This window comes from Saccopteryx leptura, chromosome 6 (assembly GCF_036850995.1).
Source record: "Saccopteryx leptura isolate mSacLep1 chromosome 6, mSacLep1_pri_phased_curated, whole genome shotgun sequence".
In the NCBI taxonomy this organism is placed as follows: Eukaryota; Metazoa; Chordata; class Mammalia; order Chiroptera; family Emballonuridae; genus Saccopteryx; species Saccopteryx leptura.
The window spans coordinates 53,721,016-53,775,694 of NC_089508.1; the positions used below are offsets into that span (position 1 = coordinate 53,721,016).

A 54,679-nucleotide genomic window follows, 5' to 3' on the forward strand; every position below is an offset into this window, starting at 1 on the left:
GGGTAACTTTCCTGATCCCAAGATTCCAGAGTCGGTATCAAAAGAGAGACTTGGCTATTCCTCTGCCATCCCAGTCCAATGCCAGAGGAGCAAATAGCTGAGTGAGACAGAGATTGCTCCCTTTAAACCTCTTGCTCCTAAAACTTAGTAGATGCTCAATAATTCTGATGGACTAGCCCATTATGCTGAACTCAACAGAAGATCATGCAATAGAGATTGGCGAAGATTCAAGATCTCTGAGCTAGCATGCCCATGTTATCTCCTAGGAGGCATGCTTACCCTCTCTAACATTCTCACTCAGGACTGTGTTGTCTCCTTATTCCCTGACGTGAAACACTGAATCTTCTTTGGGCATTGAAATGTTACTGGGAAGTTTAACTTTGAATTTGCTTCTCCAGTTCTCTCTGCTCATTTGTCAGGATCTGTGTGGTTTCAAGATCTCTAGGGGTGAGAAGGAGAGAGCTGATTATCTTGATTTTTCAGGTGAGCTCAGAGAGTGTCTGCCTGGGTTGGCTGGGCTACACAGCAGGTAGAACTGGGGTCGGAACACCAGTTACTTTAGTAGTGTTCTCATTGTCCTGTTGGGTCGGCTCTCCGCATCCCAGAGGAAGCTGCCATCCCACCTCTCCTGCCTCGGGTCCACCCAAGCACCAGAACGCTTCAGTCCTCTAGGGAGACCAGTCTTGAGGCTAAATGCCCGAGCCTTTGGGTGAAAGAAGCAAAAACCCACGCAAAACCGAATCTTTAACAACTTTATGCAGTTTTGAGGGAATTATCTCAAAAATATAGACTTAGACACGGTGGAGGAGGGTGCAGATGAAAGAGATGGTTAGAGGAAATCCCGCAGCGTTGAGTGTTTCTCCGCAGCCCGGACCCACTCCACAGTCCGCCGGGTCTCCAATTCTCCAGCCCCCAGGACCCGGGCTGGCCCAAGGGGAAGGGGAGAGTAGGGGGCTGCAGCCTGGGACGACGCCCGTCGCTCCAGCCACAGTTCAAAGCGCAGGGGGCGCGTCCGCCGAGCAGCCGGGAATGTCCGGCCGCTTAAAGCGCTCGCCGGCTCTTTTGTTCCCCAGACCCGGCCTCGGGGGAGAGGGGGCTGGGGGAGGAGACCGGAGGGGAGGGAAGTGGGGCGGCAGGCGGCGGGAGGAGGGAGGAAGGCGGGGCGGTCGGTGCGAGTGCGGAGCGCGCACCCGGGGAGAGACTGACAGATCGCCGGGATAGGTGCAAGATGGCGCAAGCGGCGCTTCCCCGGTGCTCCCTGCGCTCCTAGGCAGGCATGTGGCCCCAGCCCCGCGCCGCCCGGGCTCGGCCTCGGCCGGTGCCCCGGCCCCGGCCCCGGCGCCGGCCCCACGGGACGCTGTGAGCCACGAGAGGCCCCGGAGCCGCGCGTCGCCGAGTCGAACAGACCGAGAGCCCCATGGCTGCTCCGCGCGCCGCGTCCCCGCGCCGCCCTCCCGCGCCGCGCCGGCCCTGGCTCCTGCTGCCGCTGCTGCTGCTCCTGCTGCTGCGGCTGCCCGCGCCGAGCGATGGTGAGCGAGGGCGCCCGCCACCGTGCGGCTACGGGCCGGGAAGGGCGAGAAGGGAGTAAGCGGGCGCGAGGGGCGGACCTGGGGAGAGCGGTGCGGACTTGCAGGCGGACCCCGGACAAGAGCGACTTGCGGAGAAGGGGGAACCGATCCGGACGGGGCGGAGCCCGGGAAGAGGGCACCAAGGTGGAGCTGCTGGGGGCGGCAGGAGGATGCTGAGGACGGAGACCCCGGAGAGAGCCCGGACTTCGTCCGAAGCGGCTCCAGGACTCGGAGCAAGGAGGGCGGCAAAATGGGAGCTAGGCGGGAGGACTGTCCTCGGGGACCGGGGGAACCAACCAGGGGGGACCACAGCGCTGAGTCCCGGCCGAAGGGGCGAGCTTGGGTGTGCGGAGCTCCGCGGCAGGCAGAGTAGCCCGAGGCGGCAGAGGCAGACAGCAGAGCGGGGGACGGATGCCGGGACCCAGCGGGCAGCGCCAGGCAGGAAGGACATGTCCGGGATTTGGAGGTAGAACCGAGACGCGGAGTGCGCGGGAAGGACCGAGGAAGAGAGGAGGAACATTCCCGGTGGCCGCGCGTGGGGAGGGGAAGACCCGAGAGACACCCTGCGAGTTGAGGAAGGGAAAGAGAAGACGATCCAGAGCAAGCGAGCGCGGGATGCCCACGTGCCCGCACTTCAGAGCCCCTGGCCCCGGACTACGGAGTCGGCCGGGTCTGCTGCCTAGAGCTCCGTCACACCACCCTTTTCTCTCAGCGGTTGTAATGGGTGCAAATCTATATAGTCCTTTCCCTTCCCACCACAAGTTCTCAGCTGACACTCACTGATCCGTGTTCGCTCTCCTCTCAGCTCCGAGAAGCAGGCTATCGGGTCCGCATCTCGGAGAAACTTTATCCCCTAGTTGCTATACGAGGGTTAGGTTGGGGGCTGAGGCAGCTGAAACACAGGTCACGGGAAAGATGGTTAAGGGTTTGAAGGGGTTTGATCCTTAAATGTCTTAAAATATTTTATATCCGTGAGGTTGGGGGGACCGCCCATAACCCCAGCCCTCCTCCTCCTTTCTCTTCACCCACTTCCCCATCTCCCCAAGCCGGGAAGGACGCTGGTCTGTTGAGGAGGGGCAGTCCAGGATAGCTAGTTTTCTGGAAATGTGAAGAGGGGTCTGTGGCTGCCTTTTCAGCCCAGGTGGGTTCGTAACTCCTGGAGTGAAGTTGTAATTGGTCTGGTGGGTTACTTGTTGGAGAAGTTGGCGACTTAGCTTAGCATCAGGCCTGGGATTGGAGCGCTTGTCTATCCCTTGAGGCTTTTCCTGATTTTCCCCATCACACTCTTCCTCCCCCTTCCCTTCTTCCCCTTCCTCTTCCAGTTCATCTCTCTTCTGCAAGAGCGGATCTGTAGCTGGGAGTAAAGGTTCTAGGAACCTCCTCTTCCTGAATTTTGGGAAGTCTGAGTTGATGTTTGGTATCCCTCATCTCTCCTTATAACAAAAGCACAACAACCCAAACAAACAAACAAACAAACCCCAGCGCATCCTAGGGGAGAGACAATGGAGTTGGGCCACAGGCTAGACTGTATCTGGTATTGGGCCCACACACCCTGCTCCCAGTCTGATGGTTTTGCCAACAAATAGAAGCAATGATTTATTCTATTTGTCTAAAACTTTTAACTTTTCACAGTGCCTTTGAGTTTGTTAACCATGTTCAACAACTCTATGACTCAAGCTGTGTTGTTGTGGTTTGGGATTTAAACAGATGAGGAGCCTGACCTGTGGTGGCGCAGTGGATAAAGCGTCGACCTGGAAAGCTGAGGTTGCCAGTTCAAAACCCTGGGCTTGCCTGGTCAAGGCACATATGGGAGTTGATATCCTGCTCCTCCCCCTTCCCCTCTCTACTCTCTCTAAAAAAAAAAAAAGAGAGAGAGAATAAAAATAAATAAACAGATGAGGACTGGGAAGCCAGGGCAGGTTGAATACTTTTCCTAAGCTCACACTCTGAAAGTCTGTGAAGCTTTGATGCTCAACCACGGTGACCACAGAAGTTACAGCAGCTGTGCTGGAATCAGTTCTGCTTTGGGATTCCAGATTTGCAACTAGTATTGTCAGACTCTGGACAAATTGTTTAATATCTCTGGGTTTCCATTTCCTTGTAAAAGAAGAAATAGTATAACTAATACCTATTTCTCTCAGAGGGTGTGCTGATTAAGTCAATTACTGCAGAGGTGATACTTTGTAATGCATAAAGTTCTACATATTAATAGAGATTCTTATTAACATTACAGAAAGGTGGGGATGGGATAAAGGGATCCAGAGAACTTTGAACTCCTTTGTGTGGGGTTCTTTCTGTTTGCTCATTCCACACTAACTTCTTTTCCTCTCATTTCCCCTGCTAGGTCTCGGCCACTCTGTGGAACTGGCATTTGCTGTGGAGCCAAGTGATGATGTTGCAGTCCTTGGGCAGCCTGTAGTGCTGGGCTGCAGGGTGGAGGGGACCCCTCCAGTGCGAATCACCTGGAGGAAGAATGGGGTGGAGCTGTCCGAGAGTACCCACTCCACAATGCTGGCCAATGGGTCCTTGATAATCCGTCACTTCCGGCTGGATCAAGGAGGCAGCCCTTCAGATGAGGGTGACTATGAGTGTGTGGCTCAGAACCGCTTTGGGCTGGTGGTCAGCCGGAAGGCTCGCATCCAGGCTGCAAGTAAGTGGGCACCCTTTACCTTTTATCCAGACTGAGGGTTGAAGGAATGGGGAGAAGGGGGAGCAGTTTCATTTTACACAGCCTTCTGGAGGACTAATTTCTCTGCATGGGTCAGTTGAGAGATACCTAGCAGTAATTTGTGGTGATGGGATTATATCATATACTCATTTAACTGGTTGGAATATGATTTGACAAGAATATCACAACACAGCTGTAGGGGGAGAGGGAGAAAAAGAGTGAACACTTTATCCAACTTCCGGTGTCTTAGTTTCCATATGCTGTATATTGTGAGCTTCCTGGTCTGTGGAGTATGAGTCTTGTGTTTCAAGACAAACAGGTGTCATACTTTTGCATGATTTAAGAGAGTTTTGAAGGGAAATTTTGGCTACATGGAATTTTTAATTATATGCTGACTTTCAAACCTTTTAGGTAGGCTAAAACCTCCCTATACAAGTAATGACATTCTGAAGCTTGTCAACAATTTGCTTTACAAAAAATGCAGTAGAATGATTTTAGAGTTATCACAATAATGGTATTAACATGACTCCCACTCACCTTCATGCTGATATGCTTTTTTTTTTCTTTTCTTTTTTAGTTTTATTGAGGTATAATTGACAATAAAGTTCTAAGATATTTAAAGTGTACATTGTGGTGAGTTGATATCTGATATGCTTTTTCGAACGGGAGAGAAAAAGCCAGGCAAGGTGTTTCAGCTCTAGAATTATGCTTCGTTTGAGTCGGTGGTGTGGTGATGAAAGGATGGCTGTGTTTTACGACCCCGTGTTGCAAAATTCTGTTGTTGAGTATAATCTGTGAACGCTCATGGGGGTGTGTTGCATAAACCAAAATGACCTATGTATCTTGGGGAGGTGGTAGACTATTGGGGAGGCATGGTTGAGAACCACTGCTCTTGAGAAACGACAAAAGTTTTGGCAGGTGTGTATGTTCTCCATCCCATATATCTGTCCTTCTCAGGCAGAGGGCTCCCTTAAAGAGGCTGTCTTCACTTTGGTTGACGGTAATTCTAGCTGTTATGTATTAAGCACTTGCTGCATGAGTGGCACCCAAAGTGCTTTACATGAATTCTCTCATTTAGTCATCGCAACAACCCAGGAAGATAGACAGTTATCATCCTCTGTTTCCAGATGAGAAAACTGACAAGTTCTGGTAAGCAGAGGAGCCAGGACCACGGTCCAGGCAGTCTGCACCCCACACCCTCCCACTTCACTCCTATGGCACGCTGCCGCTCTCCTGTCGGATCACTGACAAGTTTCTTCCTGGCTCTGAGGGCATTTGCACAGTTGCTCTGAACGGCTGGTGAGTGATGAATCGTTCTGAGGCAGGAGCCCTCTCATTGAGTTTAAGATGCCCCTTTGTTCTAAGAAAGGCGAACCCAGGCCCCCATATGGAGCTCTCTGGGAGGCAACTCTGGACCTGGAGACCGAATCACTTCTGGCTCAGCAAGCCCTCATCCCCTGGCCCTCCTGGCAGTGTAGGGGACGGCTGGTGCAGCCTCTGAGCAGATGGCTGGGTGTGAGGAAGAGAAGCATGGACAGAGGGTAGGGACCTGAGGAAGCTTGCAGATGGGAGAACTGAGACTTGTCAGGGAGATGACACCACACTCCCTAGCCTGTGTCAATGCCAAGGGATAGATGGCCTCTGCATCAATAGCCTAGAATTCTGGGAGATAAATCCCTAGGTGTTTCTATATAGTTAATTGTAAATGTGCTTCTCTATAAATAGTAATACTTTCAAGATGTTTGGTTTTCTTAAACTCCTAACGGTATAAAAAATTGCACTGTGGGCTCTGGCTGGGTGAAGAGGCGGTATGTGAGGCCAGCCTGGTTAAGACTTTGGGGTCTTGGGGACAGCTGGGGGTGCTGTCCCCAAACACTGGCAGTCTGAAATGGCCTCTTTCTCCCGACAGGGCTGGTGGCGCCATGGGGAACGCTTGGATAGCAAGCAACTGAGTGGCTGGATCCCCTTTTCTCACTTCGCAGGCTGATATTCCTAGAAACCCCCAAAGCTGCTTAGCTACCTAGGTTTCCTCCTTCAGTAATGACTCCCTGCCAGCGAGCCTGCAGGCACTACAGATGTTGTGTGACATGGGAGGGTGCTTTGCTGAAAAGGTGTGAAGAGCCCCCTGAAGCCCCCTGCTTCTCCTGCCTACTCCCCAGAGGGTCATGGAGAGGGGCGCTCTAAGCACCCTCACAGACATGCAATTGCCCCGGAGGGTTAACCCGGTGAAGCAGATGGGGTCCAGGTCTGCGTGGGCAGGTATGCACGGGCATCCCAGGCGGACCGCTGGGAATACTTCTCTTCCATCCCAGTGGGCTCAGATGCTGCCTTTGAAAGATGGCCCGGCCTGGGTGGACTGAACCGTGGGCTGATTCCCTGGGGGCTTCGGCCTCAAGTATCCCCTTTGAAGGTGGAGTGGGTCAGGGTCCTGTGAGTTCTCAGGCTTCTAGTATGTAAGGTTTCTTTGCCTTGCTATTCCATGTGCTTATCGTTTGGGGACTGAAAATAGAGATACTTGTTAAGGAGGAGACCCTGGACAAGTGCACCTCTCTGTAGTCCAGTTTCCTCACCTATGAAATGTATGTCCTACTTTGAGAGGTGGTTTTGGGGACTAGCACACCGCACACTTGGCCCGGTGCGTAGGAGACGCTCAATAGTGGGCTCTCATTTAAAGGCGGCTTCAGTGACAGGGCTAACAAAGCAAACTGCCCAAGTCTGCTCCCAGCTGTCAGCTGTCTCCCTCACCGGGACTCAGGTAGGGAGCACTCCAGGGAAATCTTACCAGGGAGTGGAATTATTGGAGCCTTACTGTAACTTGTTCTGTTTTAACCCCGTCCTGAGAGGGCCTGGGGATTCTGCCAAAGCTTTCAGGTATTGGCTGAAGCTCTAGGGAGGGCATGCGGGTCCACCTGACCAGGGGAACATGTGCATTGTGGTCTATGTGCCTGGATGACTCCAAAGAGGGGTGAGCTAGCTACTGGAGGGGGTGAGAGTTGGGGGGCCCACTGCCAGCTCCCCTCAGGCAGAGGCCCTCGGTTCCTGCCCTTCACTTCCTGGCCTCAGTTCTGGAGTGAAGAGCTTTGTGGTCTAGAGCAGGATTTCTCAAACTTTATTGTGCCTGTGAATTATCTGGGTGGGGATTGTGATGAAATTCAGATTTTGAATGTAGGTCAAGGTTAGGAGGGTTCTGCATGTCTAACAGGAGCCCAGGTGCTGCTGATGCTGCTGGCCCACAGGTGCTGGAGGAGAGCCTATTCCCCTGTCACAGTCACCGGTGTGAGGTCTATAGACAGCATTGTGAAGTCTGCAGTACCTGGGCTTCAGGGCCAGACCTAGGTGGTTTTGAACCCCATCTCTGCCACTCCTTGATCATGTGTCCTTAACACAAGTTACTTAACCTTCTTGACCTCTGTGCCCTCATCTGGAAAAAAAAGGGCATAATCCCATCAGTCTACCAGAGCTGTTGAGGATTAAACAAGGTGATGGACCTAAAGCACCTGGCACAGGCTTGGCATCTACGACATGCTCATTAGGCATTAGTGTTAGTGCTAAGTATTGCCCGCTAGTTTAGGATGAGGTCCAGCCTGTTTCAATGCTGGCTGGGTTCTCAAAGAGCCAGGAGGGCCACCCTCCCAGCCTGGGGCCATCCTGACTGAGCAGGCCTAACAGTGGTTATGAGGGTGGGCTATGGAGGCCACAGGACCTCAGCTAGATGGACTTGGTCAAGTCACTTAACCTCCCTGAGTCTCCGTTTTCTCATCTTTAGAATGTGGAAATAATACCTTACCAAGGAGAAATCTTGGGAGAATCACCTAGGATAATATGTGTAAAGAACTTAGCATGTACAGGGCACATAGAAAGTGTTCCTTAAAAATCAACTGTTGCCTGACCTGTGGTGGCACAGTGGATAAAGCATCGACCTGGAAATGCTGAGGTCGCCGGTTCGAAACCCTGGGCTTGCCTGGTCAAGGCACATATGGGAATTGATGCTTCCAGCTCCTCCCCCCTTCTCTCTCTCTCTGTTTCTCTCTCTCCCTCTCTCTCTCTCCTCTCTAAAAATGAATAAATAAAATTTAAAAAAAAACTTAAAAAAAAATCAACTGTTAGCTCTGGCCGGTTGTCTCAGCAGTAGAGCATCGGCCTGGCGTGTAGAAGTCCTGGGTTTGATTCCTGGCCAGGGCACACAGGAGAAGTGCCCATCTGCTTCTCCACCCTTCCCCCTCTCTTTTCTCTCTATCCCTCCCTTCCCCCACAGGCAAGGCTCCATTGGAGCAAAGTTGGCCTAGGCACTGAGGATGGCTCCATGGCCTCCACCTCAGGCACTGGAACGAGGCCCCAGATGGGCAGAGCATCGCCCCTGGTGGGCATGCTGGGTGGATCTCGGTCCTGCGTATGTGGGAGTCTGTCTGCCTCCCCACTTCTCACTTCAGAAAAATACAAAAAGAAAAAAAATCAACTGTTGTTGCCTGACTAGCCAGTGGCGCAGTGGATAGAGCATCGGACTGGGACACAGAGGACCCGTTTGAAACCCCGAGGTTGCCGGCTTGAGCGCAGGGTTGTTAGCTTGAGCATAGGATCAGAGACATGACTCCAAGGTTGTTGGTTTGAACAATGGGTCACTTGCTCTGCTGTAGTGCGTGCGCGCGCGCACACACACACACACACACACACACACACACACACACAGTCAAGGCACATATGAGAAAGCAATCAATGAACAACTAAGGAGCTGCAATGAAGAATTGATGCTTCTCGCCTAACCTGTAGTGGCGCAGTGGATAAAGCTTCGACCAGGAATGCTGAAGTCGCCGGTTCGAAACCCTAGGCTTGCCTGGTCGAGGCACATATGGGAGTTGATGCTTCCTGCTCCTCCCCTCTTCTCTCTCTCTCTCTTTCCTTCTCTCTCTCTCTCTCTCTCCATAAAAATGAATAAATAAAATCTAAAAAAAAAAGTAAAAAAAAAAAAGAATTCATGCTTCTCATCTCTCTCCCTTCCTGCCTGTCTGTCCCTCTCTCTGTCACATATGCATGCACACACACACGCACGCACGCACACACACACACACACATCAACTGTTATTCTGGGGAGGTATTAGAGATGAGAAATCTGAAGTTCTAAGCTCTGTTAGTTGTGGTGGTTCCAGGGAGGCCATATGGTGAGCCCAGACCTCTAGCAGGATGTGGTGGGGTGGGGTGAGAGGGGAGAGAGTCCATTTCTAGTCCCCTGCTGTCTTCACCTCAGTAAGTCACTATTTCTCAGGCCCTCAGTTACCCACTTTTAAAGTCCAAATCAGCCTGACCTGTGGTGGCGCAGTGGATAAACCTTCGGCCTGGAATGTTGAGGTCACCGTTTCAAATCCCTGGGCTTGCCTGGTCAAGGCACATATGGAAGTTGATGCTTCCTGCTCCTCCACCTGTTCTATCTCTTTCCTCTCTCTCTCTCTCTCTCTCACTCTCTCTCTTTCTAAAAATGAATAAATAAAATCTAAAAAAAATAATAATAAAGTCCAAATCATCCTCATCCTGTCTGAGGAGGGCTGTTTAGCCAATTGCTCAAAAATCCTCTTTCAGCAGAAATATCTGTGGGTGTAGGGATCTGTGGGCAGAGTCTGGGCTTAGGTCTGTGGAACCAGGTCTGGGAGGGGGTTGGGGAAATTAGGGGCTGGAGCTGCTGGGGAATATAGCTCGTGTGGCAGGCTTATTGGCTTTAGGGGGTCCAGAGGGCCTCTGTCCAGGGCAGTGGGTCGTGGAGGGAAGTGGCTCCTGGAGCAGGGGCTGGTAACCCTGGAAGCCTTTGTCACCTGGAGGTTGTATGCTCTGACCTGGTCTGTGGGATCCAGGCTTTTCTCTCCTCCTTGAAGAGCAGCTCAGCTGAGGTAGCCCTAAACAAGTCTCCCCCTCTGGCCGCAAACACACACATCTGTCTACCCACTAGGACAGTGATCAGGTGCTGCAGCTGAAGTGTCACTGGTGTGATGGTGAGTGGCCATGCCTAGTCCTGCTGTCATGCCGGCAGCTTACCCGTATGCATGCAGAGGTAGGTGCCAATGGGTGAGGTTCAGGCTCTTTTACCTGCCATTCAGCACTCCACAGACGACGCCTTCTGACACTGCTGCGAAACTGTAAGATGTGATGGACATGCCCTTGCCCAGACACCAGGTGTCCTGTGTGGCTCTGGGTAAGTGGTTGGACTGAGGCTCATCCCTACCCTGAGGTGTTAAGGCTTCCTTGTCACGCAGCCAGTCCTTGAAACGCACCTGCCTTCTTTGGGCCTTTTCCCAGTCTATTCTTGCCCCTGCTCCTCCTTACCTAGTCCTAAAGATCACTTAGCTTACAGTCACTTCTTCTGCCCCCTGCTAAGGCAGGCAGTATTTGTGGTCTGTGGCATTCAGGCTCAACCTTCCTCTCAATGATGGCTCTCTGCATTATTAAGTAACTGCTCTGTGGCTGGATAGTCCATCTGTCTCAACTAGATTTTAAGCTCCTACAATGCTTCTCTATCTTTTGTATTTTCTCACTTCTTTTTTTTTTGTATTTCTCACATCCCCTGCCTGTAGAGCCCGGTCAAAACTAAATGAACATGTAGCCTCTGGGTGCAAAGCTCTGGCTCTTGTTTCTCTCTCTGCTTCCCTTTTGCTTTCTCTCTCTCTCTTCCTTTCTGTCTCTCTCTGCCTCATAATTGATAGCATAGCTCAAAGGAACAGAAGCTTGTGAACAGGGAGGATCGGCAGGGGAATATAACACACTCGGGGCGCGCACAGTCACAGGGTGGCCGCTGCTGCATGTTTATCTCTGGGGGAACTGAGACTCTTCCTCACCAGATGGGGTGTGAATCAGAGGCCAAATTGCTGGTATTTCTCATGTCTGGTTCTTGGGGTCTCCTGCCTTGGACTTTATTCCCTGCTTGGATGAGGCATGCATCCCAAAGCCCATTGGCCCTGACTGTTGGGGGAGGGCCCCCTCACTTCCACCCAACAGGATTTGAGTGTGGAAGTCGAATGCTTCTGGTTCCCACACCTTGGCTCCACTGTCGCAGGCAGCCAGCTGGCCCCTTGAACACAATGTGCAAATCTTCTCTGTTCCTGTTCCCGGCATTGTCCCTGGCCAGGCGCCTTGGCTGGGAATGTGGGCCGGTGAATAGGGAGGCATTTGCAGCCTGCAAATGAAACAGCCCCCCAGCCCCCCTTAACTCCCTCTTCCCTCCCACCCCCAGGGAGAAAGGACTTTTTCACTCCTGGCCTTCTTGTATTGCCTTTCTCTCTCTTCTGTAGAGTCCTTGCAAGCGTGTGTGTGTGTGTGTGTGTGTGTGTGTGTGTGTGTGTAAGTGTAAGAGAGACTTTTCACAGCAGCTCGAAGGCTGTTCTAAACAGCCTTCAATAAAAGTAGGGTGGAACAGAAGGGCACCCAGGATGGAAAACCAAACAGCTCGCTGCTTTGTTTAAACTGGACTGAGAGATTACAAAAATGTCTGCCTTGTGTGATTCACCTCTGGCTCCCTAAGATTCTCTGACCATAGCCTTGATGCAACAGGGGAAGTAGAGACCAGGTATGTGTTTGTGTGTGTGTCACATGCATGTGAGCCTGTGTGGGCACCTGAGCATATGGGTGCATGCCTGAGCACGTGGATGTGCACAGGGCCCAGGACTGAGATCCAGCTCTCCTTGAAGGGTCTTGTGGGGGTCCCTCTCCCTTGAGCTTTGTGGCCAGCTAGAGTGGACAGAACTGGTGCCGGGCAAGAGGCAGTGGTAGATCATTTTATTAGGTCTAGCAGGGGACTGATACTTACCCAGCTGAAGTGAGAGAGGAGAAGGGAAGCCAGACCTAGGCCATTGGTGGAAGGTAGAGAGCGGGGGCTTACGTGATGGGCACATGGGCTTGGCCACCATACCTCCAGGAGTCTAGGCTTAGTCATGAGTAAGTCATAGTTTCCTTACTCATCAGGCGGGGGCCGACAGTCTGGCTGCAGTCTGAGCCTGCCCCGTGTTGCCCCATCCTCCCCGAAACCGCTCTTCGATTTCTGAGCTTGCCTCTCCCTACCCCCGACTTTGTTCACCCTGTTCCAAGTAATGCTAACCCTTTGTGACTGCCCTCAGATGTAAGGGAAGGGCATAAGAGAGACATCTCTACAGACTGGAGCAGTCCCAGTGGCTTCCTGAGGGAGTGCCTGGTCGGATGACACTGGGACCCAGTGCAGGTGAAACGAAGGCACGAGGAGGGCAAGCAGCAGGGGCTCCTGGCCAGACCACAGGCAGACGGAGGCGGCCATGCAGGCCAGCCCCCTGGTTCAGGCTGGCACAGAGAAATTCAGTGCAAAGGGTTCACATCCCAGCTTCTCCCTCCCACTCACCCTTCTCCATCTCCTCCCTGGGTCTTGGTCTCGCTGCTCTTCGACACTCCCCATACACTGCCCCTTTCTTCTGCCTTCCTGTGAGACTACGTTTGGTTTAGAGCAGGGGTCCCCAAACTTTTTACACAGGGGGCCAGTTCACTGTCCCTCAGACCGTTGGAGGGCCGGACTATAAAAAAAACTATGAACAAATCCCTATGCACACTGCACATATCTTATTTTAAAGTAAAAAAACAAAATGGGAACAAATAAAACATTTAAAATAAAGAACAAGTAAATTTAAATCAACAAACTGACCAGTATTTCAATGGGAACTATGCTCCTCTCACTGACCACCAATGAAAGAGGTGCCCCTTCCGGAAGTGCGGCGGGGGCCGGATAAATGGCCTCAGGGGGCCACATGCGGCCCGCGGGCCGTAGTTTGGGGACCCCTGGTTTAGGGTCTTGGTCTTTATTATCCCTCATCCCTAGTTTCTCCTGCCTTGTCCTATCCACCTACTGTCTTCCTCTCTCCTGCTCCTCTCTTTCTACCACCCTGTCCTTCCTCTTCCTCTTTCTCCATTTGTGGTGATTTCTGTGACCACCATCCTTTGCTGTGCTTGGAGGGAGATCCTTCTGTTTCAAGAGCAAAGTAGGTGAGCAAAGAGATAGGAAGAAGAGAGACTGAGAAGGTAAGGTTCAAAAAGGGGCCACAAAGGATAGGATCTTTGGCCTCCCCAGCAAGTCGAAGCCTTTCCAGGGACAGACCTTCACTGAGAGGAATCTGAGAACACTGGCCCCTGTGGCTGAGCCAGGACACTGACCACAGTGGGTGGTGGGGGCAGCGCTCTGGAATGCTGGTGTTGGGTTGCAGTGCAGATGTGAGCAGTGATAATGGGCAGGAACTGGACTTTCTGGTCTGGCTGCTGCCCCCAAGGCCATTGGAATGTGAGGGGGGACAAGCAAGAGGCCCCAGGGACTTGGGGTGGGCAGATGGAGAGCAGACCACCTAAATGGAGAGGAGGGGGCAGACCACCAGGAGAGAGAACCAAATCCTGGCCCTGTCACTGAGTTGCAGGCTTCAGCAAAAACATCCTAAAATTCCCAGTCCATGTTGGACCTTGGAGGTCTTCCCAGCCTCTAGGTCAGAGCCCAGGCATCCAGAGCTGTGGGAGAAACGTTAGAGCTCTTCTGGTCATTTTACAATCTCAAAAACTAAGGCCCTGAAGGGCTAACCTGCCCGAGCATGGCTGGTCCTCCAGCCTGGGCAGGCAAGTGAGCCTCTTGGGTCCCTCACGCCTCTCCCTTCCCCAGTGCCTCACTTCCTTCTGGTTGGGAAAGCGGGGTTCTTTCTCTGTCTTTCCAGGGCAGACTGACAGGCACATATCTGTTTTTCTTGAATCCTGCTGTGCTCCAAGCTGTTGTTCTGGATGTAAGTGTTAACCAGCAAACCTTAGGTGGGGGCTCCTGATAGCCATGGCATATTACAGAGGGCCTCTGATTTTCCCAAACACATTGGATGCTGAGCTAAGTCGTTTGAGGACTACTTACTTCTGTGTTGGTGCTGGTAGTGAACTAACTAGTAGTCGTAGAAGCTGCCCTAGTATTATGGAGCTGCATTGCTGTAAGACCTTTATGTATTAATTTACTTAATTCCCACAACAATTCCACTAATAGGTATTTTTAATTTCTTTTTATTTATTCATTTTTAGAGAGGAGAGAGAGAAGGAGAGAGAGAGACAGAGAGAGAGAAGGGGGGAGGAGCTGGAAGCATCAACTCCCATATGTGCCTTGACCAGGCAAGCCCAGGGTTTCGAACTGGCAACCTCAGCATTTCCAGGTCGACGCTTTATCCACTGCGCCACCACAGGTCAGGCTCCACTAATAGGTATAACTAGTCCTATTTTACAGATGAATAAACAGAAGCCCAGAATGGTTCATGGACTTGCCCAAGGGTACACAGTATGTAGGTGCTGGGATTTAAACTCAGGTTTGCCCAACCGAAATTCAATGTCCTGAGTGTCCTTAGAGGGGGCTAGAGTCCCTTGAGAACATAATCAGTATCAGTGCCTCAAAAATAGAGAGGCAGGTACATGGGCAGATGCAGGGTAGGGGGTTGGGGAGGTTGGGAGTAGAGAACAGCTTAGAACCCTGGCCAAAGTGGGAGCCACTTCTGGGTGGACCAGGCAGAGATACACTCCCACAACCGCCACCGTCCTGGAAGTTCTTGGAGAATCTAGAGGCCAGCTAAGCTGGGCTGGGATGCTCTACTCTGCGTGGAGAGCCTTGCTCTACCTGTGAGATGGGCCAGGGCTGGTCGGGGCAGAGCTAGCTGGCAGGAAAGAAAATTGGGAGGGTGCTGGGGCTGCTGGAAGTGGAGGTGGGAGTCGCTTCTTCCTGAGGGAAGACAAGTTACCCTCCCCCTGGGGTCCTCTCAGCTCTCTTTCCCTTTCTTGTTTCTCTGCATAATAAAGCTGATTGCTCCACATCTGTCATAATTATTCTTTGTTTGATAATTCAGAACAAATCACAGGAGAGGAACTGGTGTGGTGAAGGATCCTTCTCCCCAGGGGTCCTGTTGAGAGGAGGGGTAGTAGGGAAAAGCTATAATCAGGCTGGAGGAGCCAGGCTACTGGTTGTCCTTGTGCTGTCCCCTTGCCTGGGCAAGGTGGCCTAGGGCCTCCTGGAGTTACATGCCCCCACCTCTCACTCCAGGCCATGGACCCTACCTGCTGTGGTGGCTGGGAGATTCTGCCCCATCACAACCCGAGGGACCCCGGCCCTCTTAGCCACACTGAACAATGGGATGGACAAAGGCTGCACAGTAACCTGAGCAGCACAGCAGAGAGGGGCAGCCCCAAGCATGGCTCAGGGATCCTTGTTAGCAAGAGGAGTGGGGCAGTTGTGGGTCCCTGGAACAGGGCAGGCATTGGGTCTACTTTTAAAATATAAAGAGAACCAGGAAAGGGGCTAATACTTCCAGGGGGCATCAAACCCGACCGTTCTGGGAGCCTGCAGCAGCCCTGGGTACTCAGTGCTTTTGCACTCACTTCTCCACATCTGACTTCTGGTGAAGGTCCTGGTTCCATCCCCCATATGAAGGCCTTTGGTTTAGGGGGCTAATAATTCCTGGGGCATGAGCCCCAGGCTGTGGTCTGGCCTGCCATGGGCACTCCTCCATGTACCCTTCCCAGACTAACCTCTTACACCTGTGTCTGCAAAGACTCTGCACTTTTGTGAGGAGAAATCAAGGACAACCTAGATTTCATCCCCAGACTCTACCTGTAGTGAAACCTAGGTGCTCTTGCCTGGGACCATGGGGGACTACAGACACCCTTAAGGAGCTGGAGTGATGCAAAATGCACATGGACTTGCAGAGGACTGGGTCAGAGTTCAAGCTTTCTCCCTTGTGTAAAGTGTTAGGCCTCAGTTTGTCTTTGTGGGAAATGGGTGAGTGTACCCGTCTTCTAAAGGGAAAAGGATGATTAGGGTCCTGTCACCCATCCACAATTGGAGGCACCATAGTTTATGTTCAACAGGGCAGAGAAGCTGAGTAGAGGGCCCAGTCTTGGAGAAAGGACCCCAGGGGGTGCCAGGCTTGGAGGGATCACCTCCTCTGTCCCACCATTATTATTATTATTATTATTTTTTTTTCTGAAGCTAGAAACGGGGAGAGACAGCCAGACAGACTCCCGCATGCGCCCGACCGGGATCCACCCGGCACGCCCACCAGGGGCAACGCTCTGCCCACCAGGGGGTGATGCTCTGCCCCTCTGGGAGGTCGCTCTGCCAGGACCAGAGCCTTTCTAGCGCCTGGGGCAGACGCCAAGGAGCCATCCCCAGTGCCCGGGCCATCCCTGCTCCAATGGAGCCTTGGCTGCGGGAGGGGAAGAGAGAGACAGAGAGGAAGGAGGGGGTGGGGGTGGAGAAGCAAATGGGCGCCTCTCCTATGCGCCCTGGCCAGGAATCGAACCCCGGTCCCCCGCACGCCAGGCCGACGCTCCACCGCTGAACCAACTGGCCAGGGCCTGTCCCACCATTATTGATTGAAGGTCATGGGAGGAGCTTGGACTTGACTCAGACACCATCATGTTCACTTCTGTGCCCTCCCTGGCTCCCACTTAAGCAAGAAGCTACTTTTAAAATATAAATAATCAACTCATCTTTTTGTGACTATGGACCTATCAGTATGGAGAGAATCGGGGTAAAAAGATCCTAAAGTCCCTACCCACTTCCGAAATTCTGGAACACTTTTTATTTTGAACACATTTCCTCCTCTCTGTCTCTCTCCAGGCTCGCTCCAGCTCTCTCCTCCATCTCCCTCCAATTCCTCCTATCTCGAACTCTCCTGGAGCTCAGAGCTGGGCTCCCTCCTTTTATAAATGTCAGAATCAAAGTTTTGCAGAAAAAGCTCTCTTGTCAGTCTCACCCCCTTTCGCTGCCCCAACTTGGTGGCCTCCCTCCTCGCTCCCGCCAGCGCACGTGTCCAGAGTGGCCCGCGGGTCCTTGGGGCTTGCATGGCCGTGGCTCCGGAAGAATTTTGCGGTGCGCTCGCCAGTCCCGTGTGTGCTCCCGGAGCGGGGTCTCCTGCGAAGCAGGTCCCCGCACAGGAACTTGCTCTCAGCTCGGGGGTGTGTGTGTGTGGGGCGGGGGGGATGTGAGCGCGGCGGGAACAGAGTGGTCCGAGGGAGCGGGGCTCCGAAAACGACCCCTGTCCTACTCGGCGGAAAGGAGGAGGCACCCCTCACCCAGCACAAAGCAGCTGCTTCTTGCCCAGAGCTCCGCGGGCAGACGCAGCGTTCAGTTAACCCCACGCCGCGCAAGTAAACACGCTCTGGTGTGTCTGTGGATGCGAGGTCTTGTGTGCGTGTGGAAGTGTGTGTGAGTATGTGTTGCCTGTGAATGTGTGTGTGTCCTCGCTTCCCGGAGCCCTCTGCTCAGTACTTGGCACCTCTGGGTCACTACTTTCTGGGCCTGCCTTGGCAGAGGCGAATTAAGGTCGGTTGAGGCCCCGGGGGCAGAAGAAAATATTGGTCCCCTTAAAAAAGAGAGAGAGACAGGGAAAATAAAAATACATGTTAACCATATTTTTAAATAAATAAAAAATATTATGTACTATTGATGTTAAAATTGCATATATGAAACCAAACTTGGTGTCATTAGAAAAAAGTGTAAAGTTTCGGTTTTGCGGGGCCCTTCAGAAGTCGAGGCCCTTAAATCTGCCTCTGTGCCTTGGCCAAGGTGGGAAGAGACTTTTTCACTCCCTAAGCCAGGAACTCACCACCAACAAATGGAAGCCTGGAGCTGGTCTTAGTGAAATGAAGCAGGAGAGTCGAGGTCTCTGGTTTCTAACCCCCTTTCTCCTAATTGGCTTGGTGTAAACCAGGGATTTCTGACAAGGAGCTAGAGCTAGACAAAAGTTTGTGAGGAGACCTTGCAATAGACTAGCTCAAGGAAGAAGAGGAAGCTAGTCCCAGAGCCTTCATAGAATAGAAGACTTAAACACAGGGATGGGTGCTTGGGGCTCTAACAGTGCTTGGGAGTACTCTCACCCCAGGGCAGATGGGATTGGGGAGGGGGTAAAGCTTTCCAGGTTTTGCTGACCCTCCTCTCCCCTCGCCCCAAGCCTTCCTGCCCATGTTTCTCATATCACTGCTGGGGAAGCTGAGGCCCAGAGAGAGAGAGGGCCCTGCCCAAGTGCGGGTAGACAGAGCCGGGACAGAAAGGTCAGATGCTCTTTCCAACATGCTGATTGGCCAAGTGGGATTTGGGCTCTAACTTCAGAGCCTGGGTCTTGGAGAATTGAAACCCAGTATTTGGCTTGTGATAAACAATTCTTGGATCTTTTTCTGCTGTCTTCACCCACTTTGAGGTTATTTTTGTTTTGCCTCTTACATCCTGGCTTATATGGAATGTCACCCTTTTTCTGCAGTAATTTCCTTCACCCTAATTTTTGGAGGTCTCTTAAAATTGTATCCCAAATCTCTAGTACCTTAAAGAAGCCCTGTCTAATTAATTTATCCTGCTTGAAGATTGGATTAGAATATTCTTCCTTCTATTATATCTGATTATCAGTAATGATATTACAAAGAATGAGTCTCAAGATTGAGCCTGTTTGGTTCCTGCCCTCCTGTGTTTCTGACTTTGCTTCTCAAATCATTCGTTTTCTCATCAAACTATGACAAAATCAAGATAATTACAAGCAAGCTGCTAACAGTGATATTGATAGGATCAAGGCTTTCCTGAAATAAAGTGATATAGTTTTTATTATATCAATTAAAAAGGATGCATTGCGCTGTTTGCCCAGTTTTGCTTTTGGGGGGTGGGGGAAATCAGAAGACTTGGTCTGTTCTGAGACAGTGAGTATACAGCTTGTCCCTCCCACTGGTGTGCAAACTCCTTTCAAAGGTTTTCAAATCCTTCAGGGAGGGGCTAGCTCCTCTGCATCTGAGTGCTGAGAATAGGGCTTGGCCTGGAATTGGTGCCTGGAGAGGTTGAGAGAATGAGGAGCCATGGAGGTATGCAGCAATGATAGCACAGGAACTCTTTCTGCTGTGGGTCCCTCACCTTGGGGGGGGGGGGGGGCTGTTAAAGTTGAGTCAGATGTTACTCCCCAAGGGCCTACTGGTAGTTTTACCTAAGCCATTCTCCCAGGATCCTGAGTCCTATCAGGAGCTGAGAGCTGCCATATCTGCATCTGTGCCCTAAATCTCCTCTTCTGGTCTTTTCTTTCTTTCTTTCTTTCTTTCTTTCTTTCTTTCTTTCTTTCTTTCTTTCTTTCTTTCTTTCTTTCTTTCTTTCTTTCTTTCTTTCTTTCTTTCTTTCTCTTTCTTTCTTTCTTTCTTTCTCTCTCTCTCTTTCTTTCTCTCTCTCTTTCTTTCTCTTTCTCTCTCTCTTTCTTTCTTTCTCTCTTTCTTTCTTTCTTTCCTTTCTCTCTCTCTCTCTTTCTCTCTTTCTCTTTCTTTCTTTTCTTTTCTTTCTTCCTCTTTCTTTCTCTTTTTTCTTTTCTTTCTTCCTCTCTCTCTCTCTCTCTCTCTCTCTCTTTCTTTCTTTTTAATTTTTTATTCAGTGAGAGGAGAGGAGGCAGAGACAGACTCCACATACACCCCTACCCAGCAAGCCCAGCTCTGCCCATCTAGGGTGGTGCTTCATTGCTCAGCAACCAAGCTCTTAGCACCTGAGGCAGAGACTATGGAGCCATCCTCAGTGCCCGGGGCCAGCTTGCTCCAGTTGAGCCATGGCTGCAGGAGGGGAAGAGAGAGACAGAGAGAGAAGCAAGAGGGGGAGGAGTGGAGAAGCAGATGGGCGCTTCTCCTGTGTGCCCTGACCAGGAATCAAACCCAAGATATCCACATGCTGGTCCAACGCTTTACCACTTAGCCAAACAGCCATGCCTTAAAAGGCACCCCTATCTCTCTATTTTGTTCCCTTGAAACACCTTTCTTTCAAGGTCCACTGCTGGCCACCTGGGAGAGGAGAGGGATTAGACTGAGCTGCAGGTGCCATGACAATACTGAGTGGGGAGGACTTGGCTTGGTGAGTTCAGACCTCAGACTTGGCACCCTGGGAGAGTTGGCTGCTGATACTCAGTCACCACATGGTGGGACATCTTCCCAGGCAACCTGGAGAAAGTTCCAGGATGCCAGGCCACTGGCCTCATCCCACAAAGAGCTAACAGGCCAAGTTTCATGCTAAGAAGCATCCCTCTGCCCTCCAGCTTCTTGTGCATCCTCTTTGGAAGAACTAGCCCTGTGTGTACATGCCTACCTTCTTGTTATCTTGAAAAGTCATAGCTGTGATAATGAAGCATTTTGTGAGTGCAGGTTGCTGTGGAAATGGATAAGGGAGAAAAACACACTCTCATTATTATACTTATTACCTTCCTATCAATACACACCCATGGAGCATCATTTTAAAAGTTTCTTATGGTCTTGGGTTTGGAGAAAGAAGAGATGTGAAGGGAAATAGGTTTCATTTGAAAGCACTTTTTTCAGTTAAAAGTATTGAGTCTCTAATTTGGGCCTGGAGGCAACTCTTGCTTTTTGAATAGTGGATCATTTTCCAAAGTATAATTTATCTGGGGACGAGACATTCAGGCACTCTTGCTGAAATCCAGGCAAACCATAAAGACACATATGTTAATAGATCCTAACAATTATGTTTGTAGTTCCTGGGTTTTTTTGTGTGTTTTTTTTTTTAATTTTTTTAAGACTTTATTCATTTTAGAGAGGAGAGAAGGAGGAGAGAGAAAAAGAGAGAAGAGGGGAGGAGCAGGAAGCATCAACTCCCATATGTGCCTTGACCAGGTAATCCCAGGGTTTTGAACCGGCGACCTCAGCATTCCAGGTTGACGCTTTATCCACTGCGCCACCACAGTTCAGGCTGTAGTTCCTGTTTGAATGGTCATTTTAGTCTTGTAAAATGAAGCTAGTGGTCTGTATAGTATTAAAATGACCCTTGATCTGCTAAATTGCTGTTATTTCCTTGGATAAATCCTTTTTCCTCTAGAACAGGGGACTTTACTCATTATCCCTTAGAGTTCTTGGGTCAGTCAAGGGGGCTCAGGGGCTGGAGATTTGGCGGGGAAGGGAGGCTATACTGGTGGGGCGCCAAGCCTCCCACATCTACCCCATCCACAGCAGCTCTGCTTTATCTTTCTGTTTTGTTTTGGAGTTCTGTAAACCAACTAACTAAGCAGATCAACTACTAGGCCAACTGGACTAAGCAGATGAGTACTTCAGCAGCGGCAGTGGCAGGTGCCATGCATGATGTCAAGCAGGCTTAGGGTTCCAGGGCTCTCGGCAAAAGAAATATGAATCTAAGATGAAGATTTAGGGGAATTACAAAGAAAAATATTTTGAATCACATCAAAAGTTATGACGAGGGTTGATTCAGGATTGGTTAGAAAAACAATGAGCTATAGTTATATAATTTTATCTCCTTTAAAATCATGTTTTTCATGCATCGCTGTTACAACTAGTGCTTGGTAATGTTAAATATGGTTGATCAGTCAAAGCAGGGAACAATTTTGGCTGCTGGTCACTCAGTCTCAACATTGTTGACTGTTCTTTCATTTTATTCTCTTTATTTTTGGATTTTATTTATTCATTTTAGAGAGGAGGAAAGGAGGGAGGGAGGGAGAGAGAGAGAGAGAGAAAGAGAGAGAGAGAGGAGTGGGGGAGGAGCAGTAAGCATCAACTCCCATATGTGCCTTGACCACGCAAGCCTAGGGTTTCAAACCGGCGACCTTAGTGTTCCAGGTCGGCACTTTAACCACTGTGCCACTGTAGGTTGGACTAATTTTATTCTCAAATAAATGCATGGATGGCTGGGTAGATGGATTGTCCTGTTTATGTGCTTGGCTATAGGTGGCCCGCAAAGGTTTATAATCTAGCTGTGGTGACATGGATGTTAGAAAAGGTTGTAGTCTCAGAAAGAGCTCTGTAATTTGCATCAAATGTGTAGTGTATTGGGGTGGTGAACACACAATACAGTATACAGATGATATGTTGTAGAATTGTGCACCTGAAACCTGTATATTTTTGTTAACCATTTTGAATTTTATTGAATAAAGTCAATAAAAAGGAAAAAAGGCCCTGGCCCATTAGCTCAGTCGGTCAAGAGCATCGTCCAGAAACAACAAGGTTGCGGGTTCAATCCCCAGTCAGAGCACACATGGGAAGCAACCAAAAAAATGCATGACTGAGTGAAACAACAAATGCCTCCCTTCCCCCTCCCCACTCTTTCCTTTCTTCTCTCTGTCTCTCTAAAAATCAATAAAATTAAGCCCTGGCTAGATAGCTCAGTTGCTTGGAGCATCGTCCCAGAAGGCGGAGTCTGCTGGGTTCAATTCCCCGGTCAGGGCACATACAGGATCAGCCTGATGTTCCTGTCTCTCTCTCTCTATCCTTTCCTCTCTCTCAAAAGAAAGGAAGGAAGGAAGGAAGGAAAAAAGGAGGAAGGGAGGGAGGGAGGGAGGAAGGAAAAAGAAAGAAGAGAAAAAAATGAATGGTGTAACTAAGGACTACTGGTTCAGCCCAACCACCTGCTGTTGATCTGAGCAACATACTAGACCTTTTTATCATTTGAGGAGCTCAGTAGAACATTGGATTACATTCTTCCTGTAAGCAGAACTAGTCTAAGGGCCCATCAGAAAGGATTTGAAAGTATGTGCTTCCAGGAAACATATACATGGAATTGAGGGGTAATAAAGCAGGTCAGTTCTCAAATCCACAAATCTTCAAGAGCATTGGTCCTGTACCTACCCACCTCCGAGCTAAGTACTCTGAGAAACAGAAAAATAAGACACTTCTGATCTTGAAGGATGTAATCTCCTTCCCTCCTCCCCAAAGAAAAAAACCTTATTTGGTGGTGATGCTGAAGAGAAGGCAGTCTCAGCACCGAGAATCAGCTTGTCCATCTGCATTGTGGTTTCCCTTAGGTCTGATCTCTAAGCTGAGCTACTTCATATCCTTATACGTGAAAAAAACAACAACGGTGAAACGCCTCAGGCTAGTTTTCTTTCTGATAATGAGTCTGTTTTCACAGACATGTGGTTGGAATTCCAGTCTTACATATCAGCCCACCACTCTCTTTGGGCCCTTCCTTGGATCAAAACTGGCCTCAGGGCTTTGGGCATTACATACCAAGACCTGGTTTTGCAGCCCTTCTATGCCTTGGATCCCCCTTTCCAGCCATTGCCCTTTTTCTTCTTGAGTACTCCAGTCCCCTTCCTTAGTCCAGGCTCCCCACAATTCCCCATCTTCCTTCCCCTTCTTCTCAGGGTCTTCCTCTCCTGCCTTCTCCATTCAAATCTCTCCATGCCATTCTCTGAACTTCTCCAGCCCTTTCAGTTGGGTGCATATGGTTGGTTGGGCACTGAGGTATATAAATTCCCAACTCCACCAATTGTTTCATGTGTTCAGAACAAAATCTAATTAGTCAGTTGAATACAAGGCCATGCCTGTTTTTCTGAGTCAAGGACAGAACAGGGTGACCACCGTAGGTGCCCCTAAGACTCTGCTGGTGGAGAAAGCTTGGTAAGGAGCCCAGGGGTGGGTGAGAGAGGGGCTCCCGAGCAGTTGTGTGCCCGCCTGCCCGTCTTCCACGGAAAGAAACAGGAACTATTTCCTCAGTTTCCCCGAGGCCACAGCCGAGTCGGACAGGTCCGGCCCAGCTGGGGAATTTGCACCGCTGAGGGGAGGGGATGGCGGGAAATGGTGCCTCGCTCGCCCCAGCGACATCAAACCCTCGTTTGGCGTGTGAGGACAATGGCTGTCTTATTTTCTCCATTCGCCGCGTACAATGCCGGATTCTCTCATTCACCCGCGGCGGTGCGAGCGAGGTAATTAGCCAGCGCCATTCAGCGCGGACACTATTGCTATGCGGGGGGGCGAGGACGCCCGCGTCGGCGGGGATTAGCCGCGGGCCGGGGTGTGCAGCTGCGGCCACTTCAAAGGGGCCCTGCGGGCTGTGGGAACCGGCGCTGCCGCCCCCCGGGAGCCGCGCCGCCGGCTCGGTCCGGGGCCGCTGCGGCTGGGACCCGCCGGTCCTCCTCGGCCCGGCCGCCGCCGCCGCGCTCTCCGCTCTCCCTGGGCTGCTCGGCCCCGAGCTCCCGCGGCCACTGTCGCCCCCCATCACACTCCCACTTTCATCAGAACCTCAAGTGCTTTTTTCTTTTGAGTCTCGAAAGTCAAAGGGCAAGGAGGGGAAGGAGGGGGAGGAGCCAGGGGGGTGGGAGCTTGACACAAAGCGCTGACCCCGGAGGAGTGGAGCAGATGGTCCCACTTACTCCTGCCGCTGAGCCGAGCCGGCGGCTCTCAGGGCCTGAGGCTGGGGGCCCTGACCCCACCCGCCATCCGAATGCCTGAACTGGGGCCCCGCGGGGGCTGAGCTCCCACATGCTCCTCCACCCTCCCCACTGCCCACTCTACGCTTCCTGGCTTTGGAGTCAGACTTCTTGGACCAGCCGGCCTCCGGCAAGGCTTGAGGGGGCTGGGCCAGGAATCTGCTGGAGCCTCAGGAGGGATGAAGAAACGCAAGAACCTGTCAGACTCGGGGTTCCTAATCTTGGCTAGGAATATGGGACAGCCCCTGATCTTCAGTAGAAATGTAGATTCCTGAACCCCACACACCCCAAAGCAGGGGATCTGGCTCTCTGGCAGTGGAGTCCAGAAATGTGCACTGCTTCCCAGTCCCCTAGGACCTAGGTTATTCTGATGTACAGCCAGGTTTGCTGATTGGGGAGCCTAGTTCAAGTCCTTTATTTTTATTGAAGAAGTTGAAACCCAGTTAGAGGAAGTAACTTACCCAAGAGTAGGCATTGAATTGTGGCAGGGTAGGGTGGGAGAGAAGGTGATGGGGAATGATCCACCCCCCTCCCCACCAAGACTATAGGACCTTAAGGTCAGCACTCAGGAAACCGTTTATGAGGACTTATAATTTACCTTATTATTTATTTGTTCTAGGTGCTGGAGGGTAGAAAGGTAAATTAGACGTCTCTGCCCTTACAAGACTCATAGGCTAGCAGGGGCATTGATCTATGAACAGCTGAGTCTAATACAGTCTGGTAAGAACTAGGAGAGAAGCACAAGACAACACATTCAAGGCAGGAATTAATTCTGCCTCCTTTGGGGGATGTGGAGGATGAAGGTGCTCATAAAGAAAGAAGCAAAAGAGCTCCAGGCAGAGGGGACAGCAGAAAAAATATAAGCATGAACTTTCATGATATATCTAGGGAAGGCAAACTTGTCTCACATGGTCAGAGTACAGAACACATGAAGACAGAATTAACTGGCATTTGGGTCTGGAAAGATGAAACAAAACCTAATAATGAAGACCTTGAATGGCATCCCAACAAGAGTACCTTGATTCGAGACAATGGAGAGCCACCAAAGGCATTTAGTGATCATATTGGATAGTCAGGAAGATAATTACGGTTTCAGAGTGAGGAAGAAGGATGGAAAGAGGGCTAGAAGTAGGAAGGCTGAAAGGGGGAAGCTGTTACATAAACATTTAAGAATGATAAGAGCCTAAGCCCAGGCAATGGGATGGAAAAGGGAGGGTTGACTGGGATTTGGTGACCAATTGGCTGTTGTGGCAGAGAGGGAGAGGATGGGGCACTGACCCCTTGATACTCCATGATCCTCCCATGGAATGTTGGGGTAGAGGGCCTGCATGCCTTAATCTGTTGTGGATTGGTGTGGAGCCACCTGAGATTCTGTGGAGCCGTGAAGCATAAGTACAGCATCAGATCAAAGTTCAAGAATAGGAGAGGATCGTTTCATGGATGGAGAGGGACCATGTTACCCAGTGTTATCTTAGAATCTTAATGTTGGTGTGGACCTTAGAGATTATTTTGCCTATTCTGCCCCACTCCCATTTTACAGATGAGAAAAACTAAGATTGGAATTGAAAGTTCACATAGGAATCTGTGACAGAGCCAGGCATGATTCCAGGTCCCCTCTCCTCTACCTAACTCCTACTCTATTAGCCCCTACAAATCCTAATATATGGCTCTGGAAATTTGGGGGAAGTATCTGTTTTTGTTGAGTAGACCTCATGGTCATGTGAAAGCAATTTACTTAATAGCTCCAGCCTGGGCCCCCTAACCAGACGCCCTTCCGGGAGGTGAGGGAGATCCGGTGTCCTGACCAGAACAACAGAAGTTAAGGATGTTGTGGGCCCGGGCAGGTTTACATAAGGAAGATTGGTGACCCTGACATAGGAGGAGACACGCAGTCTGTGGAGAGCAGCTCTGCAGGGCCTGGACATTTTCAAGTCTAAGGCAGAGAATGATTCCCAAGTCAACTCCCAGCCTCTGACCCTATACCCTTGGCTGGTGCTTGGAAGCAGATGTGCCTCAAAGGCTGCAGCTGGATGAGACTTTATAACTTGTCCAACTCAACTTCCCCATTTCACAGAGAAGGAAACAGAGGGGCTTTGGCTTTAGCAATATCACACATCCAGATTTGCAATAACATGAATGACATTGAGCATATTATGCTAAATGAAATAAGTCAGAGAAAGGCAAATTTTGTTCACTTATTATATGTGTAATCTAAAAAACAAAAACAAGCTTATAGAGTCCTGGGGATGTAATGTACAGCATGGCAACTATAGTTAATAATACTGTAATACATTTTTGAAAGTTGCTAAGAGAATAGTTCTTAAAAGTTCTCATTACTAATTCAGTAACTATGTATAGGGTAATGGATGTTTAGACATTATGGTGATTATTTCACGATATATACCTAAAACTAATATAGTATATATCAATTATACCTCAATTTAAAAAATAAAAATAAACACTCAAAAATCACACATCCAGTTATCAAAAGGATTAAATGAGTCTCACTGTTAGTTTTCCCTTTAGCACTTCCACTGCCTGCTCCCCCCCCCCCATCTCACTCCAAGGAAGCCACCAGCATTTCACAGTGCTTTACCCTCCCCCACCAAAACTAGAAAAACAAACTGCTCCTTTCTCTCTCTCTCTCTCTCTCTCTTTGGTGATAGAAACAGAGACGGAGAGGGACAGACAGACAGGAAGGGAGGGAGATGAGAAGCATCAGTTCTTCATTGTGGCACCTTAGTTATTCATTGATTGCTTTCTCATATGTGCCTTGACGGGGGGGGGGGGGGGGGGGGGGGGGGCTACAGCAGAGAGATTGACCCTTTGTTCAAGCCAGTAACCGCTAGCTCAAGCTGGATGAGCCTGTGCTCAAGCCAGCAACCTTGGTTCTTCCAACCTGGGTCCTCTGCATCCCAAGTCCAGTGCTCCATACACTGCGCCACCGCCTGGCCAGGCTGCTCCTCTCTTTTATAAGGTCCCAACAGGCCACAGGTAGCCCTGCAGCTTGGACTTCCTGTATTGCCAAGTTGGAAGTCCTCAGGGAAGAGCTACCCTGAGATAATCATCTTGGTTGTTTATTCGCCTGTGTTAATAGAACTTAAGAAACATGTGTGGCTCAGTGGCCTTTAGAGAGATGATAACACCACCTTATCATGGTGCTTATCTGCATTAGTACACTATGAAACTTACCTACCCCAAACCCAGGGGAAGTTCAATTAAAGTGAAACCTGCTGGCCCTGGCAGGTTGGCTCAGTAGTAGAGTGTCCACCCAGCACGTGGAAGCCCTGGGTTTGATTCTCAGTCAGGGCCCACAGGAGATGCGCCCATCTGCTTCTCCACCCCTCCCCCTTCTCTCTCTCTCTCTCTCTCTCTCTCTCTCTCTCTCTCTCTCTCTCTCTCTCGCCTTCCTGCAGCCATGGCTTGAATGGTTCAAGCAAGTTGGCCCCGGGCTCGGAGAATGGCTCCATGGCCTTGCTTTAGGCTCAAAAAAAGCTTAGTTGCCGGGCAATGCAGCAGCATCCCCAGATGGATAGAGCATGGCCTAGTAGGGGGCTTGCCAGGTGGATCCTGGTCAGGGCGCATGCAGGAGCCTGTCTGTCTGCCCCCTGCTTCTAATTTAATAATTTAAAAAAAAAAAAAAGTGAAACCTGCTGTGTCATGGGTGCCTGAATGTGAGTAGGAATCGTGCCTATAAGGGTCTGTTGTGTGTCTGTTTTTCAGTGTGAATATTCTTAGGTATCATTTGTGATGGCTGAGCAGCATTGGAATATGTGCCTCCTCCATTGTCCAGGGCAGCTGTGGTGCAGGAAAAACCCCCACTGGATTTAGAGTTAGAGCACTCAAAGTTCAAATGCTTGTCTTAACGCCATTAACCAGCTGTGTTCAAATGCTTGTCTTAACGCCATTAACCTGAGGCGAGTTGCTTAACTTCTCTGAACCCAAGAAGGGCTAATACTCCCTACTTCTCAGAATTATACTGATTATGTAATATCTAATCTTTGACTATCAATGGCTTCTGCAAGTCTCTGGTTTTTAGGGCCATATTACTGTGACAGGACCTAAGGCCCTGACCTTGGTGCTTTCACCCTTCTGACATTTCTTAGGAGCTTGGGTGGGAACACCTAAGGACAGGGCTTGTGGGATGGAGGGAATTTGCTTCTGGGGTACCAGAACATCCTTTCTGACACATCAGTAGTCAGTAAGTATCTGTCAATTGAATGCTTAGAGTCAACTCGGTGAGTCTGGTGTGTAAATAGGACAGAAGACTATATTTCTCAAACCAAAAAGCAGGACATATCCTCTGACTCCTTGTCTGATCCACGGAATGAAAATCAAGATTTGGAATTGGGACTGCTTTTGTAAACCTATCAGTGGGGTAGGTAGGGCAGTCACATGGGGTGGGAATGCCTCTCTCCCTTTCTCTTTCTGAGAATGTGGAAGAGGCCACCACTGAAAGCAGAGGGGCCCTCCCGCCTGCCAGTGGAACATCCATCCGAGCTGTCGCTGAAGGCAGGCTGCTGGCAAGACTGTGCCCCACAGCACCTTCTCCCCCAGGCACACTTTCCACACCCCACTGATGGCTGGACGGTGCAGGGGGAGGAGCTCATGGCTTGATCTGGAGGAAGGACTGGAGCTTCCGAATTATGGGCTGAGTAATTTAAAGTAGGGCTTTGAGAGGTTTTATTTTCCTTGGGTTGTAAAAACCCAACCCAGAGGCTGCTGAGAGCCCCAGATTGCCTCCCCTGCAGCCGTGCATTGGGCATCACAGGCCATTGGAATCAAAGATCAGGCCATAAAGGTTCGATGCTCACCAGTTCTATAATGGGCCAACAGCTGGATACAGGGACTTTCCCAAGCTGAGGCCAGCTCCCCCCTGCCTACCACCTCTCCCCCATCCAGGCCCCCATTTGTCAGAGGTGGCTGCTGGGAGGGAGAGGAGAGACAGAGGGGAGAGACTGGATTTATGGCTGCTGACTTGAAAGACAAAGTTGCCTTTTGTGTTCAAATTGGGGCGGGGGTGTGGTGTGGCGAGCTGGTGGTAGAGTGGGAGGGTGTTAGGGAGGGGCTGGGGTTCAGGGGCCCAAGGCAGGGGGTGAGGGGCTTGAGGAGGCAGACAAAGGGATCCAGAGGCTCCTCAGAGCAGGGTCACCAGCTCTGAATCAATCACCCCCAGTGAAGCTGAGTGGGGCCTCTGAGCCATCAAAGTCCCTGGGGCTGTTTGTAAGTGCTAGACACTGTCCACTCACACCTATACAGCAGCCAGACCATACACACTCCCCTGCCCCCCTCCTCAAAACATACTCTAGATTCAGAGCCTTAATTCAGCTCTCAGACTCCCCTTCGCAAGCCCAGGGAAGTTAATACAGATCTCATAAGTTCATACCCACCACCCCAAATGACTGCAGCCAATCAATGTGGGGTTTCTTCCCTTATATACAGATCCAAAGTTAGGGCAAGGTGAGAAACCAGGTAATGGGGAGACAGAGAAACAGTGTTGGAGAGGGTCGTCCTGGGCTAAAGAACCCTGAGAATAAGACCAGTACCCCATTAGGGACTGTGGGCAAGTCGCCAGCTTCTCCCAGACTCGGGGTTCTCTGCCCTTGCCTCCCTCCCGGAGATATTTAGAGATAAGGCATTTACAAGTGCTTTGAAGAATTTAAAGGGTGTGTAAGGTGGGCCTTGCTGGCCTCCTTGCCCTTTAAGGGCCGCTCTGCCCCACCTGAACCCCACAAGTAGCTCTGCGTGGTGGGTCTGGGTGGAGGCCAACGTAGTCCTCGGGTGCCTGAGTTCAGCAGGTGCTTTAACTACACCTCGGAGAGCCACATCCATCCCCCGGAATGAGCCTGGCCCATAAAGGCATGAGTTTATGGGCTTCATAAACATTTTACTAGAGAAATCAAGGCCTCAATTACCCAATGGCCTCTTCCAACTGACAGCTTGGTCTATGGGGGCCTCTGTGAAGCCCCAGGCAGAAGTGAGATAGAAGCCAAGCTCCGTTTCATACTCAGTTCTCCCCTTGCCCCCCACGGACCCCTCACCTTTCAAATATTGCAAATTCTTACTTTACTCACATCTCTGGAGGATTGGAGGCTCTACCACTAACTCTGAACCTTAGCATTTCCGAGGGAAGATGCCTGCCCCCTTGGAGAAGATGGCTGCTACCCTTCTCATCTCCCAACCCCTAGCCATACCCTTTCATAACCTGTCAGCTCCCTTTGAACTCAAGATCCTACTATTTTCCATCAGCAATAGTTAGTATTTAATATTTGCCAAGGACTGTGCTAAGCACTTTACAAATATGTATCATTGAATCTCTGCTGCAGCTCTGGCCACACGAGCTGTTATCACCCCGACTTTATAAGTGAGAAAATAGAAGGTCTCAGAGGTTAACTTGCCCAAGGTCACCTAGCTGACAGTGGTGGTGTTGAATTTTTTTTATTTTATTTTTTTATTTTTTTGTATTTTTCTGAAGCTAGAAAGGGGGAGAGACAGTCAGACAGACTCCCGCATGCGCCCGACCGGGATCCACCCGGCACGCCCACCAGGGAGCGACGCTCTGCCTACCAGGGGGCGATACTCTGCCCCTCCGGGGCGTCGCTCTGCCGCGACCAGAGCCACTCTAGCGCCTGGGGCAGAGGCCAAGGAGCCATCCCCAGCGCCCAGGGCCATCTTTGCTCCAGTGGAGCCTCGGCTGCGGGAGGAGAAGAGAAAGACAGAGAGGAAGGAGAGGGGTAGGGGTGGAGAAGCAGATGGGCGCTTCTCCTGTGTGCCCTGGCCGGGAATCGAACCCGGGACTTCTGCATGCCAGGCCAACGCTCTACCACTGTGCCAACCGGCCAGGGCTCGGTGTTGAATTTTGAATCTAGTTCTGTATGAGTCCAGAGCCTGAACTGTTCGCCTCTTCACTGTAACACTACTTGAAAAAGCTCTTAGAAGGTATTTCTCCACCAGCAGCAGAAATGTTGCCCTGTGAGTCGGTCTCTGCCATGCAGTGAGGTAGCCCTGGGAGATGGATCGAATGTGGGCCCTGTCAGTGGTCGCTGAGTCTGTGTGCAGGGAGCTGTCAGGGGCAAGGCTCAGCTACCGATGAAGATGGAGAGGAAAGGCGGCCTCTCAGGTGGGGCAGCAGGAGAGAAGGCAGCTGGGCATCTGAGGCTTTGTCTGGACTGAGCAGCACTGTCCAACAGAATTTTCTGTGATGATGGGAATAAGTAAGCTATTGGAGCTGTCCCATCATGTAGCCAGCAGCTACTTGTGGCTGTGGAGCACTTAAAATGTGGCTAGTGTGTCAGGGAAACTGAATTTTAAATTTTTATTCAACTTGAATGTAAATGGCCACATGTGGCTAGAGGCTACCATATTGGTTGGCATGGGGGTGCTCACCACTGCTGATGGCTGAAATCTGTTCAGAGTCCTCTGGTGATCTAAGGTCCTACGGGCACATTCCTAAGGGGCTCTGGCCACTTCTAGATGCCACATTCATTGCAAGGGCACCTTGTCCACATTGAGCTTGGCTAGAGGCTGGAGCTTGCCTTGGCCAAAGGCATCTGAACATCATTCCACACTACAAAGTAGCTGAAGGATTTAAGGGTGTTTTACCTCAGAAGATGTTTCTCGGGAACAACCCAGACCTCAAGTATTTGAAGGGCTCTTATGTAAAAAACAAAATTGTTTATATCTTCTAGAACTGTACTGTTTAGTGGAAATATAATGTGAGCTACTACAGGTAATTTAAAATTTTCTAGTAGGTCCCATTAAAAATTGTTTTTTTTTTAAAAAAAGCCTGACCAGGTGGTGGCGCAGTGGATAGAGCGTCGGACTGGGATGCGGAAGGACCCAGGTTCGAGACCCCGAGGTCGCCAGCTTGAGCGCGGGCTCATCTGGCTTGAGCAAAGAGCTCACCAGCTTAGACCCAAGGTTGCTGGCTCCAGCAGGGGGTTACTCGGTCTGCTGAAGGCCCGCAGTCAAGGCACATGTGAGAAAGCAATCAATGAACAACTAAGAAGTCGCAACGCGCAACGAGAAACTGATGATTGATGCTTCTCATCTCTCTCTGTTCCTGTCTGTCTGTCCCTGTCTATCTCTGCCTCTGTAAAAAAACAAAAAACAAAAAAAAAAACAACAGATGAAGTTAATTGTAGCGGTAAATTTTATTTTAATATATCCAAAATATTATCATTCCATATATAATCTTTATTTTTAATTATTAATAATATCTTTCCATTTTGGGGCTGTCTTTAAAGTTTAAAGTATTATTTCAACTTGTAATCAGTATTTTAAATTAATTATTAAAATATCAATTAAAATTATTCTTTTCCAATTTTTTATTTTTGTATTCTTCTGAAGTAAGAAGTGGGGAGGCAGAGAGACAGACTCCCGCATGTGCCTGACCTGGATCCACCTGGCAAGCTCACTAGCGGGCGATGCTCTGCCCATCTGAGGCGTTGTTCCATTGCAACCGGAGTCATTCTAGTGCCTGAGGTGGAGGCCAGGGAGCCATCCTCAGTGCCTGGGCCAACTTTGCTCCAATGGAGCCTTGGCTGCAGGAGGGGAAGAGAGAGATAGGGAGGAAGGAGAGGGGGAAGGGTCGAGAGGTAGATGGACGCTTCTCCTGTGTGCCCTGGCTGAGAATCGAACCTGGGACATCTATACACTGGGCTGACACTCTACCACTGAGCAAACCAGCCAAGGCCTCCAATTTTTTTATTATGGTAAAATACACGTAGTATAAAATTTACTGTCTTAACTATATTTAAGTATACAGTTCAGTGGCATTAAGTACATTTATTTATTTTTCTTCTTTTCCAAGTGAAGAGGGGAGACAGAGAGACAGACTGTGGCATGCTCCTGGACTGGGATCCACCCAGCAACCCCTGTCTGGGGCTGATGCTCTGCCCATATGGGGCCATGCTCACAACTGCACTATTTTTAGCACCTTAGGCAGAGGCTCCATGATGCCCAGGGCAATATGCTTGAACCAGTGGAGCCATGGCTATGGGAGAAAGAGAGAGAGAGAGAGAGAGATGGGGGAGGGGGAAGGGTGGAGAAGCAGATGGCCAACTCTCCTGTGAGCCCTGTCCCGGAATTAAACCTGAGACATCCACACACCTGGCTGATGCTCTACCACTGAGCCAACCAGCCAGGGCCTACGTTCAAATTATTGTGAAAATCATCACCATCTGCCATCTCTAGAACAAATAAACAAGAACTCACTTTTTCCCTCTCCACTAGCTCCTGGCAACCATCATTCTACTATCTGTCTATGAATCTGACTCTAGGTACCTCATTTAAGTGGCATCATACAGTATTTTGTGACTGGCTTATTTCAATTAGCATAATGTCCTCAAAGTTTCTTCATGTTGAACCATGTGTCAGAATTTTTTTCCCTCTTGAAGCTGAACAATATTCCATTGTGTGTATATTCCACATTTTGTTTATCTACTTATTCATTCATTGATGAACACTTGGGTTGCTTACATACATTAGCTATTGTGAACAATTCTGCTATAAACATGGGTGTAAAAATTATCTCTTCGAGACCCCGATTTTAATTCTTTTGTATCTATACCGAGAAGTGGAATTGCAGGAATATATGATAGTTCTACTTTTTTTTGAGGGGTCACCATGCTGTTTTCCATAGTGGCTACCCCATTTTACATTTCCACTGACAGTACACAGGATTCCAGTTTCTCCACATGCTTGCCAACACTTTCTTCTGTTGTTTTGTGTTTTGTTTTTTTGATCGTAGCCATCCTGATGGATATGAGACAGCCTCTCTTTATGGTTTTGATTTGCTTTTCCTTAATGTTTAGTGTCTTTTTATCTTATACTGAGTCTTTGAAATCCACTTACAACCATTGCAATTTGGACTAGCCATATTTCGCTGTCCACTGACTACTATATTGGAAGATGTATTCTAGAGGGGAAAGTTGGGGGCAGCGGGTAGAAACATACAGGATTCAGGCACGTCCCCAGTATAAAGAGAAACGTTACAATCACCCAAGCTGCCTGAGAAGGGGCTGGGTATCGAGGCGGCTGCATACCTTGGTCTTTGGCAGGGATGGGTAAAAGGGGGGACTGTAGTTTGGAAGAGTCCGTAGTTTGTGGTGGTTCCTCTCGCATGACTGTGTGATGGAGGTAGTCTGTGCCTCAGACCCTCTGTGGCACCAGCTTTTGCAAAGGCCGTTTTTGAACTCTCCGTCCCAACGTGCCCGCTGGTCTCTTTGTCATCACACACCGGATAGGAGTCTGGCTGTAGCCACAGGGTGGGAGGCTGGGCTTGGGGGGAGCTGCTAGCTTCCTTCCCAGCACTCTGCCTTGACCCTGCGCTGCCCCCCAGCATCCCCCTGGAGCCTGTCTAATCAGATCCAGGCCTGACCTTGCCATAGGTCCTGGACCAGGAAGAAAGCTGCCCCTCCCCTCCCTGAGCTGCTCTAGATCTGGCTCTCAGGAGACCCCTCCCCTCCGGGTGATTTATAGGGGTGTCCAGGAGTCGTTTCCTGCCTAGTTCTGCTTTCTTCCAGCTTGGTGGATGGCTGGGCTCACTCTCCGCCCTTTTCATTCCCCGTGACCTGGCTGTCCCCAAGGTCAGGGTAAAGAGGGGCTCGGGGATTCCTTCCCAGAGTGCTTGGGGACAAAGGCATTTCTTCTTCCTTTCTCCATAACTCCCCAAGCCGACCTTTGTTGACCCTGTCACTCTCCGTGGTCTTCACACTGAAGGGCCTCTCAACTACTGCCTAGTACCTCCTCTTATCACCTAGCTTGAGTGAGCGACCAAAACTATCCCTGCATGCCTGAGGTGTCAGCAGGAGTATAAAGCATCAACAGCCACAAGCCACGGGACCACCTTCATGTCCGCCAGACACAGACACAATCCCTGCGACGCTGGCCACAAGTAGTGCCTGTAACCAGTGTACACCATTATCAACCTCAAAGCGGCCTCCAGGGTGGCTCGTTCAGGGCTGGAAGTGCTCAGAGGCCTGACCCTCAGCCTCACATACCCATGCTTGCCCAAGGACCCTCTCCCCTGAGAGACACGATGAGGCACAGTTTACTTCCAGCTCTGTGTGCTGCTATCCCAAGCCAGGGCAAAAACAGATTTGTAGCCCAAACGTGCCCCACTCTGAGAGATTGGGAAAGGCTCAAATGGCCCTAAGAAACTTTCTCCTCTGACTTCCTAAAGAAAAAAATGCTATTACCTGTGAACTAGAGTGAGTGGGAGATTCCAAGAGACCTCAGCTAAGCTGAGTAGGGACAGAGGCCTATTTATAAAGGTGGCAGGAGTCAGAGCTGGAAGCGCCCTGCAGAGTACTTGTTCACCTCTTCACTTACAGACAAGAGGACTGGCACCCTGACACGGCCTGCCAAGGCAGTCACAGCATGCCCCGGACATCCAAGGGGTATCCAAGGCTGACCAAAGGGTTGGGCTGGGGTATGAGGAAGGAGAGGGAAGAAGAAGCCTCTGATATAGAGGACCACACCTTCCCATTGGGCCCACCTCCTCTGGACCACGTCTGTGTAGCCATCTGGGTTCCAAGGAATGGGTTCCTTTTTTTTTAATTGAGAGAGAGAGAGAGAGAGGAATATTGAGCTGCTTCTGTGTGTGCCCTGAATGGGGAACTGAACGAGCAACCTCCATGCTCTGGGATGATGCTTCAACCAACTGAGCTATCAGGCCAGGGCTTAATTTTTTTATTTGTATTTATTTTTTAAGAAGCAGGGAAGAACTGAGAGAGAGGGGAGGTGAAGAGAAGCATTCATTTGTTGTTCCACTCAGTTGCACATTTATTGGTGGCTTCTCATGTATGTCCTGACCAGGGATTAAACGCACAATCTTTTTGTTTTGGGATGACGCTCTTAACCGACTGAGCTAACCTGCCAGGGCCTAGGGGTTCTTAATCCCACCTGCACCTTGCAACACGGCACCAACTCCCCACCAGTGAGAAGAGGCTGGTCCAACCTGCAGTTCACTCTGAGTTACCTACCCTTGGAGAGTAAAACACTTCCTGGAGAACTAAGGGACACCCCAGTAGAGCGCCTCAGGAATGGAACTTCTGATTCTGATCTGGTAAAGCCACCAACTGGTTCTGGGTCTCAGTTTCTCCTTCATAAAATGAAGGGATTGTGATGAGTGGTTTTCAAGCACTTTTGTTTGTTGTTTTTTTTTTTAATTTTTTAAAATTTATTTATTCATTTTAGAGGAGAGAGAGAGAGAGAGAGAAAGGGGGGAGGAGCAGGAAGCATCAACTCCCATATATGTCTTGACCAGGCAAATCCAGGGTTTTGAATCGGCAACCTCAGCATTCCAGGTCGACGCTTTATCCACTGTGCCACCATAGGTCAGGCTTCGAGCACTTTTTTTTTTTTTAAATTTAATTTAATTTAATTTTATTTTTTTATTTATTCATTTTAGAGAGGAGAGAGAGAGAGAGAGAAGGGGGGAGGAGCTGGAAGCATCAACTCCCATATGTGCCTTGACCAGGCAAGCCCAGGGTTTCGAACTGGCGACCTCAGCATTCCAGGTCAACGCTTTATCCACTGCGCCACCGAGCACTTTTAAAGGCAAAGCTGGCCCTGGCTGAATAGCTCGGTTGCTTGTGTATCATTCCAATACACAAAGATTGAAGATTGAATCCCCAGTCAGGGCACATATAGGAATAGAGCGATATAGAGTGATGTTTCTCTCTCTCTCTCTCTTTCTCTCTCTCTCTCTCTCCTTCCCGCTTCTTCTCTAAAATCAATCAATAAAGTTTTTTTTTTTAAGAAAGAAAAATAAAGGCAAAACTACCCTTCAAATGAAATGTGTGGCAGAACTGCAATTGAGTAAAGCTGATAGAGGCACAGCAAGGTCCTGCTGTCTGATGGGGGGGAAATGTGGGGCTCCGAGCCGAGCCAGGAGGGGCCCAGCCGCGTCCCAGGGGCCCCAGGGGAGCCTTAGGAGCCCTGCTGTACCTGAGTGACGAGCAGCCAGACTGGTGCCTTACCTACCAGCGGCACATTGAGTCCACGCTACTGTTGTTTAGTTTCGGAGGAGAAAGGAGGGGTAGAAGGTAGAGGCCAGACTTTCTCCATCCCCAGCACCCCGATAAAGAAGCAGCCCTATCCCTTGTGTCTCTCCTCAGGCCAGCTCCTATCTCTAGGCGCCTCCAGGGAGCCCAGAATGGGGGCGAGAAACACAAAAGGATTCAATTCCTTAATGAGGAGGCATCTGTAGTCAGCAGAGCCATTAGTCCCCGCCCCTGGACCCCGGGGGTCTGTGTGCTTCTCTCCAGTTGGAGTAAGGAGGGGGAGGCAGCTCCTCAGCTTTTGCATGGGCAGGGCCCAGGGGGCAGAGACCCCTGACTCAGGAGCCAGGGTGCCCTCTCCACTCTCCAAGCCCACTTCCAGCCCCGCCCTCCTGGAGGTTGAGAGGCCCGGGGGCCCCAGAAGGGCCCCAGCAGTGCCTCGGTTTCCACACCAAAGCCCCTGGACTGACCTGCAGGCCCTTGGCCAAACACAGCCTTTGGCCTGAGACAGGACAGGCTGACCTCCTTGTGCTCCCTGGAGAATCATCTTGTAAGCTTGATGGAGACACCAGCTGGGGCTCTTGCCCCCACCTCCTGCCCTGAGGGCCCCAAGGTGCTGTTTGTAAGGGCTATACCTACAAGGGGACATGTGTGATTGATTATCAGAATCACACACCAGCCACAGGAGCCAAGGGATACAGACCCCCATTCCCATCCAGCTGTGGATGCTCAGACCACTTACACAGGGACAGCTCATCCTCCTGGCAAACACAGACCCACAATATGTGAGAGGAGGCACTCACACCCATCAGCCACATTCCCTGGAGGCCCTGAAAGAGGAGGAGTCAGGGCAGGGGATTTTTATGCATGTTTATATTTAATGAACCACATGCAAATGAGATGGAGAACACTCCACAAAAGAATCAGCCCCCAGAGGCTCTGGGAAGACGGGCACAAAGGCTCCCTCCGCCTTTCTGGGCTGCCTAGGAGTCCAGAACAGGTCTGTGGATCGAGGGGGCCTGAGACAGGGTGTGCCCACCCACTCCACGGAGCTAGGAGAAGGAGCCAGGACCAGCTCCAGCACCCCTGCTGCTGTGGGGGGAGGGGCCCTTCTGGGAGGGGCCGACTGTCCCAGTTGATGGAGTGCCGGAGGGGAGGTGCTGCCTGCCTGGACAGATGGTGAGCTGCCTTCCCGCACTTGAAGCAAAGTGGATTTTAATGAAATCGCAGCCCTGGTGTTGAAGCTGGGAACCCGAGAGGGAGGGGCCCCTTCCCTGGGCTTTATAGGGTGAGGTTTGGGGATGGATGAGAAAGAGGGTGGGTGGGAACACTTAACCAGCCTAAAATGGGGTGTGTAGGGGGGGTTATGCCACAGCCCTCTGCACCACCCCCTGCAGATCAGAGTTTAAGCAGTTAGTTCAGATTCCCAAAAGGTGGGGAAGGGATCCTTGAATATTTATGACGCATTGAAATGTAGATTGGATTGGTAGGTCTGACAGTCTTCTGAGAGGCTTGTCACCTTGGATGGATATACCACCCCCTTGGGGTGCTTCTAGAAGCTGCAGAAGCACCAGGGATGGGGGGTGATGAGGAAAGGCAGTGAATACTGCTAGGTGCTAGTAACCAGGGCTTACCGGCAGGTGTCCCTGCTGGGCAACCCTGGACTACCTGCTTCCCCTCTCTGGGCCTCAGTTTCCTATTCTGTAAAATATGCAGCATAACACTTGGGCCTTGCTAAGGTGGAGTTTGTAAAAATAAATTAGAAAGCAGCAGAAAAAGTAGGCAGCAGGACTCAGGAGAAGAGCTTTTTCTGACTGGCCCTGTGGGTCACCAGCCCAAGATTTCCTGGTTAGAGGCTTATCATCCAAGAATTTGTCCAGACCTTTCTGGTACATGCCAGCCCAGCTGGTAGGACCCCTAAGGGGGAGATGTTTTCCAAGGTGGGGGGCAGGGCAAGTGCTGATGTGTTCACAAGCTGATGCCCTGTGTCTGCCAGTCCCAGGAAAACCTTGCCCCTGGGTGGTGGGGTGAGCGCCAGGGTTCCAGGACACTGGCCTGTGCCACCCCGCCACCTGTCCCCTGCTCCTCAGCACCTGCCTTTTCCACACACGTCTCCCTTTCTCTCACCAGCCATGTCGGACTTCCACGTGCATCCCCAGGCCGTTGTGGGCGAGGAGGGCGGTGTGGCCCGCTTCCAATGCCAAATCCATGGGCTTCCCAAACCCCTGATCATGTGGGAGAAGAACAGAGTGCCCGTAGATACAGACAATGAGAGGTGAGCCGCGTGTGGGAATGCTGGAGGGAGGACAAAGAGGTGGGCCCAACGTCTGGACCTTGAAGAAGGACTCCCTGCCTGCTCCAGCATGGGTTTCTGCAGCTTGTGTTGAGACTGAGTATCCCCGTGGCTGTGGCACCCAGATCTGATGCTCGTGGATCTGTCCATGGGGAGGACTGTGTGTGATTGTTGTCAAGGCTGGAATTGCAGGTGCGCTGACCTGCGTGAGATCCGGTGTGTGTCTGTGATGATGACGATGACATTGGGACAGTACCTGGGCACTGGGCTATGTCTGTGATGTTCAGCGTCCTTCTGGCCTATGGTGCCAGTGGCTGTGCTGGTGGTCAGCAATGTCCTCCCTCCTCAACAGGTACACGCTGCTGCCCAAGGGCGTCCTTCAGATTACAGGACTTCGGGCTGAGGACAGTGGCGTCTTCCACTGCGTGGCCTCGAACATCGCCAGTGTCCGCGTCAGCCACGGGGCCAGGCTCACTGTGTCGGGTGAGCGTCCTCTTTCCTGCCTAGTTCTCTCAGCCAACCTCCTCCTGACTTCTCCCCACACTTGAATCAGTTCCCCTCCTGCTGGCCCCCCAAGACCTGTCAGCCAGGAGTGTACAGAGTACCTTGTAAGCCCGACGCTCTGTGCTCCTCACAGTGAGGGTGCAGAGGGATCTGAGGCCCACTCCTGCCTCAGTTCTCTGCCTGGGGAAGCCCAGTCCCTGGTTATCCTGGGGGCTCTCTCATTGCTAGAGGCCTGTAGGGCCAGGAACAGAGAGATGGGTGTGAGCAGCATCCTGGGGCCTCCGGCATTACTTCCTGCCTACAGGACCCGGTGTCTGGGCTAGATAGAGCTTGTTTCCTGCCCCTCATGTCCGGGGTTGTGGGTGGGGTGAGGAGGTAGGAGAGTCCCAGCGGAAGCAGAGAAACGTGGCATCTTCCTTCCAGGCTCAGGCTCCCGGGCCTACAAGGAGCCTGTGATCCTCGTGGGGCCTGAGAACCTCACCCTGACCGTGCACCAGACCGCAGTGCTGGAGTGTGTCGCCACGGGCAACCCGCGCCCCATTGTGTCCTGGAGCCGCCTGGGTGAGCCTCATCCCAAAGCCCCTGCCTCTCCCACCCCTGCCCCACCCCCTAGGAGAGCCAGTCTCATCACCCAGCTCTGGGGGGTTGGAAGGGGCTTTGAATCCTGTTTGTTCTCCGTGGGGGTCTGGTCTCAGCAAGGCCTCGGCAGTACCAGGGAGGTCCGCCTGCCCTCTGCATTCTCCCTCCCCCTGCATGGATGGCTTAGCTCCCTGGGTTACCTCCTCCAGTCCTGTGCCAGTATCTCCTCCCTGCACCCCTCACCCTCAGCACTGGGCCCTCCAGAACCCCTCTGCGGCTCTCAGCACCCTGATCTGATCTCTTTCCCTTTCTGCTCGTCTCTCTCCTCTGCACCCTGGCCATACGCCCCAGCTATGCCATCCCAGACCCCTAAAAATCTCAGCCAGTTGTCACACCTTCACTCTGGGCCCCCCAGTCTCTAGTCTGGCCCCCTAAATCCCTGGCCTAAATCCCTAGGCAGCTGGAGCCAAATGAAAGGGTGCAGATGGGCCCACATTGTCTGAACAGAGAGGTCACTGGGGGAAGGAGAGTCTGGAGGGACAGGGTGGGGTGGGCATTCACAAGGAGACTGCGCCACATTGTAGCAGCTGAGTGATGGGGGAAGGAGGGGGCAGCAGGCCGGATAATGGAGTAGATTTCACCACTTCAGGGCCTGAATGGGGAGCTGTCTCCTTGCATTCTGACTGTGCTAATCTGATCGTCTGTCCGGGTGCAGGGAGGGCCCGGGCCCGGGGAGAGACTGGAAAGAGTGGCCTCACCATTAGGAGGAGCCCATAGGCACTGCAAGGACCATCTGGTCTAACATTTCCCAGAGCGGGAGCTGCCCAGGGAAAGACTGGGTTGGTGGTCTAACAGGTTTAGGAAACATATCCAGATCCTTCGCCTGTAGGACTTCTCAGAGCCTTTATATTAATGGGCATTGTGACAGTCCCAAGAATAGAATGAATATTTGATCATGGAAGTTTTTTCAAGAGAGACAAGCCAGACTGGGAAAGGTCCAGTGAATTCAAACCCCTTGGTTTCCTGCTTGAGAAGCCGAGAGGAAGGGACTTGGGGACCACCAATGAGTCCGTGAGAATGCTGGAATTAGTACCTGGGTCTCTGTTAGAGGAGTTTTCTGTGTGGCTCCTGCCGCCGCCATGGTGCCTTGCTGATGCTGAGGAGGGAAGGCGCCGAGTCAGAGCCTGGGGCCCACGGAGGACTGGTGGATTGCACAGGCTGGAACGTTCCTGTGCTTTCCCTTCTTCCACACCTGTCTCTGGACCCGCCCTCATTTCCAATCCCCTTCCTCCCCAGATGGCCGTCCCATTGGGGTGGAGGGCATTCAGGTGCTGGGCACAGGGAACCTCATCATCTCAGATGTGACCGTCCAGCACTCTGGTGTCTACGTTTGTGCAGCCAATAGGCCTGGCACCCGGGTGAGAAGAACAGCACAGGGCCGGCTGGTGGTGCAAGGTACCTACCTACCTCCCTGCCTGTGGGAGATGAGGGAAGGGTCTCCCACACGCCCCCTCCTCCTGCCCTGTTCCTTGCCTCATCAACACCCTGGCCCAAGCCCAGGGCCCTAGACTTCCCAGTTCCCTGTACTTGCCCTAACCCTGTCCCTGCTCCTCCCCGGGTCCCCGGGCCAGGCCAATGGGGCAGCTCTTGTCTTTCCTCTGGGAATGCATATGTTGGGAATGGGGGGACATTCTGGTCATGGTGCCCTGTGTGCCCCTTCCAGGTGCCAGCATGCCCCCCCCCCGTCATTTTCGCTTTATAATCCTAGCCGGTCGCTTACACATACGTGTCCGTTGCACCATGTGCTGTTTTCGTTCCCATGTGCGCACTCCCTCCCTCACACCTGCCCGCACGCTCTCAGCACGTTTGTTGTTTTCACACTCACACCCCAGCTCCCGCCTGGCACAGCGCTGGCCTCCACTCCCCCAGTGTGCAGGGCTTCTGCAGCTGACCAGGTCACTTTGTCCATCCTCCCACCCTGGGGCTCGGATTCCCCGTCTCAGGGGTTGGCTGTGGCTGTGTCCTCCCGGAGAGCCGGGGAAAAGGAGTGGGAGAGAGGGGTATTAGGGACTTAAATGCCCGTTTGTTTAGCATTCCATGTGCCATTAATCTGTCCAAATGAAAGTGATGGAGCATTTCATTTCTCGGGTGTTAATGGAGGCTTGAGGCCTGGGATTGGAGGAGAGCGGAATTGAATGTAGGGGTGGGGGGGGCTGGCACTGAGGGCTCATCCATCTCCCCTCATTACCACCTTCGAGGTGCAGCCAAACCTATTAGCACATTTATTTATTTAACAATTTCCTGAAGGGGGGGGGTGCTCAGCTTGATTGCTTTCGGATACAAATGTCAGTCTTTTAAATAGTCATTAAAATGGAGTCCTCTCTTGGGTCTGCCCCTGGGGTGGATGGAGGTGGGGCCTGCCAGCATCTCCTGGAGCTGGGGCCCACCAGAGGGCTCTCCAGGGGCTGTGCATCATAGCCCACCCTGCCCCCCGGCCCCTTTCCTCATTCCTTCACTCGCAGCGGTGTCGTCCTTCTCCACCTGACCCTCACTGCTCCTCATGCTTCTCTGTGCCCCCCCCTCAAGCCCCAGCAGAGTTTGTCCAGCACCCCCAGTCCATTTCCAGGCCCGCTGGGACCACAGCCATGTTCACCTGCCAAGCCCAGGGTGAGCCGCCCCCTCACGTCACGTGGTTGAAGAATGGACAGGTGCTGGGGCCAGGAGGCCACGTCAGGCTCAAGAATAACAACAGGCATGTGTCAGGCGCTGAGGATAGGTCGGTTGGTCTGAGCCTCGGCCTCAGGTGCTGAGGATAGCTCAGTTGATTTGAGCATTGGCCCAAGATGGGGTTTGCTGGTGGACTCCAGTCGGGGCTCATATGGGAGTCTGTCTCTCTATCTCCCCTCCTCTCACTTTAAAAAAAAAAAAAGGGTAACAACAGGCATGTGTGTGGTGTATTATGGTGGGGTGGGTCTCAATCAGTGGTCTGGGCAGACTGCGCACCTCCCACCAGAGAAGAACGCTAAGTTGGGAGCTGGAGAGTTGGGCTCCAGTCTCAGGCCTGCCGCTCAGCTGCCGGGAGACTGCAGATCAGTCGCTTGTTTTCTGGAGCTCAGTTTCTTCATCTCTCAAATGGGGGGATTGGGCCATCTGCAGAGGTACTGTGCGAGGAGGCTGGGACCTGAGGCTCTCCCTCCCGCTGCAGCACCCTGACCATTTCTGGAATCGGCCCCGAAGATGAGGCCATCTACCAATGTGTGGCCGAGAACAGTGCTGGCTCCTCACAGGCCAGTGCCAGGCTGACTGTGCTGTGGGCTGAGGGTTTACCTGGGCCGCCCATCAATGTGCAAGCAGTCTCCATATCATCCACTGAGGTCCGCGTGTCCTGGAACGAGCCCCTGGTCAACACCAAGGAGATCATTGGCTACGTCCTGCACATCAGGAAGGCTGCTGGTGCGTGGGGGCCGAGTGGGCACGGCTGACTCTGCAGTCCCTTCCTCGTGGTCACAGTCTCTCATTTTCATTCTGCATGTCCTGACCCAACGCCTTCTATTCTTTCTCCCCCTGCACCCTGGCTACCCTCATTTCATCAACGCTGGGAGGACTCCCTCAGGTCCCTGACTCTCTCCTGTTTTACCCTTCACCTCCTCAGACCCACCAGAGCTGGAGTATCAGGAAGCAGTCAGCAAGAGCACCTTTGAGCACCTGGTGAGCGACCTGGAGCCCTCCACTGCCTACAGCTTCTACATCAAGGCCTACACGCCCCGGGGGGCCAGCTCAGCCTCTGCCCCCACGTTGGCCAGCACCCTCGGCGAAGGTGAGGCCTGGTTGTGGAGGAGCAAACAGCAGACCCTCAGGGTGTTAGAGCAGAACCACGTGCACACTTGTTCATGTTGTGTACTGACGGGGTGCTCGGCTCTGAGGCTGAGTGGGGGCTGGTTCTGCCTAGAGGAGGAGTATCCTTTTCTAGTTCCTGTGAAGGCACTGTTTGAGCAGGCTAAGGGCAGAAGCCAGAGAGTTGTCTTCGGGGTATGGGTCACAAGCGAAAGGGGAAAGAGTCCTCACATCTTGACCTCCTTCTCCACCCACAGCCCCCGGCCCACCCCCCTTGTCGGTGCGAGTCCTGGGCAGCTCCACACTGCAGCTGCTGTGGGAGCCCTGGCCCCGGCTGGCCCAGCACGGGGGCGGCTTCAAGCTGTTTTACCGCCCAGCGAGCAAGGCGGCCTTCACCGGCCCCATCTCGCTGCCTGGAACTGTCTCCTCCTACAACCTCAGTCAGCTCGGTGAGGCGGACACAGCCTGGGCTTGGGGAGCCTGGCAGGGGTGCCGTGCCCGGGGCCCCTGTTTCCGTGCTGGGATAGCAGGGATTCCCAGCCAGGGAGGCTGGCTGGTCACTGAGCGGCCCTCCCTGTCTTCCTCCCAGACCCCACTGCAGTGTACGAGGTGAAGCTGCTCGCCTACAACCAGCATGGGGATGGCAACGCCACAGTCCGCTTCGTGTCCTTGAGGGGAGCATCTGAGAGGACAGGTGAGGACTGGGGATGGGATGTGAGGCTGAACGCTGGCAGTCAGGAAGGGAGACCAGGGGCCAAGGGAGGGAAGAGAGGAGCAGGGACCCAGGGGAGGGAAGAGGGTGGAGGAGTGCATGCAGCCTTTGAGAACACAGGCTTAGATTTGAGTTTGAAGTTTGGCTGTGCAACCATTCTAGCTGTGTGACCTTGGGCAAGTTACTTAGGCTCTCTGAACCCTAGTTTTCTCTTCTAAAAAAGAAAGATAATAATACCTACTTTATAGCGCTGTATTGAGGATATGCAGTGTTATTCCCAGGATCTGGCACACAGTGCTCAGTAACTGGTAAAAACTGAGAAGTTTGGGCTGGGGTCCCATAGGCAAGGGCAAAGGATCTGTGGATTTGGGGGTGGGGTAGCTCAGGGTTAAGGAGCCCCCAGAGATTGGGTGTCTGAGAGTGCTTTAGCCCAGGAGACTCACAGCCCCCAACCTGCCCCCCGGCCACAGCCCTGAGCCCACCATGTGACTGCCGGAAGGAGGAGGCCACCAACCAGATGTCTACCACAGGCATCGTCATTGGCATCCACATTGGGGTCACCTGCATCATCTTCTGTGTCCTCTTCCTCCTGTTCGGCCAGAGAGGCAGGTGAGTCCTGGACCAGGGAGAGGGGGCTGGACTGACAGGGTGGGAGGCCTGCAGAAGGGGTGCTGCCAGGGAAAGGAGGTTGGGCTCAGTGTCTCTATCCTTTTATTCTCTCCCCTCTCATCCTAAATGCTTGACTCACCCTTTAGGGTCCTCTTGTGTAAGGATGTAGAAAACCAGCTGTCCCCTCCTCAGGGTCCCCGGAGCCAGAGGGACCCTGGTGTCCTGGCACTGAATGGGGCCAGACTGGGAGATCGGGGCCAATCGGGGCGAGATGGAAAACGTGTGGACATGAAGGAACTGGAGCAGCTGTTCCCCTCGGCCGGGGCAGTGGGCCAGCCAGACCCCAGACCTAGACCCAGCCCCAGACCCACGGTGAGTGTCCCTCCCTTGAGCAGGCCTCCTCCTCCAGCCTTCGGCCCCCTTCCGATCATCCTGCACTCCTTTACCTTGGCCATCGGCCTTCACCCGGCTCTAGGTTTTCTGCAGACACAAAACACGGCCGGTGCGCTTCTCTGCCCCTGAACCAGGCAGGGAGGCCCGAGTGGGATTGGACCCAGAGTGTGTGACCCTGTGGCTGGAGGGCCTGCCCTGATGGTGACCCCTGTGTGCCTGGCCCATTCCCCAGCAGGATCCTGCGGCCCCCGCCCTGTCCGAGGAGACCCAGCTGTCCATGCTGCCGCGTCCGGGACGGGGCCTCCGGGAGGAGAGCGCGCCGGAGGCCAGGGCTCCCTGCGCAGGCCCCGCGGCCGCCCCAGCGCCCCAGGACGCGGGCTCCGGCCTCCTCGGTGAAGGACCAGCCTCCCGGCCTTCCTCGGCGCCAGCTGCCCAGCCAGCTCTCTCGAGACAGTAGCCGGCGTCTGGCCAGCTCTGGAGGGGGGACCCCCCATTCTCAGGTCAAAGGCAAGATTTCTCCTGTCATGTGGAATTCGGATGGGGACTTCTTAGCATTTATGACTGCCTCTCAGGTTGTCAACACCTAAAGAAGCCTCGGCAGGGAACCCCCCCCACGGACCTGGAGGGGTCTCTGCAGGAGCCCTTCCCTTGGGCCGATACCCTCTCACCTCTGTCTGGTGACTTGGAACCCACATGACTTGGAACCGAACTAATGTTTTCCTTTAAAAAAGAAAAAAACCCTTAAAATGAAAAAAAAAAGAGAGAGAAGAAAAGAGAGAGGAAGGTGAATAGACTCCAAAAAGATGTCCCTGCTGTGGCCGGGCCCCTGACTCTGGCGCCTCCGCTGACCTTGTTTTCTCAGGATGGATTTTTGCTGTTTTGGTTCTCAGCACCTACCTCAGCCGGAATGAATGTCCTTGGGGGAGTGGCTGTGGCCTCAGCCCCCCCCACACACACAGAACCCCGAATGCACTCCTACCTCAAGCCCCTTTATGGGCACTCCCTCTCTCTCCCCACGTTGTTGTCCAGAGTTAAAAAAGAAAAAAAAGAAGAAAAAAAAGCACTTCCCTATTTCCAGGTGTGAAAGAAACCGTCTACCTCAAGGCTCCCTGGCTCTGGGGCCTGCGTTGTTGTCACTGGACCCTCTATCCTGGCTCGTCCCCCTGCCCACAGCCCCCCTCTCTCCCCAGACAGGAGGCCAGAGGCTAAGCCACCAAGGGCAGACCTCTCGGGGGCTACAGAAATAAAGATGGAATTGGTCAAAGAAAATGTGAAGAAAAAAAAAAAGCCAAAAATGAGAGGAAAATTTGTTCCTTGAAATATACAATTGTTGCTCCAAACTAGCCACCTCCCAGCACGCTGCTGGTGCTCTGCTTTGTCTCATCTTGTCTGTGCAGTCCAGTTTTGACCCTCTCAGCCAACTCATCCTTGACTGAGATCCCCACGACCCTCTTCCCACCCACCCTTTGGAGGGTGGGATGTCACTTTGAGGCCTGCCTCCTGTCCCGCCCAGACACAGAGCCCTGGAGCAGGCTGGCCCCGGAATGTACTGTGTGCATGGTGGGCGAGTGTGTGAGTGGGGAGGGGTCCCCAGCAGAGGCCCACCAGACCTCTGTCCCACAGGACGCAGCCAGCTTGACCCACCCCCTGATAGTGGAAAGACCGCTGTCAGCAAATGTGACAGGAAGCTATTTTTATACAAGGTATGTTTAAGGATTTTTATGTTCTAGTGACTTCTTGTTTCTCTTTTCTGTTGTGTTGTTCTTTGAAACACTTAGTTGAAGAAGTACAAAAAGAAAACCAAGGAATTGAATACCTATTTTTGGTTACATTCAGAAACATTTTTTTAAATAACAGGAAGAAAACTTTCCTTTAAAGGAACAAAAGATAAGTGTATTCCTCAAGTGTGAGATTAGATTATAAAGTCCCTGACCCCCAACCCTCTAGGGACCCCCTCACCCTGAACTTTAGTTAATTAGCTGAAGAAGGCAGACTTTGACATTTCCCTAGAAGACTGGAGTCGTGTCCGTGTGGACTCAGAAGGGCTGGCCGCCCCTTCTCCCAAATGCTGGGCCCATGCTGAGGGCTCCTCAAAGCTCCCAGATGGTGCCTCCTTGGTCCCCACAGTGGCTTCTCTGTATCCTCTTCATCCTATAACCCGTTCTCCTGTGAGAAGGGTGTGTCTGGAGGAGGAAGAGGATGGGGGGCCACCTGGCCTGACTTTTGTCACACTCTATTCATTTTGACTGAATAAAAGTCCTGTTGCCAAAGTAAACCTCGAGTTTGTTGGTGGCTGTGTCGGGTCCTGGAGGAGTGGGTAAGAGCGTGGGCCAGGCGGGACTCTCCCGGGGTCAGATCCCAGAATGGTAACAGCAGATCACTGTGTACCACTTACAGGCACCAAGCATGCTAAGTCTTCTAGATGGGCGGGGAGGCCTGCTGGGTCCGTACAACCTCCCTGGGAGGGAGGTATTCTAGTCATCCCCTCCATTTCACAGAAAGGGTCAACCAGTCCCGGCAGGATCAGAGTGTGTGTCCAGACCGGGCCACTAGTTCCAGGGTCTGCACTCCGACCACTGCTCCTTGCCTCCTCAGCTGCCGGCGAGGAGCCCCAGACCAGTCCCCAGCTCTGAGTGACAGCCCACCAGCATTGAGCCAGGTGCTTGGCAGGGCTATGTGCTTTTTATACATTGTCTACAGGAGAGGTCTATTTTCCTTCCCCAAAGTTAAGGAAGCTGGGCCTCTGACTGAGTGACTTTCCAGGACATGCAGTCAGAGCCCCTGGCCAGCCCTCTGGCCTCCTCCCTGTCCTCTTAGTCCAGGCTCCTAAAGGCAGCTGTCTGGGGCTGCTGAGGGTCAGGCCAGGCCTGGCCAAGAGAGACTTGGGTTTAAAGTGGTCGTGCTGACAAAGATCTGGAGGCTTCAGCAGACCTCAAGCTTACTGAGAGGCAGTGGTATAATGCAACTGCTTAGACTATTAGTGCCCCCTCTGCTGCTGAAATGGAAAGCCAGGGCTCAGGCTGAGGGGCTGGGTCCCCTGGCTGTGGCTAGGGGAACGGGGGAACTTCTCTGGGGAGCTCGGTTCTTCCCGCCCACCCTCGCCCGGAGCAGCTCCGCTTTCGTCAGCCTTACACGTTGGACTCTTCATGACACTGCATTTGAAAACGGGGTTCTGCTCCTGAAAGACTTGGAAAGCGCCTGGTCTGGCCCCTCTGGAAGAGGCCTGCTGGGGTGGTTGGGGTTGAGGCCAGGCCAGAAACAATGGTGGTGCTGTGGATGCTAAACTAGGAGAGAGCGTGAGGCCACCATGGCACCTGTCCTGCATCTCGGTGTGTGTGGGCGGGGAGGTGGGAGAGTGGCTCACTTGCCCTGATTTTCCCAGCAGAAAGAACTAAGCCCAAATGTAAACAGACTACCTTATCACAGAACTTGGCAAACGCAGGACCTTTTCAACAACTCCAACCCTCAAGGGCTGCCTGGCAAAGTGGTGGGCTTATCATCTGTTCAAGCAAACTGCATCAGTGCCCGGTCCCCTCCAAGAGTCCAAGATGCTAGTACCTCCCCAACAGAGGCATCAGGCAAACGTAAAAAAACCACCTAATATGACTCATGTAGATGTATGCAAATTGCACATAAATTACATAAAATACAGGCACAGCCTGTCCTAACAAGGCCCTGAACTAGGCTACGGTAGAGAGAGAAGCAAGGTTCCAATTTAGGTGTTTAGCAGAAATAGATGTCAAAGCTGACTAGCCCAGCTGGATTCTGGGTCTTGAGATCTCAAGGCTTCGGGCTGAAGATCTCCACCGCCCGTCTCCCAACATGTGAACACGTGCACACATGCACACATGCATGGGCACACACACACCACCCCTGGCAGAAAGCAGCAGCAGCCAGGGCTTGCAGCCTGCCACAATTAGCTACTGCTTTGTAACAAATCACCCCACAAGTTAATGGTTCATCCTAACATTTATTTTGCTCACAACTCTGCAGTTTGGGCAGGGCTCAGCAGGACAGCTCTCTGCTCCACTCGACATCAGCATCAGTGGGGCAGCTTGAAGCCTGGGGGCTACAATCATCCTAAAGCTCCTGGCTCACGTATCTGAGGGGAGATGCAGGCTTCCGGCTCCAGCACTTCCATGTGGCCTCTCTGTGTTGGCCTGGGCTTCCTCACAGCGTGATGGCTGGTATCCAAGAACAAGCGTCCTGAGAGACAGAGCCAGATGGAAACTGTTATCATTTTGAACCTAGCCCTGGATGTCACACAAAGTCATCTCTGCTATGTTCTATTCACTAGAAGTAAGTCACCAAAGAAGACATAGTCCTGGGGAGGAAATTAGATTCCCGTTCTTGATGGGAGTAAAGTAAGAGAAGAGTGGATGTGTTTTTACTTCAGGACCACTTTGGTGGGACAGGTGGAGAACAAATGTCAGCTGGGCTGGGGATGGGAGCTCCCCTGCCCCCACCCCCGGAGGCCCTGGGGGGAAGGAGGGGAGAGAGGACACAGTGTGTAGGGGCTGCAGCGGTTGCCGCAGGACAGGGGCTGCTCCTGACTCCTGACTCCTACACTGAAACCTGCTTGTAGGTCTCATCCTGGTTGCTAGTGAAGCTCGGCCCAGGGGTCCAGTCCTGAGGCCAGCAGGAGGGAGGCCAGGCTCCTGTGAATACAGTAAGGGGCTCTCTGCTCCCTGCCCCCTCTCCTCCAGCAGTGAGAGGTGAGGGGGGACTGGTATGAGTTGGAGATCCCCACTTTCCCACGGTAGACGCCAGAATGACAATGCTGGAAAGGACCACTGACCCCTCATGAGACGCATGAGGCAACTGAGGTACCACAAGGGACAGGAGTCGCTCAGGGTCACAGGGAAGTTCGAGGCAGAGCCAGGCAGGGAAGGAACCTCTAAACTCATGCCCCTCCCACAAAGTGATTCTAAGGATCTAGGGTAGGGAGGGAGAGGGGAGAGCCGAGCTAAGAGGAGGGCTGAGGGAGCAGCCAGGCTGGGAAGGGCCTTGTTTCCTGAACTCAAGAGGGATGGGCACTGGACTTGGAGCTCCCAAGCACACAAATGGCCTGCTGGTCACCCTGTGCCATGTGCTCACTGCCACAATGCAGGGCCTGGCCCTGGCCATCACGCCAAAATGCCCACAGCCTGGCCTGACTCTGGATAGGGCAATAGTTCTTTGATATAATACCAAAAGCACAATCAAAACAGGAAAAAAATATGGCTACCTTGAACATCATCAAAAATTTAAACTTGTGTGCTTCAAATGACACCACGAAAATGCAAAGATAACCACAGAATGGGAGAAAATAATTGCTAATCATATCTCTGATAATGAACTTGCATCTAGAAAATATAAGGAACTCTTATATTTGATAAGAACAACTCACTAATAAAAATACAAGTAACCCAATTTAAAAATGGGCAAAGAATTTGAACAGACATTTCTCTAAAGATCAATAGGCACATGAAAAAAAAGAAAAAGTAAAACCACAATGAGATACCAGCTCACTCCCACTAGGATGGCTAGAATCCAAAAATCAGATAATACCAAGTGTTGCCAAGGATGTGGAGGAATCAGAACCTTTGTACACAGCTGGTGGGAATGAAAAGTGGTACAGTTGCCACAAAAAACAGTCTGCCAGCTCCTCAAAAGGCTGAACATATAGTCACTATATGACCTAGCAGTTCCATTCCTGGGTGTATATTCAAGAAAAATGAAAACATGTTTGTGTTTTTGAGGAATGAACAGTCCATTTTATTGGGAGTCCATGAATCTTTAGGACCTCTGTGTATCTGTCGATTTTCTTGTCCACATTCTTTTTGGCCTGTTTCCAGTCTCAGGAGCTGTTTTTCCTTCTGATAATGGATCTTGACCTTCTCCTTCCTCTTCTCTAGAGTGGCTGTAACTACCTGGTACTTCCAGCCGACCTCATGAGCCAGCTGTCCTACATAGGCAAACCCTAAGGGCTCCATGCTTCTCCCGGCATCAGCTAAGCCCCTGGTCGGCAAACTGCGGCTTGCAAGCCACTTAGGTCTGTTAACTAATGAGTTGCCAACCACTGAGCTAAGCCATTGGCATTATTTGCGCTGCCCACAGTGGCATTTTCCATTCACTATCATGAGAAAAAGCCATCCTCTGCCAGTCTTGGAGACCTTAACTTCACCTGCCCAGTGGGCCTGGGATCCCCAAGATAGCCCACTAAGTGTAACCTGGAACTCACTGAAAATATGTTTACACAAAAACTTGTATACTGATATTCATAACTGCATTATCCATAATGGATAAAAAGTGTAAACAACCTGTCCTGGCCAGATAGCTCAGTTGGTTAGAGCGTTGTCCTGATAAACAAAAGTTGCAGGTTCAACCCCCAGTCAGGGCACATACAGGAACAGATCTATATTTCTGTTTCTATCTCACCTTTTCTCTCTCTATAAAATAAATAAATAAATAAATTTAAAAATAAGTTTTAAAAAGTTTAAACAACCTAAATGTCTATCAGCTGATTGATAAATAAATAAACGAAATTTGGTATATCCATAAACAGGATATTTTTTAACAGTAAAATGGTTGAAACTTGAAAACATCATGCTAAGTGAAGGAAGCCAATCCCAAAGGACCACATGTGTATGATTCCATTTATATGAAATGTCCACAGCAGGCGAATCTTCAGACCAAAACGATTAGTGTTTGCCTAGGACTGGGGGCTGGGGGCTGGGGGTTCAAGTCTGGGGGAAAATGAGGAATGACACTAATGGGTACAGGGTTTCTTTTGGTGGTGATTAAAATGTTCTAAAAATTGTGATGATGGTTACACACTATGGAATAGACTAAAACCAGTGCATTGCGCACTTTAATGGGTGAATTGTGTGGTATGTGAATGGCATCTTGATAAAGCTATCAAAAAAAACTTGCTGAAAAGGACTCAATGAGTTCACAGTAAATGAAGTGTGCAGTTTAAATGCTCAAATGATCCACAGTTACAGGTAGAGAAACTGAGGTGGTCAGGGCAAAGTGACCCAAGTGGAGGGTGGGGGCAATATAAAGTAGAAAATAAGCTTGAAGGGACCTCTTCACCTCGCCTGGCCTCTAGAGCAGAGGGAGCCTGGAAGATCTGTGCTTCAGCAAGAAGGGCCGTGATGAGAAGGTTTTGCTGCCACCCCATGGAACTATTGAAAATTACAGCTCTGGGGGACTAAGGCCTGATCTCTCCCAGCATCTGACTGAAGCTGGCAGTGAGCATGAGCTCTGCCCCATACTGGAGAGAGACAGGCCCAGTCAGCTAACAGTGTGGGCTTGAAAAAAAACCTGCATATATGCTTACTTGCATGGGTACCAGCAACAAGCTGTAGAAACAGAAGAAAACGTGATTCACTGAAGTCCAGGATTAAGGAAGGCTCCGAAGAGGAGAGGAGAAGGGAGAAAGGGCATCCAAGGCTGAAGACCCAGCTAGAGCAAGGGCTTGGGGGCGTGGAGTACCTGGGGAGGTCACTGAGCAGCTGGAAGGTGCCCACCTGCGTCGTGGGGCCTGGCACTCAGTAGATGCTTGATACATGTCTAAATGAATGATTAGTAGGTATCCAGAGCATATGCTCTTTGTACAGCTGATGTATCTGAGGAAAGCCGTATATGGTTTACCAGGTGGAGAGGGAACCAAGCAAAAGGGCCAAATAGCCTAGAGCAGTGGTCCCCAACTCCCGGGCTGCAGACCGGTACTGGTCCGTGGGTCCTTTGGTACCGGTCTGCAGAGAAAGAATAAATAACTTACATTATTTCCATTTTATTTATATTTAAGTCTGATTGATATTTTTTTTTTAAGTTTTTTTTTTTTTTTTTTTGCATTTTTCTGAAGCTGGAAACGGGGAGAGACAGTCAGACAGACTCCCGCATGCGCCCGACCGGGGTCCACCCAGCACGCCCACCATGGGGCGACACTCTGCCCATCCTGGGCGTCGCCATGTTGCGACCAGAGCCACTCTAGCGCCTAAGGCAGAGGCCACAGAGCCATCCCCAGCGCCCGGGCCATCTTTGCTCCAATGGAGCCTTGGCTGCCGGAGGGGAAGAGAGAGACAGAGAGGAAGGCGCGGCGGAGGGGTGGAGAAGCAAATGGGCGCTTCTCCTGTGTGCCCTGGCTGGGAATCGAACCCGGGTCCTCCGCACGCTAGGCCGACGCTCTACCGCTGAGCCAACCGGCCAGGGCCTTGATGTTTTATTTTTTTTAAATGACCAGATTCCCTGTTACATCCATCTAAGACTCACTCTTGACTCTTGTCTCGGTCACATAATACATTTATCCGTCCCACCCTAAAGGCCGGTCTGTGAAAATATTTTCTGACAT

The 54,679-nt window shown here is 51.6% G+C and overlaps 1 protein-coding gene across 2 annotated transcripts; it reads left to right on the forward strand.

Annotated features, from left to right (window-relative positions):
• Positions 1–875: 875 nt before the first annotated feature.
• On the forward strand, positions 876–48,616 carry IGDCC3 (immunoglobulin superfamily DCC subclass member 3). Of its 2 annotated transcripts, none has more exons than XM_066343439.1 (14): positions 876–1,529; positions 3,913–4,218; positions 39,548–39,692; positions 40,063–40,193; positions 40,638–40,775; positions 42,090–42,248; positions 43,380–43,545; positions 43,999–44,246; positions 44,446–44,610; positions 44,885–45,076; positions 45,217–45,321; positions 45,810–45,948; positions 46,095–46,320; positions 46,574–48,616. In XM_066343439.1, exons 1-14 carry the CDS (start codon positions 1,418–1,420, stop codon positions 46,796–46,798), a joined length of 2,457 nt encoding a protein of 818 aa, XP_066199536.1. In that variant the 5' UTR covers positions 876–1,417; the 3' UTR covers positions 46,799–48,616. The 2 variants fall into 2 exon arrangements, with proteins under 2 accessions (XP_066199536.1, XP_066199539.1); XM_066343442.1 differs by having other exon boundaries at positions 46,577–48,616.
• The last annotated feature ends 6,063 nt before the right edge of the window (positions 48,617–54,679 follow it).

Excerpts from the sequence above, each read along its gene's own strand:
- IGDCC3 (XM_066343439.1), top strand. The coding sequence starts at position 1,418 with ATGGCTGCTCCGCGCGCCGCGTCCCCGCGCCGCCCTCCCGCGCCGCGC. Across the intron at positions 1,530-3,912 it reads GCTGCCCGCGCCGAGCGATG|GTCTCGGCCACTCTGTGGAA; the intron begins GTGAGCGAGGGC and ends TTCCCCTGCTAG. Across the intron at positions 42,249-43,379 it reads GGGCCGGCTGGTGGTGCAAG|CCCCAGCAGAGTTTGTCCAG; the intron begins GTACCTACCTAC and ends CCCCCCCTCAAG.